General features: G+C 36.6%; 1 long non-coding RNA gene across 1 annotated transcript; it reads right to left on the minus strand.

Annotated features, from left to right (window-relative positions):
* Positions 1-6006: 6006 nt before the first annotated feature.
* On the minus strand, positions 6007-56847 carry LOC134757541 (uncharacterized). The gene is made up of 3 exons (XR_010131679.1): positions 56764-56847; positions 19111-19178; positions 6007-6286 (listed from the first exon to the last, which is right to left on the minus strand). It is a non-coding gene; the product is annotated as an uncharacterized lncRNA (long non-coding RNA).
* Between the last annotated feature and the right edge of the window lie 14373 nt (positions 56848-71220).

Here is a 71220-nt window from a genome sequence, read left to right on the forward strand (position 1 = left end):
GGGAATAAAGTGGAGGGAATCTAGCTATGACTGAAGGCAGGTAGTTGGCCTCCAGGGAAACAGCTGGGAATTGGGCCTGAGAACCTCCTTCCTTTTTTCTTCCCATTCCCTCACTTAATCCACCAACCACATCGTCCTGCTATGTTCTATCATGTTCCACCACCCACACCATTCCCCTCACTCTAAGAGGACACCAGTGGTATTAGTTTTATTGTCATATAACAAATAAGTCTGTGGTACTTTTTTATGGCAGCCCTAGCAAACTAATACAGTGTATATCAACTCACTTGGAAGCACTTTTCAAACGATACCTAGGCCTAGTCATAATGGCCCAAAGTGAATGAAAATCTCCTGGCATTAGGGCGCAGGCCAAATAAAAAATTTTAAAGCAGGTTAGTGTTTCATCTGAGGTCCACTAAGTCTACAGAATTTAGTGAAACACTGATGAGCAACATCGGGCCTGTTGCTCTCACTTCATCTTTTCGGATGTGTTATTTACTTTCACACAGACATTTCCTGACCCTTCACATCATGTCATGTGCTGAGTAAAACACAGAGTTGAAGAGGCAGCCTTTCCTGAGGCAGTCCCTGTCACAAATCATTTGACCCCCTCATGCCTCTCCCTGTCTCCTGAACAAGGCAGGAAAACAGTGCACTGCTTGCTCTATGGGGTTGTTTTGAAATTTAATTACTAGATACTTGTTGAAGCTTTCCATAAAGTTTTTTGAAGAAGCAAATTCTCTGCCCACAAAGAATGTTTAATATGGAAGTATAGACTGGAGGCCCTACAGGCTCCAATGAGGCCTAGCTCCCTTTTTATGCAATTTAAGCACCAACTTCATCAACTTGGGGAATCACTAAAAGGTCAATAGGGTATAGTGAAGGACTCTGTGGGCATCCTGCCTCTTCCTCCTAATTCCTCTCTTCTTTCTTCACCTCAATTGTTTCTGTGCATTCTTGTCAGAAAATCTGACTAGTATAATTTCACATTAATGACATCCTTGACACTTGTGTGTTATTATTCTGCTGGAATAATACTGTGTTGACTTAGACATTAGTGAACTAATTGGCTTTATTATTGTTTTGACTACTGTTATCTTCTGGGAGTAGAGCCCTGAGGGAATGTACAAGGAAGTTGACTTGCGCAGTTGACAGAAAGTGGGGAAAGTTATCCAGAAGTCATAATTATCAAGAAGACTTGCATTACCTAGAAACCACGAAAAGGCCAGGCAGAGAGAGAGGTAGTAGGAAGTTGGAAGGGTGAGGCTCACTGGCAATTTATTCAAGCGCCCTCCTTATCTTTGATGTTATTTGTGTTCACATTGATGTCCTTAAAAGAGGGAATGTGAGCACCAGAGATGAGATTAAATCAGCTTTCCAACATGTGTGCAGAAAGTGGCTTACAAGTGTGGTGAAATGCCTAAATATTAATTCCCTTCAGCCCTTAGGGATGTCTACTGGCCCCGGGGATCTTGTTCCCAGGACCATCCCCTCCTGTAGGTGGGAGGCTTTTCAGGGAGTTCAGATTCCCTCTAGTTTAAGGGATATGCAAAAAAAAAAAAAAAAAAAAAAAAATCATCATTTCAATTCCATGATGGAAAAAAATTTAGGAACTGTATTAAATGACCTTCCACAGCTTCTTTTATTTTTATTGCTTCCCCTGTTACCCTTGCAGATTAATCTCTGCACAACATCCAGGTTGATCCTGCTAAAACTCCATGCCTTGGTTCAGTTCCTTCCAAAATTGCTCATTGTTCTTAGCATAAATTCTTTTTTTTTTTTTCTTGAGATGGAGTCTCACTCTGTTGCCCAGACTGGAGTGCAGTGGCAGGATCTCAGTTCACTGCAATGTCTGCCTCCTGGGTTCAAGCGATTCTCCTGCCTCAGCCTCCTGAGTAGCTGGGACTACAGGCATGCGCCACCACACTTGGCTAATTTTTGTATTGTTATTATAGAGACGGGGTTTCACCATGTTGGCCAGGCTGGTCTTGACCTCCTGACCTCAAGTGATCCTCCCTCCTTGGCCTCCCAAAGGGCTGGGATTACAGGCGTGAGCCACTGCACCTGGCAGCACAAATTCTTTAACATGGCTAACAATGCCCTTCATCACTTGCCCCATGTACATTTTGGGCCGCGTATCTCTACCATTTCCTGCCTCATTCTCTGCTCTGACCAAACTCAACTGTTTTCAGTTTCCCCCAAATGTCACACAGATTCTCAGATCTGGGTTTTTACACATGATGCTCCCTCTTGACCACCACTGCCCACCCTGAACACACACACAATACACACAACACATACACAACACACATAACATACACACACAGATAACACAACATACATCTGGGCAACTCCTACTTGTTCCATAAGGGAAGGGATCATTCTGTTTTACTCATCGTTGGTATTCAATGTATAGTATAATGTTTCCCATATAGCAGTATTTTTTGTGTGAGTGGATGGATGAATGGATGTTTCTTTCATACCAGACAGTTAATAGGTTTGTCACTTTCAGCTTTGTTCTTTTCGTTTCTGCTTTTCAAACAAATTCTGTGTCAGTACTTGAAACAAAATAACCTTCTCCTCATTGAATATCTTCAAAAGGGTCTCACCATCTCTGGCCATATTGTAGGCAGAAACTTGAACAAAATCAAGATCCTCTTAGCATAGAAGAAAGCTGGGAAATAAATATTAAGTAAGAAACTACTAATACAGTCTACAGTTTTCAAAAGAGGGAAAGAAGATACAGGGAGAAAGCAATACAGAAGGTCTACAACTCAACAAATATTGAGGTCCTATCATTCAATGAGCCCAGTGCTAAGTACTGGGGATATGGTGGTGTACTAGACAAACAGTTTCTCTCTCTTCAGAGACCATAAACCCTAGTTGGAAGTCCATACACATAAACAGTAATTTCATATTGACTAGGACATTAATAGAAGGAGCATAGGTACCATGTCATATATCACAAGCTCATTTAACCTAATCCAGGGTCAGTGAAAATTTCCTTGAGGAAGGACTTCTAAGCTAAGACTTGAAAGATTGGCAAAGGTTATATGAGCAAAGGGTGAAGAAAAAGAATGTTCTTGGCTGTATGCCAAAGGCCTAGCTTCCAGAAAAAGAAAGATAGGCTTTCAAAAAGCTGAAAGGACATCAGTGTGAAGGGAGTGTAGGCAGGGAGGGTGGGCTCTGAAGCAAATTTGGAGACATAGGCAAAGTCCTTGTCACCCAGAGCCTTATACCACCGTGCTATAGATTTTGGACTTTATCCCAAGGGCAAGTGAAAACAAATACTTTAAACTAGGAAGTGACATGATCAGATCTGTGTTCCATAAATTCACCTTGCATGCAAGGTGGAGAATGTTTGGGAAGGGCAAGTACCCATGTAGGATCCCATGCAGCAGATCCCTATGGGGCATCAGATGATGGTGCATGAGCTAAGGTGGTGACAGTAAGAAAAGGAACGGTAGGTAGATTGAAGGGAGATGGTCAGTAGAAGCCACAGAGTTTGGTGATTTAACTAGCTAGGGGAGTGAAAGAAAAGAAATAAATATGTGTGAAAAGAATGAATAACTGGGCCGGGCACAGTGGCTCATGCCTGTAATCCCAGCACTTTGGGAGGCCAAGGCGGGTGGATCACCTGAGATCAGGAGTTCAAGACCAGCCTGGCCAACATGGTGAAATGCTGTCTCTACTAAAAATACAAAAATTAGTAGGGTGTGGTGGCAGGCACCTGTAATTCCAGTTACTCGAGAGGCTGAGGCAGGAGAATCGCTTGAACCCAGGAGGCAGAGGTTGCTGTGAGCCAAGATTGCGTCTTTGCACTCCAGCCTGGGCAACAAGAGCAAAACTCCATCTCAAAAAAAAAAAAAAAAAAAAAAAAAAAAAGAAGGAAAGAATGACTGGCTTTCATATTTAATATTCAGTCATCTTCATTATAAAGCAAAAGCATCACACTCCATGTAGACCCATTCTCTGTCTCTGCCAGCACTGACTAGGCCTGTCTGGGGAAGACGAATAAAGTATGTTCTTCCCAGACCTTTCCCTTCAGTGTAGGGTTTAGGAGAAGATCTGGGAGAGGCAATTTTCCTTAAGGAAGTGCTATGGTAAAGCTGCAGGCATCTCCTGGGTTGACTGCTGCTGCCTCTTCTGCCAGCACTAACCATTCAACAATGCCTTAGTGTGGCAGACATCCAAGGGCTGCCTGTCTCCCACGCCAAACACATGTCTGTCTTGGAGGAAACAGCTGGGGTCTCCTCAATGCATGGTTTCTGATGAGAAAATTCAGCTGTGACTTCACATTTTTTGCCGACCCCCGCCCCTTCAGCTCCCACCTTGGTGGTCCTCCACCCATCAAAGATCCATTCCTGCCACTTGGGCTGCTCTCTTTGGGGGGACACCAGCAAGCCCAGCTATCTTAGGTTGGATCCATTCAATCAGAAAAGCATCCACTTGTTATTTCCATGCTAAGTGGTAGGAGCACAAGCCTCTTGGTCTTTACCTCTTCCCTAGGCCCCCAGTCACTCTTCAATTCTCTCTCTCCACATTCAGTGAACTAGGGATGGATAAGCAGTCCTACTAGCTATGCAGTTGCCTAACAGGGTAATGAAGGGGCAAACACCTCGATGTGACTGGTGATTCTCTTGAGACCTTCCTGCATTGGCTTCAGGGAAGCCACAGCCCCCACCTTACTGCCACCATGTGAAGATAGAATAGAGCTTCTCTCCAAGAGCACTATGCTTCCCAAAATTGGTCATCTTCTCTCCACCCAGTCCTCTGGCCCTATGATTGGGCTGGGAAAAGGAAAGGTGACTGGATTCATGGAACAGATTCTGGGGTACCCTTGATTAGCCTTTTAGGGTGGGGAGATAGCTCTAAATGCTGGAAACTCTCTGGAGTTCAAAAGTTAAGTTCTTGGTGATTTTGGTTTCCACTTCAACCTTAGCAACAATCCTGACAGCATAAGAAAACGCCTTTCCATAGCCGATTATACTTTGAACAATGATACCTTTTACATTCTTCATAATGCTATAAAGTTAAAGGGCTTCTTGATGGTAGAGGGGAAAGTGGTAGGGTTGAGGGTTGGAGTATAAAAGCTGTACTACAATGACATGAAATAAGAAGATTATGTTTCTTAAGTCCCAGTTCATCTCAGGATTGTGCTCCAAACCTAGTCTACTGTTGGCCATGGAAGCCTGAACTTGATATGCCAAGAGGTTGGCATCCAGGAAGACTGTAGAAGGAGCAAAGGAGAGGGGGCAGATGTGAGCAGTCCAACGATAACTAAAGGCAAAGCTCACTGAGATGAGCTTGGGGAAGTGACATATATTTGATTTCTTTGGAGAAAGACTAAATGGAGCCTGAATTATAAGCCTTTGTAACCAAGCATATTAGTAAAATAAAGTAGCCATTTAAAACTTTTAATGAGAACCACTTAAAATTCTTTAAATTTGAGAAATTGTCATTTTTCATTGTCTTTATTATTTTCCTCCCAATTAGAGACATCTTGAACGTTTAATAGCTGTTTTCTGATAGAATATTTCTCACAAAAAGCCTCTACCATGAAAACCAGTGAATAATCTGTAAGTGCTCTCAAATGATAAAAAGGGATGAAAACGGAAAAGTAATTGCATGTCTTGCACCTGCCTCCTGAAATTCGTTAGCAGCTTATGGTGCCCTGAAATCCTTTTTGAGGATGTTAAAAACAATCTCACAATTGTTCTGCTTCATCCTGTGTTTTATTATCTAGCACTTAAGTAGCACAGACATAGAGAAGGTTTTAGATACATAGCCTGTTTTCAGACATAGAATACATCTCTGCATGTCATTAATTTTGAATTCTTACCACTTCTCAAAAGCACCTGTTTTTGCTTCAAGGGGCCATACCAACTCGAAACCAGCAAATTAAGTAATGCGTGAAGGAAAGCGAATTCTGAAAATGGATTGTACTTTTAAAGTAACTTCACAAGCAGAAATCTTTAATCAGTACCTCCTTCAGTGCTGTAATAATTTATTTGGAAGAAACACTTCATTTCTTTATATAGAAATGCCAAATACAAATTGAGAGGCTTCGGTTAATCTTTCCCTTTTCCACATCTCACCCTAAGGGTGCTCCTCAAATATTGCATGTATTGACACCATCCCTGACTCAGTGGCTCCTCTTGCTTGGAAATATTGGACAGTGCTTCAGCGATATGCTTCATCTGGTTTATGCCACATGGCCATCCTGTGAGGTCTTCATAGCAGGATCTTCACAGAAGAAGAATCTTGCTGCTTCTACTTACTTCTCCTGTGAACTTATTAGAGCCATTTATGAATGAGAGTTGATAAAAAAGGTAATGACAATAATTGCTACCACTTACTGAGCATGTACTATGAGGTGCTATTCTACATTATCTATTTTTTTTTTTTACAACAACCTGAGAAAAAGTATATTTCTGGCCTATCTTATGGTGGGGAACTGAGGCTCAGAGAAATTGTGATTGCCCAAGGACCAACTATTTCTTTTCGTGAGAACTTTTGTCTCAATAAAAATGGTAAGAAGGTCAGAACTTGGGACCTGCCAAGAGTTCTAGGAACATAAACACCTGAGGAGACAGACTTGATTATTCATTTCAAGAGTTCAAGTAAATCTGGTCAATCCATCAGAGCAGAGTTAGTTTAAATCCTAACGTCTTAGGTGCTGAGAGGAACAAAGGACAAATAGATAATGACATTCTCTTGCCCCCAAGAATATATATTTCATCTGCCAGGCAAGATTATCCTGGGATAAAGAGAGTCAGATATGACAGATGAAGACTACTCATAAAGTGCAAAACTCTACGGTAGACAAAAGGTGTTAAAGAGAGCCATAGAAATGATTACAATTTCAGGAAGGAAGAGGAAGTGAGGTGGGCCGTAAAACTCATTGTGATTTCCATGGAGAAGAAAGCAAAAGGTTTTTCAGATCAAATTTCAACCAGTTGCTGCTTAATTGAACCCTAGTCTTCTGTATTTCTGCCCAATGGCAGTAGGGTTCCAAAAAGCATCCCTCGACTTGCCCTCACTTATGCAGTGTAAACTTAAGGAGCTAACCCAGGCTGCTCTCAGCAGCTCCTCCAAGTCCATTGGTCAGCTGAGATGGTGGCCTCCCTTGTCTGCTGCTAATTCAAGCTCAGTTCTCATTAACTGACTAGATATTTGGTGTTACGGTGCTATCAGTTCTACCTGGGATGAGTTTTGTTTGCCATTTATAGTCAAAACAAAACAAGCAGATATCAGGCTTTAACTATTGCCCACCCTGTACAACCCAGGATTGATCATCTTTATATTCAGAAAAATGTTTTCCTGGAAACCACACATTTCTCACCACCAACCACATTCCTTTGAGACAGCTGCTATTGTATAATACTTTCAAACACTTGGGGAGATAATATTTATTAACTCTTATAGCATATTCCAAATTTAAAATTGTATGAGACCTTTGCTTTTTTTGCCCTAAATATATACACATTTAGAATTACAATATCATTTAATGTTCAGCATAGTTTCTGGTATATAGTGGGTGCCCAATCACTATTAATCACTTTTCTCCTTTTTTGCCTCCTGCAATTTACGGATGAAGAAACTGAAGCTCATAAAGATTAAAAATCTTGCCAAAGTCACACTCAAAAACTACTGGCTCTATGAGATGAACCTGGAACTGTGAGAAGCCTAAGCTCCTACTCTTTTTATGGGACACAAAAATGTAACCAAAAGTTTAGTTTCCCTCTCATACATGGATATATGATTCATATAGTCTCTCCATCATTCCTATTCTCTCTCACATAGTATCTTTATCTTCCTCTTTGTTTTAGATAGGGTTGTTGAGTTATAAGTTATATACAGTAAAATTGAGTCCTATTATGTATATGAGTTTGACAAATCCATACATTTGTGTAGGCAGCGTCTTAATCAAAATATAAAACTTGTCATCATCCTAGAGCCTCTGCCTTCCCCTTTCCTGTGAATCCTCTTCCCCAACCCTCAGCCTATGTGATTTGATTTCTGTTCTTATGATTACCTTTTCCATAATGTCAAATAAATGTTATCATACTATACACAGCCTTAAAATATTGAGATATCACTCACATACCATTAAGTTCACCCTTTTAAAGTATAGAGTTCAGTCGTGTTTAGCCCATTCACAAGGTTTTGCAACAATCACTACTAGCTAATTCCAGAATATTTTCATCAATCCCAAAAGAAGCCCCATGCCCATTAACAGTCACTCCCCATTCCCCTCTACCCCATCCCTTAGAAAACACTATCATTCTATCTACCATTACGGATTTGCCTATTCTAGATGTTTTGTATAAATGGAATCACACAATATGTGGCCTTTGTGTCTTGCTTTTTTCATTTAGCATAATGTTATCAAGTTTCATCCATGTTGTAGCATGTATCAGTACTTCATTCCTTTTTATTGCTATTTAATATTCCATCATATGAATACGCCATATTTTGTTTACCTATTCATCAGTTGATGAACATTTAGCTTGTTTCTACTTTTTGGCTTAAATAATGCCTCTATGAACACTCTTGTACAAGTATTTGAGTGGGCATACGTTTTAAATTCTTTTGATCCTCTCCCTCCCACTATGCTTATTGCCTGGGTGATAAAATAATCTGTACATCAAAGCCCCATGACATGAAATTTGCCCATATAACCAACCTGCACATGTACCTCTGAACCTAAAATAAAAGTTAAAGAACTTCTTTTTTGAGTATACACCGAGGAGTGGAATTGCTGGTTCATATGCTAACTCTATGTTTAACTTCTTGAGTAGCCATCAAACTTATCAAAATGCTTTACCATTTTACATTTCTACCAGGAATTCATGAGAGTTCTGATTTCTCCATATCCTCTCCAACAGTTGTTGCTCCCATCTTTTTTATTATGGCCATCCTAATAAGTATAAAAATATTTTGTGGATTTTATTTACATTTTTCTAATGATTAATGATGTTGAGCATCTTTTTATGTCCTTATTAGCTATTTGTAAATGTCCTTTGGATATCCATTCAAATGTTTTGTTCATTTTGTAAATGGGTTTTTCTTCATAGCCTTTTGTCTGGCTTCTTTCACATACGTGAGTATAATCCTTTGAAAATTCCTTCATGTTGTTGCATTCCTGTTTGTTATTGAGTAATATTCCATTGTATGAATATACCATAATCTTTTTATCCATTTACCATTTGATGAGCATTTGGGTTGCTTCCTGTTTGGGGCAATTATGAATACAGCTACTATAAATACTTTTGTACAATTCTGTATTTGTATACATGTTTTAATTTCTTTTAGGTAAATACCTAGGAGTAAAATACTGTATCATATGGTAAGTACATGATGGCCTTTACAAGAAACAAACTGATTTTTAAAGTAGCTGTACCATTTTAGATTCCCACCAATAATTTATGAATGTATGAGATATTTCTAAAGCTTCTTACCAGCACTCAGTATTTTCAGGCTTTTAAATTTTAGCCATTCTGTTGTTAAATAGTGATATTTCATTACGGTTTTAATTTGCATGTCATTAATGTATTTTTAAATTTCTTTTTTACTGGGGAAGATTTTGTCTTTTTAAATTAAGAGTTTTTTTTTAAGAGCAGTTTTATGTTTACAGAAAAACTGAGTATAAAGTGATTTCCTGTATACCCCCTTACCACCAGCACCATCCCAGTTTCCTTTTTATGAACATCTTGCATTAGTGTGGTATATTTGTTACGATTGATGAACAAATATTGATACATTATTGTTAACTATAGTCCATAGTTTATTTTAGGGTTCACTCTGTGTTGTACATTCTATAGGTGTTTATACATATATAATGATATATACAACATTACAGTATTATACAGAACAGTTGTCCTACCCTAAAAATCCTCTATGCTCCATCTATTCATCCCTTCTTCCTTCTGAACACCTGGGAATCATAGATTTTTTTTTTTTTACTGTCTCCATAGTTTTGCTTTATCCAAAATGCCATATAGTTGGAATTATACAGTTTGTAGCCTTCACATACCGGCTTCTTTCACTTAGCAATACACCTTTTAGGTTCCTCCATGTGTTTTCACAGCTTGATAGCTCATTTTTTTTTTCATTTTGCTGAGTACTGTTTCACTGCACAGATGAACCACAGTTTGTTTATTCATTCACCTATTAAAGGACTTCTTGGTTGCTTCCAAGTTTTATCAATCATGAATAAAGCTGTTTTAAACATTTCTGTGTGGGTTTTGTGGAGATGTAAGTGTTCAATTCATTTGAGTAAATAACAGGGAGCATAAATACTAGATCATAAGGTAAGAGCGTATTAGTTTTGTGAGAAAATGCCAAAATGTCTTCCAAAATGGCTATCCCATTGTGCACTACCATCAGCAATGAATGAGAGTTTCTGTTGCTCTACACCCTCACCAGCCATGGTTGTTGTCAATGTTTTAGATTTAACAACACTAATAGGTTTGTAGTGGTTTCTCATTGTTTTAATTCCCAAGTCTCTAATGATATATGATGCTGAGTATTTTTTCATATACTTATTTGCCATCTTTTTATCTTCTTTGGTGTCTGTTAAGTCTTTGGTCCATTTTTTAATCAGGTTGTTTGTTTTCTTATTATTGAGTTCAAGAGTTCTTTGTATAATTTGAAAACAAGCCTTCTATCAGATCTGTATTTTGCAAAGGTTTTCTCCCATTTTGTAACTTGACTTTTCATTATTTCATAAACACTGTCTTTCGCAGTGCAGTTTCATCAACACTGTCTTTTGCAGTTTCTGTATGTTTTTTGCAGAGCAGAAGGTATGAATTTTGATGAAGTCCAACTTACCAATTTTTTTTCTGGATTGTGCTTTTGGTCTTGTTACTTAAAAGCCATCATCAAACCCAGCACACCTGGCTTTTCTACTGTGTTATTTCTAAGAGTTTTATAGTTTTGCATGTTACAGTTAGGCCTATATTCCCTTTTGAGTTAATATTTGTGAAATATGTAAGTTTTTGGTCTAGATTAATTTTTTATGTGGATGTCCAGTTGTTGTTTTGTATTATTTATCCCTTGAATTGCCTTTGCTCTTTTTCAAGGATCAGTTGACTTTGTATGAGTTCATTTCTGGGTCTCTATTCTGTTTCATTGATATATTGTCTATGGTTTTGCCAATATCACACTATCTTGAAAACTGTAGCTTTATAGTAAGTTTTGAAGTCAGGTAACATCAGTCTTCAGATTTTGTACTATTTCAATAATGAGTTGGATATTCTGGGTCTTTTGCCTTTTCATATAAACTTTATTTTTTTTTTTCTTTTGAGATAGTCTCATTGTTGCCCAGGCTAGAGTACAGTGACCTGATCTTGACTCACTACAACCTCAGCCTTCCGGGCTCAAGTGATCCTCCTATCTCAGTCTCCCAAGTAGCTGGGACTACAGGCTTGGCCACCATGCCCAGCTAAATTTTGTATTTCTTGTAGACAGAGGGTCTCACTATGTTGTTCATACTGGTCTTGAACTCCCGGGCTCAAGAGATCTGCCCACTTTGGCTTCCCAAAGTGCTGTGATTACAGGTGTGAGCCACCATGCCTGGCTGATTTTTTATATAAACCTTACAATCAATTTGATGCCATCCACAAACTAACATGCTGAGATGCTGATTGATATCTTGTCAGATGTAAGTTCAATTTGGAAAAAACTGACATTTTGATAATATTGAGTTTTCCTATCCATAAAAATAGAATATCTCTCCATTTATCTAAATCTTTGATTTTGTTCATCAGAGTTTTGTAGTTTTCTCACATATATTTTGTTAGATTAACAGTTAAGTATTTAATTTTTTTGTTGCTAATGTAAATGGAATTATATACTTTTATTTCAAATTCTCATTGTTCATTGCTGGTATATAAAAAAGCAGTTGAGTTTTGCATATTAACCTTGCATCCTACAACATTGTTATAATCATTTATTAATTCTAGGAGTTTTTTAACTGATTATTTGGGATTTCTACATAGACAATTAGGTCACGCGCAAACTAAGACAACTTTATTTCTTCCTTCCCAATCTGTATTGTTTTTATTCCTTTTGATGTCTTTTTTACTTAGCTATCACTTCCAATATAGTGTTGAATAGGAGTGGGAAGAGTAGCTTCCTTGGGTTGTACCTGATCTTAGCAAGAAAGCATCTAACATTTACGGGGTGAACCCCGTCTCTACTAAAAATACAAAAATTAGCTGGGTGTGGGGATGCGCACCTGTAATCCCAGCTACTCAGATGGCTGAGGCAAGAGAACTGCTTGAACCCAGGAGGCAGAGGTTGCAGTGAGCCAAGATCAGGCCATTGCACTCCAGCCTGGGCAACAAGAGCAAAACTCCACCTAAAAAAAAAGCCAGGCGTGGTGGCTCACACCTATAATCCCAGCACTTTGGGAGGCCGAGACAGACAGATCACCTGAGGTGAGGAGTTCGAGACCAGCCTGACCAACATAAAGAAACCCCATCTCTACTGAAAATACAAAATTAGCCAGGCGTGGTGGTGCATGCCTGTAATCCCAGCTACTGGGGAGGCTGAAGCAGGAAGGTCACTTGAACCCCGGGGGGCAGAGGTTGCAGTGAGCCAAGATCGCTGCATTGCCCTCCAGCCTGGGCAACAAGAGCAAAACTCTGTCTCAAAAAGAAAAAAAATTCCCTCTCTTCCTAGTTTGCTGAGGGTTTTTGTTGGTTATCATAAATGGGTATTGAATTTTGTCAAATGCTTTTTCTGCATTATTAATATAATCATATAATTTTTTTCTTTAGCCTATTGATATAATGAATTACATTGTTTCTTGAATGTTGAACCAGCCTTGCATACTGCATACCTGAAATAAACCCCACTTGCTCACTGTGTGTACTTATTTTTATACATTGTTGAATCTGATTTACTAATATATTCTTGAGGATGTTTTCATCTAATAAGATATGCGCTATATAGTTTCCCCTTTTTTAATGTCTTTATCTGATTTTAGTATCAGGTTAATGTCAGAATGAATTAGGAAAAAGTCATTCTACTTTTATATTTTGGGAGAAATTGTAGAGTATTCATATATTTTCTTCCTTAAATATTTGGTATAATTTACTAGTGAACTCATCTAAGCTGGGTGCCTTCTAAGTTGAAGAGTTATTACTTATTGATTCAATTTCTTTAATAGATATAAGCCTATTCACATTATTTCTTCCTGTGTCAGTTTGTGCAGCTTGGTTTGAAGGAATTGATCCACTTCATCTAGATTATTAAATTTGTGGGAATGGAATTAATCATAATATTATAATCTTTTATCGTCTGTGGAATCAATAGTAATGACCTTCTTTCATTTCTGATATTAGTAATTTATGTCTTTTCTTCTTTTTCTTAGTTAGCCTGGCTAGAGGTTTATTAATTTTATTGATCCTTTCAAAGAATCAACTCTGGTTTCATTGATATTCCCTATGGATTTTGTATTTTGAATTTTATTTATTTTGGCTCTATCATTATTTCTTTTCTCTTGCTTATGTTGAATATAATTTGCTCTCCTTTTTATAGTTTCCTAAAATATATGCTTAAATTATTAATTTTAATCTTTTTTCTTCTCTAATATATTCATTCAATATGGTAAGTTTCCCTCTAAGCACTGTTTCAATGCGTCCCATGAATTTTGATGTTATATTTTAATTTCCATTTAGTTTAAAATATTTTAAAATTTCTCGAGATTTTTCTTTGACACATATGCTATTCAAAAGTGTGTTGTTTCATCTCCACTAATTTAGAGGTTTCTCAGATATTTTTTATTATTGATTTCTACTTTAATTCCATTGTGGTCTGAAACAATATTTTCTATGACTTCCATTATTTAAAATTTTCTAGAATGTGTTTTGTGACCCAAAATGTGGTCTATCTTGGTTAATGTTATGTGTGAGTTCCAGAAAACAAAGTGAATGAGGACAGATGTGTATGCATTGCTGGATGTGGTAATGGCAAGTTTGTGTGGATTCTCTTAAATATTTTTATTGAACTATAATATACATGCTGTAAAATTCAAATATCTAAAGTACATAGCTCAATAAACGTTTGCAGAGTGAACATGCCAATGTAACCACTGTTCAACTGACAATATAATTGCCAATGAATTACTAGTAATGTTTTATTTACTAAATTTAGTTTTATTTACTAAACATTACTAGTAATTCATTGGCAATTACATTGTTTCCTTTATACCATACAAGCTTCTTCAAAACAGTGGTTAGACATAGAATCTGTGGAAAAAAACTCTTATAAGAGGAACAGTTGGTGGGACAAACAGTCTTACTACTTCAGTTGGTCCCAATAGTGTACTGAGATCATCATCTCCTGGCTCTACCACACAGTCCAGATTCTCTTCTTTCTCAGCCAGAACATCTGTCAGTGTGAATGACTGGCCTCAAAGGTCACTTTATAAGACCAGTCACTCAGACTGACAGATGTGCTGGCTAAGGAACCCCTGGTTACCATGTGTGTCAGTCTATTGCTGATGCAACTTCCTACTCATAAGTAAAATGAGCATGGGTGGTAAATGAGATGACTCAGTGAATCTCCTTGGTCCCAAACTGGAGTCCCTGAACCATTATGCAACAGTAAAATTCACCTCCTCTTGATGATCAGGATCAATTACCCATGTCAGTATGGTAATTCCTTTTTTTGCCTGTGATTCACCAGAATGAGCAACCCCAAATTACCCAAATGGTGGGGAGGTGACCAGTCAGTATTTGTACTTTTATGTTTAGTGATATTAATACTACACCTCATGGTAGAAGTATTGCCCCTCTAGGAAAAAAAAAAAAGCCTTAGACTTATGCTCTAATATGGAAGCCACTAGTCATGTATGATATTTAATTTTGAATTAAATTAAAATTTGTGTTCCTCAGTCACATTAGCCACATTGCAAGTGTTGTATAGACACATGTGGTTAGTGGTTACCATATTGGAAAGTATAGAGGAATATTTCCATTACTGCAGAAAATCCTATTGGACAGCACTGCTCCAGGCTTTTATATTCTACCTACTGAAGACACAGTTCCATTTAATGGCCTTTAGTATTTATATAACATTCCAGTTTCATGGAGTGTTATCCCTAATTTGGCACTTTAGCTAATATTAATTGACCAATTATTAGTATGTAGCCTTTGTGTGAACATCAAAGATAAACACACAGGACAGTGTCTTTATTCAAGGAACTTATAATCTAATAGAGGATAAGTAAAAACAACCTCACCAAACAAATATGCAAATGTCGTTACAATTTTTAGATGAATGAATGCCTTTATTATCATGAATGGATTATTATCATGTGATCATGTGTCCTTTGTCCTGTCTCCTTCACTATAAAATGGCTCTCTTGAGCTGAGGCAATGTCAGTAAATTAGACATTCTGTGTTAGTCTCCTTGAGGCATGAATTACTCCCAGCTGCCAATAGATTGGACATTCCTCAACAACAGTAACTAGACTATGCTTGGTACAAGAAGGTCCATGCTCTTGGGCCCATGTGTAACTTCTATTTCTTTAGCATACCTATTCCTTCCATCAGCCAATTGTACTTGCTCTTTCCATACATTTGTTTTGTGCTTCTTCTAAAGAAGGTGTTTTCTAGTAATTATTATTTTGATATACAAAGATTCTCATCTTTTTAGGACCCACTTTTGTAGATCTGATTACATGCCTCTCCCCTAGACTTCCTTATCTCCAATTTTACAGTCTTGTTTCATCCTGATGGATTTTAAAATACAAACATTCACTGGGTTAGAAGTCATATACTGTGTACCAGAGGCTATGTTAACCTGTTCTGTTAAAGGTACTACTTCTGGCACAGCAATTGTGATTGATACAACCTCTGAATTGAGTTTGTGATAGTCCATTGTCATCTGCTCTGTGTAGGAGCAATACTAGTGAATTAAATGGGGGCGTAATGAGAATCACCAGCCCAGTATCATTTAAGTCTTTGAAAATTGCAATAATCTCTGCCATTCCACCAAGGATGCAGTTTTTTTTTTTTTTTTCCAATTTGCAATCTTAGCTGGGAAGGGGGACATTTTCAGGGTCTTCCAGGAAAAAACCTTGGTCTTTCCGATTCTTCACAGATCAAGCAATAAATGTGAGGCTTCTGACAGTTGCTAAGCATGTCCACCCTGATAATGAATTTGGGAACTGGGGAAATAACTGCCAAGTGAATGTATAGACTCAGTGAGTCTACCATAAGACAGACCTGGGCGAATATTCTGCTTGTAATTTCCCAGTTGCCTCTGCCTCATTGCAATTAGTGGATCCAGTAGGTCACCTCCACTTAACACTGTTTATGTTTTTGAAATGGAAGGGAGAGTTTTATACTGTGAACTCATAATGCTATTTTATCTGGAGGAGAAGAGGTCATAATCCTTTGGTCTTTATAATAAATCCATTCATTCATCTAAAATTGTAACCACATATGCATATTTGATTGGGGTGAAAATTTTATTTTACTTATCTTCCTATTAGATTATAAGTACATTGAATGAAGAAATCGTTCTATGTGCTTATCTTTGATGTTCACGCAAAGCCGACATACTAATAACTGGCCAATAAATATCAACTAAAGGAACAATGCCCTTTATAGCTGCTCCACATTTATGCTTGTATGACTGATTCATAGTAGTTTGAATAATAGTAAGTGGAAGTGATTTGAAAATATACTTATGCAATCTGATACACCATAACTGTAAAATATTAGCCCCCAAATTTTGACATAATGTGATTTTATCACACACCATTCAAAACACAGTTGGTCTCAACACAAAGTATGGGTTCATCCTGTCACAATATTCTGGCTTTAATATCTCTTAAAAGAGTTCACTTTCCTACAGAGGGCAGGAGATATGGCTACCATCTGCACCCATGTTGTATAGTTTATAACTTTCACCACCTGGAGGAAGCCAACCCAAGCTCACTCTCAGGTTTAAGAAATCCTGATGAAGACTCTGATTTATCAGTTTCAGATGGGAGCACTAGGGCAGGTAATGTGACCTTTCAAGCCTCATGCTCTGAGGGCAGGAGATGGACTCATATTTAAAAATGGAGGCTACCTCTGAACTGCAAGTTGCAGTATGAAAAAGAGGTATTTCTAGAAGAAGGAACAATCCTGAGATGTTTAAAAAATGTGTCTGTTATCTCCTAGAATAAATGGAAAAAGTAATTGTCTTTGTTTTTCTTAACAAAAATTAAATAGCCCAAACATGGAAAGTCAGCACATTTTATATTCTGTATTATTCCACCCACACTTCCTTGAAAATTATGTGTTTTTATAAACTGCTTTTAATAAAGGAATTAAAATACTTTTAAATATTTTTAGGCAGCACAGTCATTGGCTCACTGACAATCTAAGGCAGTTGTCTCCTCAGACACTCTGTCTTTCCAGTAGTTATAGCTTTTTGACAGCAGGATCAGGGTGAGATAAATAGACTTTAACATTTTTGTTAAAAATGAAAGGCCCCACAAACCTGGCCCATCATTTCCTACTGGCAGGAATATAAATAGCTGATGCACTTTACTATGCATAAAGCCAAACAAAGGCCAAAACGATCTTGTCTAAAGGTGATTAGAATGTGCGTGTTTATGGAAACAAGATGTGGCCACCCTCTGGCTTAGGGTCCATCTGATTTGGTCTATTTATAAATAGAATTCCAAAGTGAACAAACCCACTTCCTGTTAGTCTCTCTCAATCTCCCTTTTTTTTTCCTCTAAAGTATGGATCTGATCTCTTGCACTGTTTGTAAGAAGAAAATTCTGTTTGTCATTTATCAAAATCTAAACAGCTGCAACCTAACAATGTTAGTTTAGTTTCAATATTAAGTAAATAAATGTGAGCAGTGATCATATTATACAAACATGTGGACCTGGAATTTAAATTCAATAAATTTTACTTCTAACTAGTTTCACAAGGTTTCAGATTTTCTTAAGTTCCCTTCATATCTTCCAACTTTGCTATATGAGTATGGATGGCATATTGTGTAGAGATGGCATCTTAACTCTCTCCCAATCCATAGTACTAAGCCTGTCTGAGTTTGAAGATTTTTTTCTCTTTAAAGTTCTAAATAATTTACTTTGAAAGCAAGAGTGAGTGATTTGAAAAGGTGTTGGCTTGAAATTCATGGCACAATTAAAGGCATCATTATACTTTCCAGATCAGGTGTAAAATGAACAGAAAAAACACGTGCATTTCTCTGTAATTCCACCCATGTGACTCATCCTGAAACCACAGTAATTGTATATTTAAGACTTGCTTCACTCATTAGCCAGCCATTTCAATGCACTTATATTTTGGATCAAATTCTGGGTCATTTAAGTGATTCATAGAATCAAGAGTATAAAACCCATTTATACCCAATGATGGTGAAAGCCATTAGTCAACAATAATTATTATGAACCTGCTGTGTGCCATTTCCAATTTACATTCTTCAAAAAGCAAAAGTGGTCTCCCTTTGGACACTTGAAGGGTATTTACAATAAATTACATGGTGGAACAGCTTGAATTAAATAATGGTCCTTTAAGAACCAAGCTCCATTGAAAGACTAATTTGGAAATTAAAGTTATATTTTTTGTTGAAACATATGTGAATATAGCACCAATTTGGAGAGTCCCGTATGCTAACAAAAAGTATGTTCTGAACAAATACATTTTTTCTCCAAGTTAATAGTATTTTACTCATAGGGTTTTCTAAGGTTGACTAGGACAGTTGTATAATAACTATTGGGCCAATATTAATATTATATTAATTCCTTGGGATAGTCCCATGGAAACTTGTCTAAACCTTCTTTAGTTTTCTTAAGGCCAAATTCTGTTGTTATGCCTCTATTCTCATCAAGCCAAAAAGAAGTAAAGCTTTTATTTTAGATTCTAAGTTGTCAGACCATGAGAAACTATATCAAGACATGATCTAGAAAACTGTTCACTACCCAGAGATGGTGAAGTTCAAGCTAAATGCATTAATTGCATGACACTTTGAAGTCACTGACTTTGGGAGGGATGAGTGCATTTCATGTGAAGCATCGATATGGGAGTACATCTGATTATAGCTATGATGGGCTAACAAGCTTACCTTTCTGTCTTGAGAAAACTGGACCAGTTTTTAAACACTGGACAATAGTTAGCACAGGACAATTGTACCTAGGATAAGGAAAATTAAGAAAGTGAGCCCAATGAGTGTCCCATCTCACAGCATTGAGAACCTTTTCAGCCTGCAGAACAGGAAGAAGGAATGCAATCAGAGCCTGGTGGTTCCTTCCCTGAGGTGAGGAGACAGACTCTGGAATTCAGGTGGGTGGTTAGAGTTTTCAGAAAAAAGTATGAGAAGAGGAAAGGGTTGTCCATAGAAAGCATAAGATTGCTGCAGAGATCTACAGAGGGTAAACCTCACGTCTTTACCTGAGTACAGACATGCATGTGAAGAAACTAAAAATGCGAGGGACACCAATAGAGAGATGTAGGTGGAATAATCCCTACGGCTTACATAAAGCTAGAAATAGTTTGTTCTTCCAACACCCAGTGACTAAAAACCTCCTAATACACAAAACATTGAGTAATGTCCTTAGAAAAGTGTTGCATTAGTAATGGTAAATAATTAGCCTTAGAATAAAGGCTGCTCTAGATTCACCCTAACAAAGCTCAAAAGCAAGCATCAAACTGATTGCAAGTGACTAAACTTTATCTCAGAACAAAATCTCAACATATTTAACAAAAATACAAAAAATTTTAAAATAGAAAGGGAGTACATATGGTATCTAATGATGTGAAATTACTGTGACTTTCATCTGAACAAAAATTACCAAGCATAAAAAGACACAGGAAAATATGAACCATATCCAAGAGAAAGTAAATCAATATAAACAGATGCAGACATGAACTACATGATACAATTAGTAGATAAGGACATCAAAACAATTATTATAAACATGCTCCATTTGTTCAGGAAGGTGGAAGAGAATACAAGCATGATAGAGAGAAAAATGTTAGCTATAGAAAAGATTCAAATCAGACTTGTAGAGATGGGAAATACACTATCTGAGTTTAAAACTTCACTGAATGGGAGTAACAACAGATTAGATTTTGCAGAAGAAAGGTTACTAATGTGAAGACCTAACAATAGAACTACTCAAAATGTATTACAGAGAAAAAAGAACCAGAAACAGTCAACAGGGCCGGGCACAGTGGCTCATGCCTGTAATCCCAGCACTTTGGGAGGCCAAGGTGGGTGGAACACTGAGGTCAGAAATTCAAGACCAGCCTAGCCAACGTGGTAAAACCCTAACGTGGTAAAAATTAGCCGGGTGTGGTGGTGTGTGCCTGTAATCCCTGCTACTTGGGAGCCTAAAGCAGGAGAATCATTTGAGCCCGGGAGGCGGAGGTTGCAGTGAGCTGAGATTGTGCCAGTGCACTCCAGCCTGGGTGACAGAGTGAGACTCTATCTCAAAAGAAAAAAACAAAACAAAACAGTTAACAGAACATCAGTTCTGTTGGAGACATCAAGTGAACTCCCCATAAAGAGAGAAGGATGGAGGGACAGAAGAAAATTTTGAAAATATAATGACTGATAATTTTTCAAATTTGATGTAAAGTATAGAACCACAGATCCAGATGAACAACAAATTGTGAACCAAAAGAACATTAAGAAAACCACATATAAGCATCACAATCAATTGTTGAAGAACAGATTAAAAACAAAATCTTAAAAGCAGCTAAAGAAAAATAAGACACACTACAGAAGAACAAAAATAAGAACAACGACAGACTTGCAGTCAGAAATAGTGCAGACCAGAATATAGTGGAGCAACATCTTCAAGGTACTAAAAAAATGGAAAACATAACAAAAAAATACCATACAAACCTAGAATTCTATGTCCAGTAAAAATACCTTTTAAAAATGAGGGCAAAATATAAATGGTTGCAGATGTGCAAAAGGACAGAGAACTCATTACCAGAAGACCAGAAATGTTTAAGACTATCCTTCAAGAAGGAAAAATAAGCTAATAAAGGCGATAACAGATAATAATTTTAAAATCTAGTTTATTCAAAAGAAGCAAAGAAAAAGGAAAAAGACAACAGAGATTAAATAAACACAAAGCAAATATCAGAATGATACATTTTAACCCCAATCATAGCAATAATCACATTTAATGTAAATGGTCTAAACATTCTGATCAAAAAGTGAACCAATCAAATTGGATTAAAAAAGTAAGATCCAAAAACGTACCATCTATAAGAATCTCACTTTAAATAAAAAGTCACATGTAGGCTTAAAGTAAAGAAGAAAAACAAATATGATGCAAACACTAGTCCAAAGAAAGCTGCGGGAGTGACATTAGTAAAATGGAAGAATAGGAGCTCTAGTTCTTGTCCTCCCACAGAAACATTGATTCAGCAACCATTCATAGATGAAAATAGTTTTTTGTGTGTGAGTTCCATAATCTAAATGAGAGGTTATAGCACCCTGGTTGAGCACAAAAACAAGAAATGATGGATTTAAAAGGGTAAGAACAGTTTCACTTTACCTGTGTCATCCTTCCCTAAGCCAGCATAATGTAGCAACAAGACAGTTTCCCTCTGCCTGTGAGTTCTCCAATGGGGGAAAGAAATAATAAAGTGTGCATCTGAATTCTTCAGTCTCTTGCGGCAACACCTAAGTGGCTTGCTTTTGTCATGCCTCACCCAGACCACTGAAGGAATCAGCATGGCTACATTGCCTTGGGGTAAGTAAGAACAAAGGAAAGAGAGAGGGGCTCCCAACAAGTGTGCAGATCTCAGCAGCTAATCCACAGGCCCCAGTGGCAGGTCAATCCTCCCACAGACTCTACCAGGCAGACTGCCCACAGACACCACCAACCAGCTCACCCAGAATCTCTGGCCGGGCTGACTAGGAAAGGGTTTTTCCTGAAGCCAGTTTGTGAAGATTGGAAGAGGTGATGGCGTCTTCAAATACACAACCAAGAAAAAGCTACAAGACTCAGGGAAATGTGACACAACTAAAAGAACAAAATAAAGCTCCAGTAACTGACCCTAAAGAAACACAGATCTATGAACCACTTGAAATTTAGAATAGTCATCTTAAAGAAGCTCAGGGAGCTACAAGGGGACATAGACATCGAAATGAAATCAGAAAAACCATACATGAACAAATTGTGAAGCTCAACAAAGACATAAAAACCATAAAATGAACCAAACAGAAATTCTGGAGCTGAAAAATCAGTGAATTTACTGAAAAATTTAATAGAGAGTTACAACAGCAGACTAGATGAAGCAGAAGGAAGAATTGATGAACTTTAAGACAGGTCACTTGAAATTATCAAGTCAGAGAAGGAAAAAGTAAAAAGAATGTAAATGTGAAGAAAGCCTATGGGATTTATGAAATACCACTAAGCAAACCAATATGTACATTATGGAGTATTAGAAGGAGAAGAGAAAGAGAAAGGGGAGTAAGACTTATTTAAAGAAATCATGGTTGAAAACATCCCAAATCTGTGGAGGGAAATGAACATCACTTTCATGAAGCCCAAAGGATCCCTAACATGTTGAATCTAAAGAAGTCTACTGAAACTCATTATAGTTAAATTTTCAAAAGTGAAATATAAAGAGAGAAGCTTGAAAGCAGCAAAAGCAACTCATGATATGCAAGGGAAACTTCAAAAGGCTATCAGCAAATTTCTCAGCAGAAACTGCACAAACCAGGAGAGAGTAGAATGATGTATTTAAAGTACTGAAAGAAAAAAAAATGCCAACTAAGAATCCTATAATACTGGCAAAACTGTCCTTTAAAAATGAAAGCTAGAGAAAAATTTTTCCAGACAAACAAAAACTGAGGGAGTTTGTAACCGCTAAACCTGTCCTACAATAAATGCTAAAAGAAGTTCCAGTTGAAATGAAAGAACATTAAACAGCAACACAAATGCATATGAAGGTATACATTTCACTCATAAATGTAAATGTATAGACAAATACAGAATAATGCAATACTGTAATGGTGGTGTGTAAATCATTTTTAACTCTAGTAGAAAAGTTAAAAGAAAAATGTTTAAAGAATGACTATAACCATAAAAATTTGTCAGTGAATACACAATATAAAAAGAAGTAAATTCTGACATCAATAACATAAATTGTGTGTGGTGGGGAAGTGGTTTAAAAGGGTAGAGTTGTTGAATGTGATTAAGGTTAAGTTGTCAACTTAAAATAGACTGTTATAACTATAAAAAGTTTTATGCAAATCTCACAATAAGCACAAAGAGAAAAACTATAGTCAATACAAAAATAGATATATGGAAAAGAAATAAGGCATATCACTCCAAAACATAATCATATCACAAAGGATGACAGCATGAGAGGAAGAGAGGAACAAAAGAACTATGAAAGAGACAGAAAATAATTAACAAAATGGCAATAGTAAGTCCTTACAGATCTATAATTACTTACAATTTCAATGAATTAAACTCACCAATCAAAACATTTAGTGGCTGAATAGAAAAAAAAAGACCTAATTATATATTGTCTACAAGAGACTAACTTTAGATTTAAGGACACATATAGGCTGAAAGTGAAGGGATGCAAATGGTAACAAAAAGAGAGCATAGGTGGCTATACGTATATCAGACAAAATTGATATTAAGTTGAGAAGTGTCACCGGAGATAAAGAATATCATTACATAATGATAAAAAGGTCAATATAGCAGAAAAAAATAGCAATTATAAACACATATGCATTCAACATCAGATCACTTAAATATATAAAGCAAACATTGACAAACGTAAAGGGAGACAGAGGCAGCAATACAATAATAGGGTATTTTAATACTCCACTTTCAATAATGGATAGATCATTCAGACAGAAAATCAATAAGAAAACAGGAGAACTGAGCAACACTATAGACCAAATGGACCTAACAAACATACACAGAACATTCCACCCAACAGCAGCAAAATACATATTCTACTCAAGTGCACACAGAACATTCTCCAAGATAGATCACATGCTAGGTCACAAATAAGTCCTTTTCCAACCATGATAGAAACTAGAAATCAATAACAAAAGGAAAATGGGAAAATTCACAAGTACATGGAAGTTATATTTTTTCTAACCTTTATTATTTACTTACTTCCGTTAACTTTGGATTTAAGTTTGTTCTTCTTTTTCTAGTTCCCTTTTAATTTTTTATTTTATCAAAAGAGAGTTTAATTGTTCAAAGGTATATTGAATTAAGAAGAAATAGAAAGCCTAAAAAAGTCAATAACAAATAAAGACATTAAACCAGTAATATAAAACTTCCCAGCAAAGAAAAGCCTAAGACCAGATGGTTTCACAGGTGAATTATATAAAACATTTGAAGAAGACTTAATACTAATACTACTTAAACTCTTCCAAAATAAGAGGAGATATAATATTTCCAAACTCTTTTTATGAGGCCAGCCTTACCGTGATATCAAAGCCAGACAAAGATACAAGAAGAAGAGAAAACTACAGGCCAATATCCCTGATGAACGCCAATGCAAAAATCCTTCAGAAAATATTAGCCCACCAAAATAAACAGCACATTAAAAGGATTATACATCATAGCCAAGTGAGATCTATATCTGGGACGCAAGGAGGGTAGGAACATATGTAAATCCATCAACATGATATGTCACATTAACAGAATGCCAGATAAAAAAATCACATACCAATCTCAATAGACGCAGGAAAAGCATTTGACAAAATTCAACACCCTTTTATAATAAAAACTCTCAACATACTAGTTATAGAAGAAACTTACGTCAACACAAGAAAGGCCATATATGAAAAGTTCACAGGTAACATCATACTCAAAAGTGAAGAACTGAAGCATTTTCTCTAAGATCTGCAACAGGGTAAGGATACCCATTTTTACCACTTCTATTCAATACAGTACTAGAAGTCCTTAGCCAGAGCAAATAGTCAAAAAAAAAAAAAAAAAAAAAAAGGAGAAAGAGAAAGAGAGAGAGAGAGAAATAGATTACTAAATACTTTTAATAACTCTCAAGACAAAAAGGATAAGATAATTAACATTTCACAGTAAAACCTTACATTTTGGAAGACTGCATTCCAAACTTAGGACTTTGACTTTTTTCTGTAAGAGTTCAAAGCTCATAAATATATTTCATTCTATGTGTAAAGTAAAATTGCAGGACACAAAATCAGCACACAGAAACCTGTTGCATTTCTATTCACTAACAGCAAACTAGCCACAAAGCAAATTAAAAAAAAATCTCATTGATCACAGCAACAAAAAGAATAAAATTTTTAAGAATCAACTTAACCACGGAGGTGAAAGATTTGTACACTAAAAACTAGAAAAATCTGATGAAGAAACTAGACACGAGCAAATGGAAACAGATATGCATTTATAAATTGGAAGAATTAATAATGTTAAAATGTCCACACTAGCCAAGCAATCTACACATTCAATGCAATCCCTACTCAATTGCAGTTGATATGGTTTAGCATTGTCCCCACCCAAATCTTATCTTGAACTGTAGTTCCCATAATCTCACATGTCCTGGGAGGGACCCAGTGAGAGTTGATTGAATCACACGGGCGGTGTGTGAAACAAAAATTCAGAAGAAGAAAGAAAAATCCTCAATTATAGTTAAAGAATTCAGCACCCCTCTCTAATAATTTAAAGAACAAACAGTAAATTAGTGTGTATATAAAAGACTTGAACAACATTATCACTCAACTTGACCTAATACATGTAGTAGAACAATTTATATTCCTTTGGGTACATCCCCAATAATGGGATTGTTGGGTCAAATAATTCTGTTCTAAGTTCTTTGAGGAATCACCACACTGCTTCTACAATGGCTGAACTAATTCATATACCCACCAGCAGTGTATAAGCATACCTTTTTCTCTGCAACCTTGCCAGCGTCTGTGATTTTTTGATTTTTTAAATAATAGATATTCTGACTGGTGTGAGATGGCATCTCATCGTGGTTTTGATTTGCATTTCTCTAATAATTAGTGATGTTGAACATTTTTTCATATTCTTGTTGGCCTCGTATATGTCTTCTTTTGAAAAGTGTCTGTTCATGTCATTGCCTACTTTTTAATGGGGTTGTTTTTTCTTGTAAATTTGTTTAAGTTTCTGATAGATGCTGGATATTAGACTTTGTTGGATGCATAGTTTGGAAAAAATTTCTCCCATTCTGTAGGTTATCTGCTTACTCTGTTGATAGTTTCTTTTGCTGTGCAGAAGCTCTTAAGTGTAATTAGGTTCCATTTGTCAATTTTGGATTTTGTTGCAATGGCTTTTAGCGTCATCATCAAGAAATCTTTGCCTGTTCCTATGTCCAGAATATTATCTCCTAGGTTATCCGCCAGGGTTTTTATAGTTTTAGGTTTACATTTAAATATTTAATCTGAGTTAATTTTTGTATAGGGTGGAAGAGGTCCATTTTCAATTTTCTGCATATGGCTAGCCAGTTATCCCAGCACCATTTATCAAATAGGGAGTCCTTTCTCCATTGCTTGTTTTTGTCAGCTTTATTGAAGATCAGATGGTTGTAGGTGTGCAGAATTGTTTCTGGGCTCTCTATTCTGTTCCATTGGTCTATGTGTCTGTTTTAGTACCAGTACCATGATGTTTTGGTTACTGTAGTTATGTAGTATGGTTCGAAGTTGAGTAACATAGTGCCTCTGGCTTTGTTTTCTTATTTTTGCTCAGGATTACTTTGGTTATTTGGGCTCTTTTTTGGTTCCATATGAATTTTAAAATAGTTTTTTCTAATTCTGTGAGGAACTTCATTAGTAGTTTGATAGGAATAGCATTTAATCTATAAATTGCTTTGGGTAGTATGACTATTTTATTTTATTCTATTTTTGAGAGAGGGTCTCACCCTGTCACCCAGGCTAAAGTGCAGTGACTTGATCTTGGCTCACTGCAGCCTCCACCTCCCATATTCAAGTGATCCTCTTTCTTCAGCCTCCTGAGTAGTTGGGACTACAGGCATGTGCCACCACATCTGGCTAATTTTTTGTAGATATGGGGTTTCATCATGTTGCCCAGGCTGGTCTAGAACTCCTGAGCTCAAGTGATCAGCCTGCCTCAGCCTCCAAAAGTGCTAGGATTACAGGTGTGAGCCACCGCACTGGCCTAGTATGACCATTTTACTGATATTGATGCTTCCTATCCATAAGCATGGAATATTTTTCCATTTGCTTGTGTCATCTCTGATTTTTTTGAGCACTGTTTTGTAATTATCTTTGTAGAGATCTTTCTCCTCCCTGGTTAGTTGTATTTCTAAGTACTTTATTCTTTTTGTGGTAATTGTGAATGTAATTGTTTTCCTGTTTTGGCTCACAGCTTGGATGTTGTTGGCGTTAGGAATGCTACCAATTTTTATATGATGATTTTATATCCTAAAACTTTGCTGAAGTTGTTTATCAGAGCAAGGAGCTTCCGGGCTGAGACTATGGGGTTTTTTTAGATGTAAAATTATGTCATCTGCAAACAGGGATAGTTTGACTTCCTTTCTTCCTATTTGTATGCCCTTTCTTTCTCTCTCTTGCCTTATTGTTCTAGCCAGGACTTCTTGTACTATGTTGAATAGGAGCGGTGAGAGAGAGCATCCTTGTCTTCTTCTGGCTTTCAAGGGGAACACTTCTAGCTTTTCCCCATTTACTATGATATTCACCATGAGCTGGTCATAGGTGGCTCTATTATTTTGAATTATATTCTTTCAAAGCCTCGTTTATTGATGGTTTTTTAATATGAGGTGATTCTAAATTTTATCAAAAGCCTTTTCTGCATCTATTGAAATAAACATGGGGTTTTTGTTTTTATTTCTGTTTATGTGATGAATCACATTTATCAATTTGTGTATATTGAGCTAATGTTGCATCCCATGGATAAAGCCTATTTGATCATGGTGGATTAGCTTTTTATTGTGCTGCTGAATTTGGTGTGCTACTAATTTGTTGAGAATTTTTGTATCTATGTTCATCAAACATACTGGCCTGATATTTTTGCTGTTGTTGTGTATGTGCCAGATTTTGGTATAAAGATGATGCTTGCCTCAAAACCCTTCAAAAAATCAATGAATCCAGGAGCTGGTTTTTTGAAAACATCAACAAAATTGATAGACCGCTGGCAAGACTAATAAAGAAGAAAAAAGAGAAGAATCAAATAGATGCAATAAAAAATGACAAAGGGGATATCACCACCGATCCCACAGAAATATAAACTACCATCAGAGAATACTATAAACACCTCTACGCAAATAAACTAGAAAATCTAGAAGAAATGGATAAATTCCTCGACACATACACTGTCCCAAGACTAAACGAGGAAGAAGTTGAATCTCTGAATAGACCAATAACAGGCTCTGAAATTGAGGCAATCATTAATAGCTTACCAACCAAAAAAAGTCCAGGACCAGATGGATTCACAGCCAAATTCTGCCAGAGGTACAAGGAGGAGCTGGTACCATTCCTTCTGAAACTATTCCAATCAATAGAAAAAGAGGGAATCCTCCCTAACTCATTTTATGAGGCCAGCATCATCCTGATACCAAAGGCTGGCAGAGACACAACAAAAAAAGAGAATTTTAGACCAATATTCTTGATGAACATCAAAGCAAAAATCCTCAATAAAATACTGGCAAACCAAATCCAGCAACAAGTCAAAAAGCTTATCCACCATGATCAAGTGGGCTTCATCCCTGGGATGCAAGGCTGGTTCAATATACGCAAATCAATAAACGTAATCCAGCATATAAACAGAACCAAAGACAAAAACCACTTGATTATCTCAATAGATGCAGAAAAGGCCTTTGACAAAATTCAACAGCCTTTCATGCTAAAAACTCTTAATAAATTAGGTATTGATGGGATGCATCTCACAATAGTAAGAGCTATCTATGACAAACTCACAGCCAATATCATACTGAATGGGTAAAAACTGGAAGCATTCCCTTTGAAAACTGGCACAAGACAGGGATTCCCTCTGTCTCCACTCCTATTCAACATAGTGTTGGAAGTTCTGGCCAGGGCAATCAGGCAGGAGAAGGAAATAAAGGGTATTCAATTAGGAAAAGAGGAAGCCAAATTGTCCCTGTTTGCAGATGACATGATTGTATATCTAGAAAACCCCATTGTCTCAGCCCAAAATCTCCTTAAGCTGATAAGCAACTTCAGCAAAGTCTCAGGATACAAAATCAATGTGCAAAAATCACAAGCATTCTTATACACCAATAACAGACAAACAGAGAGCCAAATCATGAGTGAACTTCCATTCACAATTGCTTCAAAGGAATAAAACACCTAGGAATCCAACTTACAAGGGATGTGAAGGACCTCTTCAAGGAGAACTACAAACCACTGCTCAAGGAAATAAAAGAGGATACAAAGAAATGGAAGAACATTCCATGCTCATGGATAGGAAGAATCAATATCGTGAAAATGGCCATACTGCCCAAGGTAATTTATAGATTCAATGCCATCCCCATCAAGCTACCAATGACTTTCTTCAGAGAATTGGAAAAAACTACTTTAAAGTTCATATGGAACCAAAAAAGAGCCCGCATTGCCAAGTCATCCTAAGCCAAAAGAACAAAGCTGGAGGCATCACGCTACCTGACTTCAAACTATGCTACAAGGCTACAGTAACCAAAACAGCATGGTACTGGTACCAAAACAGAGATATAGACCAATGGAACAGAACAGAGCCCTCAGAAATAATGCCACATATCTGCAACTATCTGATCTTTGACAAACCTGACAAAAACAAGAAATGGGGAAAGGATTCCCTATTTAATAAATGGTGCTGGGAAAACTGGCTAGCCATATGTAAAAAGCTGAAACTGGATCCCTTCCTTACACCTTATACAAAAATTAATTCAAGATGGATTAAAGACTTAAACGTTAGACCTAAAACCATAAAAACCCTAGAAGAAAACCTAGGCAATACCATTCAGGACATAGGCATGGGCAAGGACTTCATGTCTAAAACACCAAAAGCAATGGCAACAAAAGCCAAAATTGACAAATGGGATCTAATTAAACTAAAGAGCTTCTGCACAGCAAAAGAAACTACCATCAGAGTGAACAGGCAACCTACAAAATGGGAGAAAATTTTTGCAACCTGCTCATCTGACAAAGGGCTAATATCCAGAATCTACAATGAACCCAAACAAATTTACAAGAAAAAAACAAACAACCCCATCAAAAAGTGGGTGAAGGATATGAACAGACACTTCTCAAAAGAAGACATTTATGCAGCCAAAAAACACATGAAAAAATGCTCATCATCACTGGCCATCAGAGAAATGCAAATCAAAACCACAATGAGACACCATCTCACACCAGTTAGAATGGCGATCATTAAAAAGTTAAGAAACAACAGGTGTCGGACAGCATGTGGAGAAATAGGAACACTTTTACACTATTGGTGGGACTGTAAACTAGTTCAACCATTGTGGAAGTCGGTGTGGCGATTCCTCAGGGATCCAGAACTAGAAATACCATTTGACCCAGCCATCCCATTACTGGGTATATACCCAAAGGATTATAAATCATGCTGCTACAAAGACACATGCACACGTATGTTTATTGCAGCACTATTCACAACAGCAAAGACTTGGAACCAACTCAAATGTCCAACAATGATAGACCGGATTAAGAAAATGTGGCACATATACGCCATGGAATACTATGCAGCCATAAAAAATGATGAGTTCATGTCTTTTGTAGGGACATGGATGAAGCTGGAAACCTTCATTCTCAGCAAACTATCACAAGGACAAAAAAAAACAAACACTGCATGTTCTCACTCATAGGTGGGAATTGAACAGTGAGAACACATGGACACAGGAAGGGGAACATCACACACTGGGTACTATTGTGGGGTGGGGGGAGGGGGGAGGGATAGCATTAGGAAATATACCTAATGCTAAATGACAAGTTAATGGGTGCAGCACACCAACATGGCACATGTATACATATGTAACAGACCCGCACGTTGTGCACATGTACCCTAAAACTTAAAGTACAATAATAATAAAATTAAAAAAATAAAAATAAAAATAAAGATGATGCTTGCCTCATAGAATGAATTAAGGAGTTCTTCCTCCTCAGATTTTTTGGAATAGTTTCTATAGGAATTGTACCAGCTCTTCTTCATACATCTGGTAGAATTCAGCTGTGAATCCATCAGGTCCTGGGGTTTTTTGGTTGGTAAGCTTTTTGTTACTGATTCAATCTGTTTAGGATTTCAATTTCTTCCTGGTTCAATCTTGGGTGGTTGTATGTTTTCAGGAATTTATTCATTTCTTCTAGATTTTCAAGTTTGTGTGCATAGAGGTGATAATAGTAGTCGCTGAGGGATTTTTGTATTTCTGTGGGGTCAGTGGAAATGTCCCCTTTGTCATTTCTAATTGTGTTCTTTTAGATCTTCTTTTTTCTTTATCAGTCTAGCTAGTGTTCTATCTTATTAATTTTTTAAAAGAACCAATTCCTGGATTTGTTGCTGTTTTGTATGGTTTTTCACATAGTAATTTCCTTCAGTTCAACTCTGATTTTGGTTTTCTCTTGTCTTCTGCTAGCTTTGGAGTTGGTTTTCTCTTGTTTCTTCAGTTCCTCTAGTGGTGATGTTAGGTTGTTAATTGGACATCTTTCTAACATTTTGACTTGGAAGTGTAGTGCTATAAACTTCCCTGTTAACACTACCTTAGCTGTGTCCCAGAGATTCAGGTATGTTTTATCTCTGTTCTCATTACTTTAAAAGAATTTATTAATTTCTGTCATAATTTCATTATTTACCCCAAAGTCATAAAGAGCAGATTGTTTAATTTCCATGTAATTTTATGGTTTTAAATGATTTTCTTAATACTGATTTCTGTTTTTATTACACTGTAGTCAAGAATGTGGTTTGTATTTTTTTTAATTTGCTGAGGATTGTTTTATATCTGATTATGTGGTTGACTTTAAAGTACATGACATGTGGCTATGAGAAGAAGGTATATTCCATTGTTTTGAGGTGGAGAGTTGTGTACATATCTATTAGGTCCATTTTATCAAGGGTTGACTTCAAGTCCTTAATATCTTTGTTAATTTTCTGCCTTGATGATCTGTTTCATGTAGTGGGGTGTTGAAGTTATCCCACTATTATTGTGTGGGAAACTAAGTCTCTTTGAAGGTCTCTAAGAACTTTCTTTAGGAATCTGGGTGTCTCTGTGTTAGGTGAGTATATATTTAGGATAGTTAGGTCTTCTTATTAAATTGAACCCTTACAAGCTTCTTCTTATTACAACCCTTACAACCCTTCTTATTAAATTGAACCCTTACAAGCTCTGTAAAGCTCTCCTTTGTCTTTTCTTTTTTATCTTATTGGTTTAAAGTCTCTTTTGCCTGAAATTAGTATTGCAACTGATGCTTTTTTTTTTCATTAATTTAGTAGATTTTTCTCCATTCCTTTATTGTGAGTCTATGGGTGTCACTGCATGTGAGATGGGTCACTTGAAGACAGCATACCACTGGGTCTTGTTTCTTTATCTAGCTTGCCACTTTGTGCCTTTCATTTGGGGCATTTAGCCCATTTACATTCAGAATTAGTATTGATATGTGCAGATTTTATCCTGTCACCATGTTGTTAGTTGGCTATTATACAGACTTGTTTGTGTGGTTGCTTTACAATGTTACTGGTCTGTGTACTTAAGTGTGTTTTTGTAGTGGCTGATAACAGTCTTTCCTTTCCATATTTAGCACCCCTTTCAGGATCACTTGTAAGGCTGATCTGCTGGTAACAAATTCCCTCAGCATTTGCTTGCCTGAAAAGGATCTTATTTATCCTTCACTTATGAAGCTTAGTTTGGCTGGATATGAAATTCTTGGTTGGAAATTATTTCTTTAAGAGTGCAGAATATAGGCTTCCAATCTTTTCTGGCTTCCAGGAATTCTGCTGAAAATTCTACTGTCAGCCAAGCTTTTTAAAACAATCAGCTTTCACCTAAACTAATAGAGTGAGCACTCACTTATTGCTGTGGGGAGGACACCAAGCCATTCATGAGGAATCTTCCTCCATGACCCTATACCTAGCATTAAGCCTCATGTCCAACATTGGGAGTCCAATTTCAACATGAAATTTTGAGGGTACAAACATCCAAATTATATCAGATGGGGTTATGACTTGATAAACCCATTGTAAGTTGAAAATATCATAAGTGAAAAAGACATTTCATATACCTAACCTACCAAACAACATAGCTTAGCCTAGCCCATGTTAAACATGATCAAAATACTTATATTAGCCTATAGGTGGATGTGTCATTTAACCCAAATCTATTTAATAATAAAATATTGAACATCCCATGTAATTGATTGAATGTTGTAAAAACTGAACAACAGAATTGTTATATGGGTACTTGAAGTGTGGTTTCTATTGAATATGTATTGCTTTCTCACCATCACAAATCAAAACATTATTAAGTAGGCTGGGCTCAGTGGCTCATGCCTGTTAATCCCAGCACTTTGAGAGGCCAAGGTGGGTGGATCATCTGAGGTCAGGAGTTTGAGACCAGCCTGGCCAACATGGTGAAACCCCATCTCTACTAAAAATACAAAAATTAGCCAGGTGTGGTGGTGAGTGCCTGTAATCCCAGCTACTCAGGAGGCTGAGGCATGAGAATCACTTGAATCCGGGAGGTGGAGGTTGCAGTAAGCCAAGGTCATGCCATTGCACTCCAGTCTGGCCAAAAAGAGTGAAACTCCATCTCAAAAAAAAATAATAATAATTAAGTAGACCCACTATAGGTCAGGGACTGTCTATATTTTCCAGTGTACATGAAACATTTATGATATAGATCATATTCTGGGTAATAAAACAAGTCTGAAAATGTTTAAAAGGATTGAAATCTATAATTAAACTTGATATTAGTAGCAAAGTATCTGGAAAATATCTAAACAATTGAAAATTAAATAAGGATATATATGTGAATGAATGGACAAAGGATATGTATTAATACTGGATAATCAAAATGGTGGTCTGGAATTTGCTCTTTTTGTTGCCTACTACAGAGTCATCATACACCCAATCTCCCTGATAACAGTTCCCCAATTTACTCAGATATTATGCAACATTGCTTGATCTCACAGATGTTGGCTTCTCCACAAATCCCAGAGGGTAAAGAACAATCAGTCTCTGTGAGTAATTTAAGTAATCCTCTTTCCCATGCCAGATACTCATTTTCCATCCTCACTTGCATTTAAAGGGGGTTCTGTGAGAAATTTAAGTTAGAAGTAAAGGAAAATCATCTAGATTGGTGACGTAGGGTTCTAGGAAAGATTTTTCTTACAGCACAAGAAGAAAAAGTCTCACAAAGTCAAATCCTTTTTTTGTTCTGAGCCTTCTTTTCTGTCTTAAGGCAGCATGTGCATGTGATATCTGCTGCAATAAAATTTGTCAATTGGCAACCATGAGGCAACAGCTTGGGGACCAAAAACAAAACAAAAAAAAAAAATTACTCTAAGAATGGCAGAGCAGAATGATAGCTAGAGCCCAGTCCTTAATGCATTTCTAAGCTGCCACACCCATCTTAAAACTCCTTAACCCTGGATTAAGTATTAAGTAAATAGGAGATATACTTGTGTTTTAAGCCGTAGGTCATCAAGTTCTCATTTCCTGTGGTCAAATAAAACTATGATCTTTGAATTTTTTTTTCTTTTCACTAGAAAGGGAAAAATCATTTAACATAAATTATCTCACCCATCCTCCTCTCTGTTTCTGTCCCCTACTACACAGCTATACTTTCAGTTTTAGAGGAAATATGCCTCCCTTTCTTACCAAAGCAAAGACCTCCATTAGGGCTCTGTGTCTCTTCTTTGCCGCTCCCTTCAGAAACTTGTGTCTTCTAGCACTTCCAATTACTGAACTCTCTTTCTATGACTTTTATTACTGTTTCCTTTTTGGCTTAATTCAGTTGACTTCCCACTGGATAGAATGTATCTCTTTGTCTCTTACCTCAAATTAGTGGTCTATGCTTGTTGTTCTGTATCCCCCTCTACTAACTTGTTCCTCCTCCTCTGTAATATTCAATTCCTTCTCTTTTTTCTAGTTATTCAAATAAATCTCCAAATACTTGTTTGCCATAGTTGATTTTTACTTCTATATTTATCACTTTTATTTCTATAATATATAATTTTTCATCTAAAAACTCCTTAACATTGACTTTATATTATTCTGAATCTTCTCCTGTGTTACTAATTGCTTTTCATTGTTGCCAAGAATATACTATTCTCTTATTCTCTGCCCGTGGCTATTCCCCATAATGCAGTTCTTGGCCTTCTGCTGCTTCCTTCTTTCCTCTAAACATTTTATACCTTATAGTTGTAATAATCATACAAACGTAGGTGTTTGCCAGATCTATATCTCTAGTCCTGATCTCTTTTAAATTCTCATTGTCATTTCTCCAAATGCATTCTAGAAAATCATTAGTCTAGTCAACACATTTAAAAGTCAACTCATCCTCATCCCCAAACCTGACTTCATTCATTATTTTCCTACATCTATTAAGGGTACTACTATTGTACCAGCCATCAAACTTGACATTTTAAATTCACCTTCAACTATTCCCTCTCTATTCTTTATATAAAAACATGTGTGAATTATAATCAAATCATAATTTGAAAATTTTTATCCTATTTTAGCTCTTTATCAGCTTCCACCTATAATAATTCAATAGCTTTGGTTCTCTTACCTTCTAATTTCTTTCCCTCCAAAGAATTTAAAACTATAGTGCCACCACCAGAAGCATATTTCTAAAGCATTATTTTCACCAGATCATACTTAAAACAGTCTCCCATTACCTGCTGGATTTTTGAATACAAAAGCAACTTCAAGGACTTAAAACCCGGCATAGCAGGAAACCTTTGGAACCCCATAAGAGCAGAAGCCTAAGATTACTAAATATTTTCTATACAACACCTGCAGACACCCAATAGAGAGCTTAAATTAATTGTAGCTTTGATTAGACTATTGGCCAAAGGTAATAAAGATGGAACTTCATTTTCTCAACTGTGTACTTATGCAAGAAACAGGGTTCCTTAATTCTTGGCAAGTATGCCATCAACCATCTTGATATTAAAAATAAGCCTTCAAGTTTATTTAATAAACTTTCCTTCCTACTATAAGCGCTAGATCAAGCTTTGTACTTTTGACCCACAATAGTGTTTCAAAGCCTATATTCAGACACATCTTTACAATTTTCAATTTTGAAATTGGATCCCCTATTTCACCTAATGTAACAAGTATGAAATCCAACTTTTTCTTAGTTTGTCTTCAGTTGTCATGATGTGATCTCTATAGATCAGACAAGTTATTAAGAATTAATAAAGAGCATTTATAATTTTGTATGTATTGAGCTTTATTAACAAAATATTAACCCAAGCCCTTTAGTTCAATTATGTTCATTGTGCTCTAAAATACTAAGAAATATGCCAATGTGTCAAACATGCAAATATATGCAAACCATAATTTTTCTACTTTGCACCAAATAGGTCTCAGCCTCTGATTAGTTCAAACGAAAGAAACTAACTCATTGTGTTCCATTGTCCAGGATGGAGAGGATTGCTCCCAAATTTTCTGAATTTATAATGAAGACAATGTTCATAGCCTCTATCCCTGGGGTTCACCTTGATTTTACTGACTTTGTTTATATTTTCCAAACTATTTATTTTGCATTTTGTAAATAGTAACACAATTTCAAAACAGTAACACAGTTTTATTTCTAGGACTAGTTTCCAAGGTTGGAAGTTAGTTTATAGGGGTTGGTAACAGACTTTATTTCAAGGACAGGGAAGTTGGAATAATGGGAAATAACAGATTGTGAGTTTACAGGCCTGAGCCTTCTTCAGGACTCTGTAAGTAACCAACACTGTGACACAGGCCAATGATTTTTCAATGTGCACAGAATCACTTGTGACATTTGTTAAAACAAAGATTATGTGACTCCGTTTCTAGAGTAGCTTTAGGATGAGGGCCAGAAATCTGCACATTAAGCAAGTTCTCCAAGAGCTAAGACAAGTATTCTTGTGACTGCACTTTGAGAATCACTGACAAGCAAATTGATTCTCCTGGGCTTCAATTTCTGTATCTGTAAAATGAGGGAACTTGATTAGATGACAGTTGGGGATATTTACAACTCTTCACACTTCAAGACTCAAAGGGTTTCCTATTTTTGGGAATGAAGTCTTGATCAATACAACATGGTGGCACTCAAGTGACTCAACCTCTCTTCTTTCATCAGTGTGTAGCCTGAAGGAGTATTTTCTGTTTCTGCACCTACTATTATCTTTTTGTACCCACATATTACCTCAAAGATAGCCTTTTATGACTAACTTCAAACCTTGCCCATCACAGAAGTTGACAAGAGAAAGAAGCAATAGAGACTGTCTAATACAACTCCCCACTCAATGCAGAAAGACTACCACCCCCAATCATATCCAGAATAGATGGTCTGTGGTTCTCTACTTCCACTATGGGGAATTCATTACCTCGAAACATGGAAATGCCTTTCTTCTCTTAGACTAAAAACTCTTGTTGGAGGTTCTATTCATATGTTCTGGTTCTGATCTAAGATTCTGTGTAGGATAAATATAATATCTCACTCATGTGATAACCATTTGAATATAATCTTTGTTCCACACCCAGTTTCAACTCTTTCCATACAGTATTTATATCTAGTAGCCCTTCAATGTATCTCTCCTAAAATGTGTGCTCAGCTGTGGTCTGGGCAGTACCATTTATAGTAGGACCATGAAAAACTGAGTAAGGTATAGTGGGGAGGAACATATTTTCAACTCATATCACAGAAAATGGGGAAATACCCTAATACATTGTTTCAAGTTAAGGTTATGTGCTACCTCAGATCCATATGCTTACCTGTTTTCCTCCTGGAACAGCACTAGAGAAAGTCTGTAATATTTCTTTTTTTTTTTTTTTTTGAGAAAGAGTCTCGCTCTGTCACCCAGGCTGGAGTGCAGTAGTGCAATCTTGGCTCACTGCAACCTCCGCCTCCAGGTTCAAGCAATTCTCCTCCCCTCTCCTGAGTAGCTGGGATTACAGGCGTGAGCCACCATGACCGGCTAACATTTTTTGTGTGTTTTTAGTAGAGATGGGGTTTCACCATGTTGGTCAGGCTTGTCTTGAACTCCTGACCTCGTGATCTGCCTGCCTCGGCCTCCCAAAGTGCTGGGATTGAAAGCCTGTAATAATTCTAAGGTCATGTAGGCAGATCACTACTGCCTTTATCATCTCTGCAGACCAAAGGGCTCTATGTAGCAGTTGTTGTAGTTTTTTCTTGTTACTGATGAGGATTCACCAACACAACCTTATCTTACACCCACAATCCATGGCTCTTATTTCTTTCCAAGATGCTTCCCTATTGCCACTGAGAAAACTGAATAGGTGCTGTTTGACATGTTTAGTGTCCTGTGAGGTAGTTTTTTTTAATCAAGAGGGAATAAGATTTGATTAATAAATTCATGTTTCCTCTACTACCACAATCACCACTTTCACCAGATAGCTGAAAATAAAGAAATATTATCTTCAGAGAAATAACAGAGATTACAGCTGATGTTTTAACATACGCAACAAGAGACATAAGGCAATGAATGGCAGTTATAAGGTGGTGAAAGGTGAAAATACTGTTAATTTTTTTTTTTTTTTTTAAGACAGAGTCTTGTACTGTCGCCCATGCTGGAGTGCAGTGGCTTGACCTCAGCTCACTGCAAGCTCCGCCTCCGGAGTTCACACCATTCTTCTGCCTCAGCCTCCCGAGTAGCCGGGACTACAGGCGCCTGCCACCACGCCCAGCTAAATTTTTGTATTTTTAGTAGAGATGGGGTTTCACCGTGTTAGCCAGGATGGTCTCTATCTCCTGATTTCATGATCCGCCCGCCTCTGCCTCCCAAAGTGCTGGGATTACAGGCGTAAGCCACCATGCACAGCCAAGATAGATATTTTATACCTGGCAAAAGTTTTCTTCAGAAAATATTTTTCTAACAGTCTCTTCAATAAATGTTGAAAAAACTGGATATCCACATACAGAAGAATGAAATTGGACACTTGTCTCACACTATATAAAAAATAAACTCAAAATGGATTAAAGACTTAAATATCAAGACTGAAACTGTAACACAACTAGAAGAAAACATGGGAAAACTCCACAACATTGGTCTGGGCAATGAGTTTTTGGATATGACCCGGAAGGCACAAGCAACAAACACAAAAACAGACAAATGGGATTGTATCAAACTAAAAGGTTTCTGAACAGCAAAGGCAATAATTAACAAAGTGAAGAGACAACCCATACAATGGGAAAAAATATTTGAAAATCAAACATCTGGTAAGAGACTAACATCCAAAAGTATAAGGAACTCAAACAATCCAATAGCAAGAAAACAAATTACCTGATTTTAAAATGGGCAAAATGGGCAAAGGGACTGAACGGACATTTCTCAAAGAAAGACAAACAAATGGCCAACAAGTACATGAAAAATGCTTACGCCAGGCGCAGTGGATCACACCTGTAATCCAAGCACTTTGGGAGACTGAGGCAGGCAGATCACTTGAGGTCATGAGTTCAAGATCAGCTGGGTCAACATGGTGAAACCCTTACTCTATTAAAAATACAAAAATTAGCTGGGTATGATGGTTAATACTGAGTGTCAACTTGATTGGATTGAAGGATGCGATATTGATCCTGGTTGTGTCTGTGAGGGTGTTGCCAAAGGAGGTTAACATTTGAGTCAGTGGGCTGGGAAGGCAGATCCACCCTTAATCTGGGGGGCACCATCTAATCAGCCACCAGCGAATATAAAGCAGGCAGAAAAACGTGAAGCAACGAGATGGGCCTAGCCTCCCAGCCTACATCTTTATCCAGTGCTGGATGCTTCCTGCCCTTGAACATCAGACTCGAAGTTCTTCAGTTTTGGGACTTGGACAGGCTCTCCTTGCTCCTCAGCTTGCAGACAACCTATTGTGGGACCTTGTGATGGTGTAAGTTAGTACTTAATAAACCCTTTAAAGGAGAGTTTATTAAGTACTAACTTACACCATCACAAGGTCCCACAATAAGTTATCTATCTATCTATCTATCTATCTATCTATCTATCTATCTATCCATCTATCTATCTCTATCCTATTAGTTCTGTCCCTCTAAGAGAACCATGACTAATACCCTGAGTGTGGTGGTGCATGCTCGTAATCCTAGCTACTTGGGAGGCTGAGGCAGGAGGACTGCTTGAACCCAGGAGGCAGAGGTTGAAGTGAGTTGAGATTGTGCCACTGCACTCCAGCCTGGAGGACAGAGTGAGACTCCATCTCAAAAAAAAGAAAAGAAAAATGCTTAGCATCACTAATCATTAGTCACTAATCATTAGGGAAATGCAAACTAAAATCACAATGAGATACCACCTCATATCTGTTAGAAGGGGTTTTTACCAAAAAGATAAAATGACAAATGTTGGTAAGGATGTGGAAAAAAGGGAATTCTTATACATTGTTGGTGGGAATTTAAATTAGAATGGCTATTATGGAAAAAGGTATGGAGATTCCCCAAAAAACTAAAACCAGAACTACCATACAATCCAGTAATCCCACTTTTGTGTATATATCCAAAGGAGATTATCTATCTATCTATCTATCTATCTATCTATCTATCTATCTATCTATCTATCTAATCAATCTGTTAAAGGGATATCTGTACTCCATTTTCAATGCAGTATTATTGGGAATAGCCAAGATATGGAATAAAGCTAAGTGTCCACCTGCAGATGAATATATTAAGAAAATGTGGTTTATATACACAATATAATACTACACAGCCTTAAAAAATGGGGGAAATTTTGTCACTTGCAATGACATGGATGAACCCAGAGGACGTTATGCTAAATGAAATAAGCCAGGCACAGAAGGACAAATTCCACATAATCTTGCTTATATAGAGAATTTTAAAAAGCTGAACTCTTAGAAGTAGAGAGAGGAATGGTTATTACCAGAGGCTGAGAGATGGGGAAGGAGAAAATGGAGAGTTGTTGATCAAAGGGTACAAAATGTCAGATAGACAGGAGAAATAGGTTCTGAAACCTGTTGCACTTTAGAGCAACTATATATAATGATGTATATTTCCAAATAACTTAGAAAGTAAATGTCAAACGTCTCACCATAAAAAATGAGAGGTAAGCCTGCTGATGGCTATGTTATTTAGCTTGATTTAATCATTCCATATTATATACCTATGTCAAAATGTCATAATGTACCCCATAAATGTATACAATGATGATTTGTCAGTTAAAAATAACACTAGTAATAGAAATTCTTTTCTAAATAAGGACATTTTTAGACAAAAAAAGAGATGAGAATATTTATTGCCAGCATAACCATACTACAAGAAATGTTTAATGAATTTCTTTAGACTGAAGGCCAATGATCTCAGATGGAAGCAAGAAATTGCAGAAAGAAACAGAATTGAAAAGAGTAAATATGGAGGTAAATATAAAATAAAAATTTTTACTTTGTAAAAAAGACTAAAGCAAATTATGGGATTTATAGCATATATAAAAGTAAAATATATATGAACAATAGCAAAAAAAAGACCAGGAGGAATTGAAAGCATCTGAAATTATTTGTAAAGTGGCAAAATTCTAATTCAAGGTAGTCTGCATTAAGTTAAGGATGCATACTTTAACATATAGCATAAGCCCTGAAAGGAAATACAAAACTGTATTAATAAAAAGCCAATAAAACACATAAAATAGAATGAGAAACATGCTTGAATAATCTAAAAGAAGGCACGAAAGAAACAACAAAGGAACCAAACAAAATGGGCATCAGAGAAAGCAAAATGATAGACTTAAACCCAACCATGTGAGTAACTACTTTAAGTGTAAAAATGAACAAAAACTCTAAATCACACAATTAAAAGAGGGAGGTTGTGAGAGTTGATTTTTTAAAAAAAAATCTGTGACTCAATATATGCTATCTACAAAGGGCAAACTTTCAATATAAGGATACAGACAGAAAAAAAGTAAAAAGATGAGAAAATAGAAATGACATAGGCACTAATACTAAGGAAGGATACACTATAATGATAAAAGGATCAATATATCAGGAAGACATGACAAGCCTATATGTATATGCACCTAATATCATAGTTTAAAATGTATGATGCAAAACTGACAGAACTAAAAGGAGAAATAGACTGACCCGCAGTCGTAATTGGAGGTTTTCACATTCTCTGAGATAAAGCAAGAAGATATCAATTCTATCAGTAAAATATTTGAAAAACTCTTATTAACAAACTTGATCAAATTAATATTTATCAACAGACTACTAACAACTGGAGAACAAACTTTTCAAATATACGTAAATTATTAACAATGTAAACCATATGCTTTATTCTTTAGGTAATTCTTTTTATGTTTCAAAGGATTGATTCATTCAGAATATGTTCCCTGGCCATAGTGAAAATTAACTATAACTCAATATCAAAAAGATAATTAAAATCGCCAACATTTGGGGTTTTTTGGGTTATCAACACATTTCTAAATAGACCGTGAGTCACAGAAGAAATCACAATGGGCATTAGGAAATATTCTGAAGCAAAAATAATGAAAATATATCAAAATCTGTGAAATGATGCTAAAAGAGTGTTTACAGGGTAAGGTACTGGCTTTAAATGCTTATATTAAAAAAAATAAAAGCTTTAAAGAATGATCTCGAGTGTCTAGTAAAAAAAAAAAAAAAAGGATTCTCAAAGAAAGAAGGTAGGGAACTGTGGTGACAGCAGAGACGAGGCTCTCAGATCCCCCGTCAGTGTGAGTGAAGACAGATAGCCTTGGCTGTCACAGATAGCCCCTGGCTGTCCAGCTCCCTTGGGTTTGTCTCAATTGCAGAGAGCCTCCTCACCCAAGGCTATGCCCTTCTCAGTGACTGAGTGAGGTGGAAGTATAAAATCCCCGGTATTCCAGACCAGTGCAGGACACCTCTGACAGCTAAATACTGTTACAGCTCCCTGTAGTGCTGTTTAAGCTTTTTCAGGCCTCAGTCACAGTTGAACTTCTCCCTCTGACCAGTGGAGATGAAGCTTCCTCCCTTCCCCAGGAATTCATCTCTAATAAATACCCTGTACACCAAACTCCATCACAGGGTCTGCTTTCAGAGGCAGACTTTCAACAGAATAACAAAAATAAGAGCAGAAATCAATGGAAAAAGATAGATCTACATGACAGAAAATCAACAAAACTAAAAATGTGTGTTCTTTGAAAGGTCAAAAACATTAATAAACATCTAGCCAGACTCATTTAGAAGAAAAGGAGAAGAAAAAAGCACTCAATAAAAATTGTTTGTTTCACATTGATACCATCAAAATATAGAATATTTTCATCCTCACAAGAATCACTCATGTTGCCCTTGCACAGCCACAATCACCTGCCTCTCCTCACCCCCTGTCCCTAGTGCCTGGAAACCACTAATCAGTTCCCCATTCTGTAATTTTGTCTTTTCAAGAATATTATATAAATCAAATCAGAGTATGATTTTTGTGATTTTTTTTTCTTCACTCAACATAATTCCCTGGAGATTCATCCAAATTGTTGTGTATATTAGTAGTTCATTTCTTTTTTATTGCTGAGTAGTTTCTCACAGTATGGATCTACCAGTTCACTTAACATATACCTATTGAAGGACATCTGCATTGTTTCCATTTTTTGGCTCTTAGTAATAAAGCTGTTATGAACAATTATAGACAGAGTTTTCAAAACGTAAGTCTTACATTTTCCGCGGTAAATGCTCAAGAGTGCAATTGCTAGGTAATATGGCGGTTGCATGGTGCTGTGGGCTGAATTTTGTTTCCTCAAAATTCATATGTTGAAACCTTAACCTCTACTGCCTCATAATATGACTGTATTTGGTGATAGGGACTTTAAAGCGGTAATCAATGTAAAATGAGATCATATCATTCGGTCTAATCTGATAACACTGGTGTCCTTATAAGAAGAGGATATTAGGACACAGACAACACAGACTGGGAGTGACCATGTGAAGACACAGCGAGAAGGCAGCCAACTGCAAGCCAAGGAAACAGGCCTCAGAAGAAACCAAACCTGTTGACACCTTGTTCTTGGACTTCTAGCCTCCAGAACTGTTAGAAAATAAATTTCTGTTACTGAAGCCACCCAGTCTGTGGTATTTTGTATGATAGCCCAAGCAAACAAATATACATGATTAGTTTTACAAGAAACTGACAAAGTGTTTTACAGAGCTGCTGTATCATTTCATATCTTCACTAGCAATGTATAAAGGGATCCAGCATAAAGAGGATCCAGTTCTCTGCATTTGGATCCAATGTGTAAAGAGGGATCCAGTTCTCTGCATCCCTCCAGCATTTGGTATTGCCAGTTTTTTATTATTATTATTTTAGCCATTCTGATAGGTATGTAAGTGATAGGTTATTGTTTTAATTTGCATTTCCCAAATGACTAATTATATTGAACATGTTTTCACATCCTTATTTTCCATCTGTATACCCTCTTTGGTGAAATATCTCTTCATGTCTTTTGACCACTTTCTAAATAGACTTTTTGTTTGTTCTTACTGTGAAATGTTGAGAGTTCTTTATACATTCCAGATATTAGTTCTTTTTAGGACATGTTCTACAAATATTTTCTTCCTGTTTATAACTTGTCTTTTGATTCTTTTAACAGAGTCTTTTGCAGAGCAAATATTTTTAATTTTGATGAGCTCCAATTAATCAATTTTTCCTTTTATAGATCATGCTTTTAGTGTTAAGTACAAGAATTTCTTATCTAGGTCCCAAAGATTTTCTTCCCTTTTTTTCTATAAAAGTTTTATGGCTTTACATTTCACTTTTAACTATACAATCTATTTTGAGTTAATTTTTGTATAAAGTATACAGTTTAGGTCAAGGATCACTTTTTGAAAAAGCTACTCTTCCTCCATGGAATTGGATTATCAGATTTTGAATGGGAAGTGTGACTCAAAAGGCTAAGAATAATTGTTTTACATAGAAGAGCCTCCAGGAAGCTTTCTAGACTTTATTAAGGTAATATAAGCACACTTGAGTCTCTTAGACAACTTCATGATCTGCCTTAAAGCAATGTACATGAGTCCTCTTCTGTCCTCTTTAGCTGAAGATGCAGTAGAATGCAATAAGCATGTTCCTAGATTCAAAATTTTCCTTAGTTATGCTTATTGGTTCATGACACTCTTTCTCTGCTCTGATTATTGATTATGTTTCTCGGGGAATAAAGCTTGGTTGACTTGTCTGAATTCCTGTTTTAAACCTCTTGTCTACCTGAACTCAAGGAACCAGTCCAATGATTTAAACCCAAACTGCCTCTTTTGAATCCAGTCTCTTGTCTGCTGGACCAATAGATACTCCTAAATTGGATCCCCAGCATCTCTTAGCCACTTCTGCACTTGGTTCACCCACACCCTTTTATAAAGTCGTGGGTTCTTCCATGGCTGATCTTCTTTGCCCTGAAATCAGTATAATTATGTCACTTAGCAGAGGGAAAGGGAGTGAGCTCCACATTTGATCACAGAACACAGACAGAGGTCTTCATTAGCTCGTATACTACATGTTTCTCTTTTGTCTGGACACATGGAAGAATTGTGCTGCCTTGCCTCTTTGGAGTGTAGCTAACTGTGTGAATTGCTTTGATCAATAAAACATAAGCTGAAGTGAGGTGTGCCATTTCCTGGTAGAAGCCATTAAGAACGCACATGCTTCACTTTTTCTCCTCTATATAGATCAGTGATGTTCTGGATAGTAGAGGTTCCATCAGCCTGCAAGCCTAAATGAAAACAGTATGAAACAGAACGTGTTCCATGATTGAGAGTAAAACCCTGTTGTTTTAAACCACTAAGATTTCAGTTTTTGATATTTGTTTGTCACTACTGCATAACTTTGTATTTCTTTATTGATATAATCCCAGTGGTATTATACATATTTAATTATAATAATTCATTAACTGGAAATCCAGATTTGAATTAATCTAAATACCTTTGTAAGTCTATGCATACAAATGAATTTGCTAATTAAAAAAAGATTATTGTCACACCATGTTCATGAATTAAAGTTTTAAAAACACAGTTTCAACATGTAGATCAGCAACAGCATTCCATGGAATAGGATACACGCACATCTAAATTCATTTCTGGCTCCAAGTCAGGACTTAATATTTTTTGAATAGCTGTGATCCACAAAAGGGAGATGAAGCGATTATACAGCAAAATGCTGATCAGAATAGCTAAGAAGATGTTTCAACTGTTTGACAACAGCTTAACAACAAATAATTTAACAAAAGTGTGTGCCCGCTGAGCAAGGTGCTGGCTGTATAATGTGAGGAAAACATGGCCCTAAGCACAGTAGCCTTTGGATGAGGCAGATACTAAAGTGATTATGACAGCAGGGGCATGTCCAGGGTTCAGCCAAAGCTCAAAGAAGAGGGAAATGTCATAATATCCAAGTTTATTTTCAATGGGAGAAACCCATTTTCACTCACTTTCCCATCAGAAAGTTATGCTCTTGATTAAGCAGAGCAAAATTTAATTCCTCTCTTCTCAATAGTATACCTTGAACAGAGAAGTCAGCCAGAGAACACAGTGTACTCAGGTTAAAGAGCCAGAAAAGTGCAAGGTCCCACAGCAAAGACACACAGTCCTTCCTCACTAGCAAGTAATTAGAGATGGGCTTTTCGAAGAGTTCTTTGAAAGTGACAAAATCTCTATAGCTGCTGTTGATGCCTGGACTTGTTTAAAGTGAACTTTGAGCAAGTGTATAGGCACAGGCAGATTTTCCATGGCTTTAGGCACCTCACCGGTGAAAACCATGGGGTTCATACAGGATAATCAGCATATCTAACACAGGCAAAGTACAGCACCCAGTCTGGGAATGTGACAGAGCCTATTTTTATTTAGACAGAGCAGACTGGGGTTTTTCAATGATTCTTTAGTGAGGAGGGAGGGAGTATATAATAGCGTATGTGTACATATAATTATACTGCATAGTTATGCTTAAATTTGCAGTCAGGTCTAGAATTTCGGTTTATCATTAACGAGTCCTACTTCTGTCTTCATACAAGTTGAAGAACCATTCTAGGAAATGTTAGAGGTGGCTTGGGTTGAACTGACCTGAATATTACGCACAGTAATCAAAATGAGTTAAGCAGCCTCCCATACAAAACAGTACCCTGACAAGGCTGTTTCTGCATGCTACCCTTGCATATTTCTATGGTAGATGATGAAGAAAAAATGGTGCAATTAGGAGACAAATTTCAAAAATGAAAGGGAAAGTATCTTTCAGTAAAATCTATAAAAATCAAGCCATAATATTCTTCTTCCTCACCATTATGCACCAAGTCATAATTTTCTCTTTGTTTTCCAAAACACAACAACTTAAAGACATGCACTTTAAGAAGGTCTAGATGCTGCAACCCAGAAATCCCCACCTCTAGGAATCTAGTCCTGGGAAATCAGCAAAGATATGCATGGAGATTTAGGAGCAAAACTACTAATCATAGAATTTACAATATTAGGGAGATGGTAAAATTTTTTAAACTTATAAATATTAATAAGTAAAAACATTAAATTAAATTGCCTTTTTTAAAATTAGGAAAGAAATGGCATATAGGATCTAAGTAGTAATCCCCTCATTGATGAATGCAAAGCTATGATCAGCTCAGCTCAAATTCCCAGTAAACCTCTGACCTCTGGCTAGTTCTTAATAGAATGCACTGTGCTGAAACCATTTAATCCTGGATCTCAAAGTGTAAGCCTAGATTACCTTACAGTTCACCTTTTACCCTGCTCCCCCTTCTAAAAGTGAACACCTCTCAAAAGCTGAGAATTTCAGAAGCTGAGTCATTATCATGATTCTTTTCCCTTATGCCTGCCTCTAAAGAGGAGACATAAAGATATATTTTGCAAAATCAGACTTTGAACCAGAGCTTGGTTATCACACTGGCAACTAATCTTTGTTGGTGATTTCCCTGTCAGCAACCAAATCATCAGGTAAGTATGTTATTAAGTGAGAATTATGTGATTAACAACATACTGGGGCTACAAGGATACAGAGGTTGTGTATGTAAAATATGGGCCTTGTTTTTACAGTGCTTGCTCTCCAGCTGACTAATCAACATCAGCATAAATGAACCAGGAGGAAATGGTTCAGAGCGAAATGGAAGGAACGGCTAAGTCAGTGTGTAGCAGTGAGGTGCCATTGACAGTGGGGGAAACTCAGTAATGACCACAGTGACCGGGAAGGATTTCATAGAAGCAGCAAACTCGAACCAGTTTTTGAAGGATAAATGGGATTTGTATAAGGAAATCGTAAGGCATTCCAGGAGAATATAACAATATGAATGAAAGAATGGCACTAGGAATGAGCTTGTTTCAGGTTCAGGGGACCTGACAGAGGGGAATGATGAAAAATGAAGGCGGGAGAGTGCTTGGGAAGAATATAGAAATGGTCCTTCTGGACAAAAAAATAAATGTTTCTTTTTGGAGTGTGTGTGACATTTTTCCTGAAACTGTCCAGGGAAAGCTAACCAATCATGTCAGTAAATCTATATTTAAAAATTTTATTTGTGAATAATCTGTATATTTGACTCTGTATATCAAAAAGTAACAAAAATAGGGCCTTCTCCATCAAAAGAGGGGTATTGCCAAAGCTCAAGTGCTCAAATCTTAACTGCCAGATGCATTCTGAATCCTTCTCAGTCCTCCCCAATAATAACGGTGACCATTCATACAGTTGTTCCTTGGTATCTGCAGGGAATTGGTTCCAACATCCCTGTGGGTACCAAAACCCTCAGATGCTCAGTCCCTTGTATAAGATGGCATAATGTTGGCATAAAAATGGCATATAACCTACAATCATCCTGCCTTACACTTGAAATCATCTCTGGATTACTTATAATACTGAGTACAATGTAAGTAAATGGTTGTTATACTGTATTATTTATTATTTGTATTATTTTTTCTTGTTTTTTTTTTCCAAATATTTTTCATCCATGGTTGGTTGAAAAACTGCAGATACGGAGGGGCATGTGTATGTTTTTAGTACTACATTTCAGTTGCCAGCCATATTTTGAATTCCCCTGAGGTATGCATGAAGAGAGAAACAGAGAGAGGGAATGGATAAATAAACCAGATGGGTGAACATGGCCAGGTAGATTTTGGACACTCCAAGATTCAGTCTCTGCCTTCAAGGAGTTGACTATCCAAGCAGGAGCCAGTTATGCAAGTCATTGTAATATACAACTGCTTCAAGCAGAAATCCACAATGCATAGTCAAGTAGAGGAGAAGGAGCACCCACATCTGCTGGGGGAAGATGAAGAAGGCTTCTCAGAAGCATTTGAGGTGAAAAAGAAAGAATCAGTAGGAATTCTTTGCAAGCTCAAGGAGGCATTCCAGACAGAATGACAACATGTGGAAAGACGCAGATGCATAATCACGTATAACATGGTTGAGAAACTGTGGAGAAACTTAAGAGTAGAGGGGAGAGAGATGGGAGATGAAGACTTGTAGGTAAGCAGAGGTCACTTCATGAGGGGTCAGAAGGAAAAAGTCATAATAATAGAATGTGCTATAGAAATACAAAAAACATTCAATTTGATCATAAATGTAAGGCATGCTCATCTTTTCTTTTTGAAGAATCTATTTTATTTATTTTTCACATTTATCGAATTTTAGTTTGGTTTAATAATATGTACAAAATAGTAGCTAGAAAAAAATAATATGTAAAATATGGGTAAAATAGAAATAATTGCAATACAAATAACACCCACTTACTTACTTGGTTTAAGGGAAGGAATGTTACAGTTATCTGTAAAGCCCCTCTCATGTCCATTTCCTTGACTTCCTGCTCAGAAATAACCATTAAACAGCTAAGCCCAAGATTGGAACACAGACCCTCTTGATGCTTAAGCCATGTTCTTTTCACTCCCTGCCTCCTTGTGGACACATAACTGACTCTTTCCTTCCCATCCTAATCTCATTCCCTGAACATAAAGATAAATCCTTTTAAAAAATTTTTAACAGGAAGGGATGTCCCAATTTTATATTCTAACATCTAACATCTATATTTTATACCAGCAAAGCTGAGACACAGGCAAGTTGAATGAGTTGCCTAACACCTTCTTGCTACTCAGTGGCAAATTCAAAACTAGCAGTGAGAACTTCAAATTTTGATTCTAGTTTGAGTCAGCAAACCCTAATTTTACCCTATGTATTAGTCTGTTCTCAAAGTGCTATCAAGAACTACCTGAGACTGGGTAATTTATAAAGAAAAGAGTTTTAATTGATAGGTAATTTATAAAGAAAAGAGTTTTAATTGATTCACAGTTCCACAGGCTATACAGGAGGCATGGCTGGGGAGGCCTCAGGAAACTTATAATCATGGTGGAAGGGCAAAGGGGAAGCAACTACCTTCTTCACATGGCGGAGCAGGAGGAAGAGAGAGTGAAAGGGGAAGTGCTACACACTTTTAAGCAATCAGGTCTCATGAGAACTCACTATCATGAGAACAACAAGGGGAAAATCCTCCCCCATGATCCAATCACCCCCCGCTATGTTCCTCCCACAACACTGGGGATTACAATTCAACATGAGATTTGGGCAGGACACAGAGCCAAACTATATCACCCTAGCATTGTCATTATTCCACTTTGAATGAAGTGGTCATCCCGTTTATGACACCCTCACTTCCTTGGAATTTGGAAGTTGGAATAATGAGGAGATTGCAAGAAGGCAATCCTAGAGTAAAAAGCACCATCACTGTTATCCCTGTATTTGTGTAACCATACAAGAGTTATAATAAATTACATCTTCTCTATTGCGACTGTAGTACTTACTTTGAAGGCTTGGAGGTATAGAGTTCCTTAATGTTTAATGGACCAATTATCAATAGTTTAAGCCAAGAGGTGTGTCCAATTAAAGTCTGAGTCACTAGGAGCTTCGATTTAAAATTTAAGAATCCTGTTGGCTCTAGATCAAGAATGCCATTTTAAGGAACACTAAAATGACAAAAATTAAAACTTACATTTTGCACTCTCAAAATAACGCAAAAATTAATACAAAAATTTAAACATTAAGCAAGTGCCATGGGGCTCTGCTCATGCATGCTGGGCATAAACATCAGACGTGTTTGAATCTTGTTGGCAGAGGTCTATTTACCGGCTCATTAGGGAAGGTGGCTCTTTAAAGGTTTTTCATCCTAGGTATGAAAATCATTATTCAGCCAGTAACATCCAAGCTTCAAATGATTAGCTATTCTTTCCTCATCTGTGTCTCATCTGTTTGTCCTTTAGAGTAAAACAACTCTAAGGCTAGAACAGACATCTAAAGGCCATTTAATTATTGAGTGTTAGAATGGGAAGGGACTTCAAAGACTGCTTAATCTAACTCTCTGTTTACAAATGAGGAAACTGAGACCCAGAAAATGGCCATCGAAGGTCATGGGAAAGTGGGACTTGGAACATGGTTCATTGTTCGTCCTACTATATCAGTCATTTTATCAGCCAACAGTAAAGACTGCACTTCATAATCAAAATGTCTGTCCTTGCATGGAGATGTTGTCTGTCTGTGAACGTCTCCATGAGTCCATCAGTGAATGCAGCCCTTGACTTTTCTCTTTGATTCTATGCCTTTGCTCAGAAAGGGCCAGACATCTATACTTCATCACAGGACTCTTCTCCATCTGGAAGAGTTCCCCAGAAGCCCACAGAGATACATCAAGGCTTCCAAAATAAGCCCATTAGGTCATCAATCTCCTGGGATCCTTGAGTGAGGGAGAGGTAGGAATGGCAATTTTGTCATGAAATACACTTGGGAAAAACTAGTAGATTTGCCTCTGAAAGCCTCTCAATAGGCTATCTAACTTTATTTAACCCAGAGTATCCCCAAATTATGTGACCACATTTTCCTCTCCCTTCCTTGTTCTTTGCATACACCCAGTATTATCCCACAGCTTTAATCCATGGAACACACCTGTGAATCCTGCACTATGGAATTTCTTCTGCCTACCAGTTGCTTCAATTCAGCTTTCCAAAAAGGGCCAATTCTTCTTAGGTGCACAGGTATGCAGAACTTCATAGCTACTGGGTGGATTCATTGCTTTACTGGAGGTGATCGAGAATATCAGTTACTGTGAAATGTGACAAGTCGATGCTTAAGGAGCATATGATAAGCATCTGACAGAAGACTTGCTGCTAAGTTTCCTTGTGACAAGATACAAACATTGGATCCTCATTCCCACTCCTAAAAACAAATAACTTCAAACTCCATGCCAACATTTTTGTTTTTTTAAGCAAAAATACACATTGCTCACACTGAATCATATTTATGCCAAAAATAATTCAACTGATACGTAAAATTATCGGTATTTTTGGTGAATTAAAATCCTTTTTCACTACCTATCTCCTTTCTAAAGGCAGTTCATTCATTAATTCATTCAGATTTACTCAACAAATATTTATTTAGCACCTACTATATGTTAGGTACTATCCTAGGGGCTGTGAATATAGCTGGGAATGAAACACAAAAATACCTAGAGTCTAGGCTTACATTCTGGCAGTGGAGATAATCAATCAATAAGCAAGCAGATATAATGATTTTGTGTAGATATATAATAAGATTTATACAATCCCAGGTGAAATAAAATAAGGCAGGAAAAGGTAAAAGGGAATAAAAAGGGGGATAATGTTTAAAATGAGGTGGTCAGGAAAGGTGTCACTCATGCATTTGTAAAAAAAAAAAAAACAAAAACAGAGATTTCCCCTATCTTCTATCTCATCCTAAGTGTGGTTCCCTAGACGACTCTGGGAGAAAAAGGCTTAGGTTTAGGGTTAGGATTAGGGTTATGAGAAAGATGACTGCCTTTCTCTGTGACCCATCTCTCAGCACTTCCTCAGCCTTGCTCTAGTAGCTTCCCTTTTCCGTTCTATTGTGGGAGATGCAATTATGGTGACATTGTGGCAGGTCCCGGTCAGACAGCCTATGGAGAGTTGCATATATCCCTTCAGCAGGGGCTCAGTTGAATGTGTCACATGAGAGCCCATTGGCATTGCATACTGCCTTTCTCTGCCAGGGTTTCCCAGAGTGTGGGATACCTGCCCTGGCAGTGCTGAAGTTGATTTTGGTGTTATGCTAATGCTTACAAGAGATTCAGGAATTGCACCTTAAATAACATTGCCACTGGTCTTTTAGTTCTCCTTCACTCTTTCTGATGCTTTCCAGGGGAAAGTCTCAGTTTACTAATAGTCTCTAACACTCCTCTGAAATCTAATTCTCTTCAACATGGAAAGAGCAGAACTGGGGTCAGGACCTTAGGCGGTAACAATGTCTAGCCTGAATCTAACAACATTGATTTATTTTTGTATTTAATTTTGCTTAAAATAAATTTAAGCTAACAGTGATGCAATTTAAATAAAATATTCAGCAAATATCTGTAAATGTGATTTTAGCTGTTATTAAATTGTGAAGGTAGAGCCTGCGTGACTGAAGTTTGGAAAACACTGTGCTTGACTCATTGAAGCTGATGTCAAACTTTCCATTTCCTTCTTGCTGCTAGATTCTGATATCACTAGACAGTGGGTTGCTCAGAAGGCCACAGTTACTGGTGATTTTTATCTTTGTCTTATAGATGGAAATTTCTTTTTTATTTTATTTTATTATTATTATACTTTAAGTTTTAGGGTACATGTGCACAATGTGCAGGTTAGTTATGTATGTATACATGTGCCATGCTGGTGTGCTGCACCCATTAACTCGTCATTTAGCATTAGGTATATTTCCTAATGCTATCCCTCCCCCCTACCCCTACCCCACAACAGTCCCCAGAGTGTGATGTTCCCCTTCCTGTGTCCATGTGTTCTCATTGTTCAATTGCCACCCATGAGTGAGAATATGCGGTGTTTGGTTTTTAGTTCTTGCGATAGTTTACTGAGAATGATGATTTCCAGTTTCATCCATGTCCCCACAAAGGACATGAACTCATCATTTTTTATGGCTGCATAGTATTCCATGGTGTATATGTGCCACATTTTCTTAATCCAGTCTATCATTGATGGACATTTGGGTTGGTTCCAAGTCTTTGCTATTGTGAATAGTGCCACAACAAACATATGTGTGCATGTGTCTTTACAGCAGCATGATTTATAGTCCTTTGGGTATATACCCACTAATGGGATGGCTGGGTCAAATGGTATTTCTAGTTCTAGATCCCTGAGGAATCGCCACCCTGACTTCCACAATGGTTGAACTAGTTTACAGTCCCACCTACAGTGTAAAAGTGTTCCTATTTCTCCACGTCCTGTCCAGCACCTGTTGTTTCCTGACTTTTTAATGATTGCCATTCTGACTGGTGTGAGATGGTATCTCATTGTGGTTTTGATTTGCATTTCTCTGATGGCCAGTGATGGTGAGCATTTTTTCATGTGTCTTTTGGCTGCATAAATGTCTTCTTTTGAGAAGTGTCTGTTCATGTCCTTCACCCACTTTTTGATGGAGTTGTTTGTTTTTTTTCTTGTAAATTTGTTTGAGTTCATTGTAGATTCTGGATATTAGCCCTTTGTCAGATGAGCAGGTTGCAAAAATTTTCTCCCATTCTGTAGGTTGCCTGTTCACTCTGATGGTAGTTTCTTTTGCTGTGCAGAAGCTCTTTAGTTGAATTAGATCCCATTTGTCAATTTTGGCTTTTGTTGCCATTGCTTTTGGTGTTTTAGACATGAAGTCCTTGCCCATGCCTATGTCCTGAATGGTAATGTCTAGGTTTTCTTCTAGTGTTTTTATGGTTTTAGGTCTAACGTTTAAGTCTTTAATCCATCTTGAATTAATTTTTGTATAAGGTGTAAGGAAGGGATCCAGTTTCAGCTTTCTACATATGGCTAACCAGTTTTCCCAGCACCGTTTATTAAATAGGGAATCCTTTCCCCATTGCTTATTTTTCTCAGGTTTGTCAAAGATCAGATAGTTGTAGATATGCGGCATTATTTCTGAGGGCTCTGTTCTGTTCCATTGGTCTATATCCCTGTTTTGGTACCAGTACCATGCTGTTTTGGTTACTGTAGCCTTGTAGCATAGTTTGAAGTCAGGTAGCATGATGCCTCCAGCTTTGTTCTTTTGGCTTAGGATTGACTTGGCAATGCAGGCACTTTTTTGGTTCCATATAAACTTTAAAGTAGTTTTTTCCAATTCTGTGAAGAAAGTCATTGGTAGCTTGATGGGGATGGCATTGAATCTATAAATTACTTTGGGCAGTATGGCCATTTTCACCATATTGATTCTTCCTATCCATGAGCATGGAATGTTCTTCCATTTCTTTGTATCCTCTTTTATTTCCTTGAGCAGTGGTTTGTAGTTCTCCTTGAAGAGGTCCTTCACATCCCTTGTAAGTTGGATTCCTAGGTATTTTATTCTCTTTGAAGCAATTGTGAATGGGAGTTCACTCATGATTTGGCTCTCTGTTTGTCTGTTATTGGTGTATAAGAATGCTTGTGATTTTTGCACATTGATTTTGTATCCTGAGACTTTGCTGAAGTTGCTTATCAGCTTAAGGAGATTTTGGGCTGAGGCAATGGGGTTTTCTAGATATACAATCATGTCATCTGCAAACAGGGACAATTTGACTTCCTCTTTTCCTAATTGAATACCCTTTATTTCCTTCTCCTGCCTAATTGCCCTGGCCAGAACTTCCAACACTATGTTGAATAGGAGTGGTGAGAGAGGGCATCCCTGTCTTGTGCCAGTTTTCAGAGGGAATGCTTCCAGATTTTGCCCATTCAGTATGATATTGGCTGTGGGTTTGTCATAGATAGCTCTTATTATTTTGAGATACGTCCCATCAATACCTAATTTATTGAGAGTTTTTAGCATGAAGGGTTGTTGAATTTTGTCAAAGGCCTTTTCTGCATAGATGGAAATTTCTGCCTGTGTCTAAATACTTTCCAGATGACATTATCCTATCAATAAACAATATGTGATCTGAGTCCCCATTGAATCTGCAAGTTCCCCTTAATCCCTTAAATATCTTCTGCATGTGAATTGGAGAAAAATAAGCAGCCATCATGAACACACTGCATTCCCCTGATTACCTGATGACTGTTCCAAGGATTTCTTTGATGCTTATAATTGGAGTGTAAAGAGCCTCCATGGTGACTGAAGGATGTTACTCTATTTTTTATTTGCCTAAAGGCTGGAATTCTAATAAAAATTCTGGCATCTGTCATTACTATCCTGGAAGGGGTTGAAAAGAATATTTTAGGTAGGTCAACTTTGTCAGCTGAACCAGTCTCTCAATGCATCCCTCAATCCCTTGTGTCTCATGTCCACAGATGGAATACAAGATGTACTGATGTTGAAATAGTGTTAAAAATAAACTATCTTCCCATAAGTTTAAGCACAGTTAAAAGTAATTCTCAAGTAACACCTAGATTTTGCTATTCAACCTTTTGCCCTCCACAATCACCCCATCAACCTGCCTGCTGAAAAGGGCGCTGGACAGCCTGAAAGAGATATTTTTAGCACAAATAATCTTGTTATAAATCAGTCAACAGGACAAGAGAACAAACATTTTGTTCCTCCACTTGCTCTCTCCCTCTCTTACACACACATACACACAACACACACACACTCGACCTTTGCTTTTCTTAGAATTTGATTCTGCATGTGAATTTACCTTTTCTTTCAAAGTTCTTGCATTTTCATATTATCTTAAGACTTTGGATTATTTCTTTCCAAGAAACCAGTGACTCCAGATGACTCTTACACAGTTCTTCAATTCTTAACCACTTTGTTCCTGGGAAAATACAATATTAAATTCAGCTTTATAAAAGCTGCCCATCCTCTAAAAGTAGCTGCTTATACCCATTGGTTATTATTAAAGTCATTTCAATATAACTCCCTCTAGAGATTGGCTATAGATAATTGATAATGATATTTTAATAGTCCTAGAGAAAAATTAGGCAAAATTGGTTGAGTCTATGAATCTTTCTAATATATTCCCAGTGAAGCCATGGTGGGTTAAATTTCTATCCAAACAGTAAATCCACTGAAGCAGTGGGTTATAAACTGACATTTAAGAAGCAAAGAGTGAGTTATTCAGCTGATCTCTATGTCCTCTGCCTTCTGCTCACAGCACGGCCAGGCAGGGTACAGAGTGATGAATACCAAGGCCAATGGCTACAAGAGCTCACAGCAAAAAGAGCTTACCTTTTTACTTCTGAGTACACATGGGTTAGGGCTGGCTCATTTTTAATTTTTAAGTGAGTGTGTGTGTGTGTGTGTGTGTGTGTGCTGGCCCTGCAGCTCATCCCCAGGACATAATCCAAACAGAAAAACTATAGAGTTTTCAGACTAGCTCCACATGGGGTGTCTACAAAGGCCTACAGTGCACCCTGGATGGCTTTCAAGTTTTTTCAAAGCGATCTGGAGTCTTTTAAAGTTGTCATTGTTTAAGGAACCTGCAGAGAGGGGAGAGAGCACTTTGGGTCTCAGGAGAAAAGGAAGAAATAAGATTTGAGGTAGCCAACAGATGTGGAAAATCCAGGTACTGTTCTAAGTACCTTGGCTATTACATGCCTTTCTCCTGCTGACTCGGCTACGCTCCCCTAAAGTTGATCTCCCTTCTCAAATACTATCTACCTCTATCAAGGAGGAGAAAAAGCAGCAGTCTTTTTCACTAGGGTCTTCTCATTGCCTATAGTTTGCCTTCCTGGGGTCTTCTCATTCCCTATAATTCTATTTTGTCATTTAAATCTACACAACAGCTGTTTCTCCTTTATATTTCTCCTAAAATCATGGGCATAAATGGCCAAACATAGTTCTGAATTTACAAACAGATAATTTTTATTCTTCCAAGTCTCTAATTCTGGCAACATCACTATTTTAATAATGGTACTTTCTCTGCCTCTTATTTCTGGTACATTTATGGTTTCACTTTCAATCCTTTCCTCCAAGGAGCTCTCCGTCTGCCTCCTGCCCCTTCATTTCCCACTTGCACAAAGCTCTGCATTTAAGCCTCACTGTTCCTCTCCTTCCATTTAATGGTGCAGCATCCATCCTCCATACTTATAATTTCTCGCTTCCTGCATCTCATCTGCCACTGTCATGATGCTGGCTTTTTTTTTTTTTTTTTTTTTTTTCTTTTGCTTTACCCACATAAATTATAATTTCCTGGTTTTCTCTTTTCAGCCTTAACAAATTTTCTTATCTATCTGATCCCTTATTAGTTGAACAAATTTCATCATCTACCTTAGAAAAATGAAATTTTTATGAAGATTTGATTTTAAGTGAATTTCCCTTGAAAAGCACAAAATAAAAGCACAATTCAAAGAAAGGTTGACCTAACTTGACCTAACTTGACCCAACAGTGTTCCTCAGTGAACTCAAATAAGGGCAATTTACTGTGCAAGCATAGATTCGAGAACATGCCCTGTTGGTATCATGGAAACCCCATAAGTACTGTTCGGGAGTAAAAGGTACATGCAGTTCAAATTCATTTCTACTTAGATAGCACAGTCTTAATCAGTGAAGGCTAAAAATAGACTGCCTTCGTTCCTGGAAAGGATTGACTTCAATTTCTCTTTCCAAGGAATTGGAAATGAGAAGTCAAAGGGTCTTAGCCTCCCGGGAACACTCAAAAAAAATTAAAAACATATTTCCTCTGCCAGTATTTCTGAAACATAAGATTGGTGTATACATTTAGGTTTAGGAAAAGTTTTTCCATGTAATATATAACCAAGGGAAATACTTAGTACCTGCCATAGAATGAAATATATTTATGAGCTTTGAACTCTTACAGAAAAAAGTCAAAGTCCTAAGTTTGGAATGCAGTCTTTCAAAATGTCAAGTTTTACTGTAAAAGGTTAATTATCTTATCCTTTTTGTCTTGAGAGTTATTAAAAGTATTTAGTAATATATTTCTCTCTGTCTCTCTCTCTCTCTCTGCAATGTATTTATTGTGATTATTAGAATGATCAATTTGGTTACAGGATTATAAATTGATGATCCTAAACAAGATCATCTGCATGAATAGATCAATACCAAACATTTGATAATGTTCTGTTTCCTAGTCCTCAACCAGTTTCAGTTATCACATGTCATTTCTCTCTGTTTGGACAAAAAAAGTTCAGAAAATTAAATTTCTGAATATGCCAGAGTTATGTGGAGATGTGAGTTCAGAGTACTGTTGGAAGTCATTTCAGGTAATCTGGTACAGTGATGCTTGAAGATGAAGAAAGCTCAGTAAAAATTGGTTATGCTCAATCCCCTCCACCTTAGGCCTGAATAAATCATCTAGAGTGACCACCCACATGGTCCTGTTTTCACTTAATGATTACCCCATGCCATTGTGGCCAGGTAGAATTTGGCTACAAGTTTTCAGAACACTCAGAGACCTAACTGGATGCTATAAAATCCATATATATGCTATATTTATTTTTCCCTTTCATATGCAATGTCCTTTTGGGGAAGAAGTCATCTTCATTATTATCAAGGCTTAGCAACAATAAATACTTATGCTCACGAGGTTCAACAAATTTGCCTAAGAATGGTGAGAGGTATTTTATATTTTGTTATGCTGACACATCATTGAGTCAGTTTTCTCCAGGGGGCTAAATTACTTTTTGGAAGTAAACTCAGAGCAATGGAAGAATTGATTTAACTTTTCTAGGCAACTTAGGGCTAGATTATTATTAAACTAAAAGTCTCTTTTAGGGAACAAACTTGGACTTTTCTATCAATTAACAGCATTTGTTCATAAATTCAAAATACAAATGACTTTTGAATCTATCTCTGCATATAATAGGGAAAGTAATAGGTGAATTATGTTGATCTCTAAGGGAAAGAAAAGGGATAAGGAGATAAGTTAATATACTATTTCTAAAAGTAACAAATAAAATAAAACATTGCTGGCAGGAAAAGAATTACATCTCACCTGTCCTCTGTGCTTCGCTAACTTATTGAAGACAACATGATTTGTGGAGATAAAAGTAAGATGATGCCTTTCGCTGGGTTTTTCAAGGACAAAAGAAGTAGTTCTAGGGTGCTCAGTATGCAAGCACCTGCCTTATAATTCTGCTGTGCAAATGTCAACATCTTGACACAGTTTTTTGGCAGAGGTCAAAAAGGCAACACAGAAGCCTTAATTAACATGTAAAAATCATGGTGATTTAACTATATAGGAAAGAAAATGGCTACTTCTGGAAATCCTTCCATTGCAAATTTCTGGAAAATGAGAAATTGTTTCTATCTGGAGTGATGTTTAAAGAGATAAAACATGAATTGAGAAGATGAAATACAGGATCCCCAAATTCAGGGAATAATGTTTTATTTATTTATTTATTTATTGGTAAATTACTGTCAAAGAATGAGTCAATCATAGGGAAGCAAAAGTGTGAAAGACTGTCCAATTTAGCATTTGAAAAAATACATTTAACTGAGTGATGCTACAAAATACATCTTTATCTTTTCTATTTCCAAAAAGTATTTAGGGTAGAATACATACACGATGTGTTCTAAGCCAAGTGAAACAAAATGTAACAGAAAAAATATCTGAAAGAAATATGTTAAAATTCAGAAAATGTTGGCCTTTCAGTGGTAGGATGATCAGTAACTTTTTTCTATTTTTCCATACTTTTTAGTATCTACATGTTTTCTATATGAGGCATTTATAACTTTTATAGTCACAAAGTAAAAGGAGGTAGGGAACATACACTCACTTATATACCAAATATCTATGGAGCACCATACTTGTTGATAGAATAGAAAGAACACATTTCTAAATTAAGTTCCAGAACCAGCTATCTCAGAACTTTCCTGGAAGCTTGTAACTGGATTTCCACCCTAGACCAAGTTAATCCTTATCTTCTGGAGCTGGGCTCAGGAAGCTGCATGTCTGATAATGACCTGAGGAATTTTTGCTCAGTAGTTTGAGAAACTCTGCTATTGGAGGAACACAACTGGAGAATCTCTAGGCCTGACTGATCTGAAAGGCTTCTATGAGCTGAGACTTAGAGGAAGAGAAATAGCTTGACAGATAGAAAGAGGCACAGGAAAAAAATTAGCCAGGCATGGTAGCATGCACCTGTAATCCCAGCTACTTGGGAGGCTGAGGCAGGAGAATCACTTGAACCCGGGAGGCGGAGGTTGCAGTGAGCTGAGATCATGCCACTGCACTCCAGCCTGGCAACAGAGCGAGACTCTGTCTCAAAAAAAAAAAAAAAACTGCATTCAGTAGACTTTGTTTGTTTACTTTGAATAGTGCTTATACTCACCATAATCTTACCATTTAAACAATTATATAGGATAGTAAACAAAAGTATCATTTTTTTTCAAGGTAATTGGTATTGACAATTTGATGTTCAGCATTCCTGCTATTTCTCTGAGTCTGTAGACAGATAGGTCAACATACATCCTTTTCATGTTGGTATTTTGCACACATTAGTCCCCATTCTTAAAGATGTTCTCTCACCATTCACTCAAGTGTCAACTCATGCTCCAGGTCTCATATTAAAAGCCATTTCCTCAGAAAAAAAGATTCCAATCTCCTCCAAACTAGGCCAGATTCCCTGGCATATTAAGAATCAAGAATGTCTTGTTATTTCAACTAGCAGGTGTTTATAATAAGTATTTGTTAAATAATTATTTAATTCTATGTTGCAAGAGACATCATTCAACATACATCTGATAAACCAATTTTGTTAATTATATTATCCAGCCCCTCTATCTCTTTGCATTTTGTTTGGCTTTCAGGTACCCCATCAAAGACAGTTAAAATCTTCACTATAGTTGGGTTTCATTGTGTTCAGCAACTTCTCCTTAATTTCTAACAATGTTCCTTGCCTTGCAAAGATCACGTTCTAATCAGGTAGTCAGTCAATACAACAAGCAAGCAAATACATAAAAATATATTTGTTAGTGGAAAGTATGATATTTTCATCATAAATTTAATCCTCAATCAATATAGAAATATAACCTTCCCGGTCTTTGGTAATAATTTCTACCTTAAATCTTTTTTATGCTAGCATAACAATTTCTACTTTTTGTTAGCATGTCCCTAATACAACTCTGCCCTTCCTTGTACTTTTAATGTTTTTGTTTTATTTTATTTTGGGAGTCTGTGTCTTTTAATAGGAATTTCATCCACTTTTATTACTGCAATTGATATTTAGATTTATTTGTGTTTTAAATGTACAGTTGGTTTTATATTATTAACTTATTTTGGGGGAAATGGGAACATGTAAGGAATACATACATTAATATAGCCCAGAAATGATATTATGAATGAAGAAATAGGATGTAAAGGAGCCAAGGGAAAAGCATTTTGTCAAAAGGTGAATGTATGATCAACAAGCTCAAAAAGCTACAAAGAAATCAAGTAAAATAATGATTGACTTTGACAACTTATAAGTCAACAATGGCTTTACATTTTCAGCAGATTGAGGAAAGAATGAAAGTTAAAATCAAAGGCAAATAATACACATTATCCTCTTTAAGAGGTCTTGCTGAACCTGTGGAACCTGATAGTTCCACTCTGTTCATTTCCTTTCTCCCTCCTCTGTCCTACACACACACACACACGTTGCAATTACCAACAATTGTATTAAGAGGAATCTGGGCATACAACAAATATTCCTTCTCAGTAAAACATCTATGACTGTACTAATCAGCTGAGCTAATCCTCCAGAACAGCTTTTACTGCACACACCACTGTCACTTGACCAGTAAATATTGATCCCTGCAGTTATCGGCCTGTGTAGCTGTGTCACCTACTCCCAGGAGGTGATTTGCCAGACTCAGATGTGTTTATTCCAGACTTTACACAAAGTATCCTGGGACTTTTTATTTTCTTTTACAGTCATAAATTTTTCTGTGTTCTTGTTTGCATCTTTGTTATTTGATCACTATAGGAATGTAGCCTTTGAGACAAAACCTTTCTTAAAAAGACACTCAGTGTAATTCTTTGACTGGAGGCAAACAGTAAATTAAACTTAAATTCAAGTGACTACAAAATGAAGAAAAAGGTCAGCAAGTACTTATTTGATAAGTGGTTTCTCCTTTTAATTGTTCTGATTACTTTTGAAAGAGCAGCAACATTTACTACTTAGAAATTGCATTATCTAAAGTTGCCTGCTAATCTGCAGTCTTGTGGGCCAAGCTAAGTTTGAAGCATCAGAGATGAGAATCCTGATGTTTAAATTCAGATCCAAATTGTGTTTCTTTCTAGTTGAGTAAACTTGGGAACATCCCTCAATTTCCTGGACTTCGATTTCTTAATTTCTCAACTAAAATACAGAAATAGCTTCTGCAGTATTATTATTGGATTAACTGAGAGAGTGCGGTAAGCTTGTTTACTGTAAATGAATGAGTATTATATGTTAGTAGGAAAGACAGCAAGGTGTAGTGAAAAGAGCACAGATGTAGAACCAATCAGATCTGTATTCAGGTCTCTACTTTATCACTTGCAATCTGTTTAAACCTGAGCAAAATAACCTCTCTGAGCTTCAGCTTTCTCAAATCTGTGAAATAGGGAAAACACTAGCTAACCTAGGATTTGCTAAGAATTCAAAATCAATCATATATGTAAAATACTAATAATATCTAATATACAGAAGATGCTCAATATATATTACATATTTGAAACCTCATTATTACTGCTACAACTGAGAACATCCAAATTATTTTGAGTAAAAAAAACTATTTGTATACGGAAATATTTTTGTCTACAAGCTAGCTGGAGAACAAGTGAAGTAAAAACAAGGATGAGATATTTTAGGGACAGAAAGCATCCACATCCAGTCTGATGTCCTGGCTCATTTTCTAGAACATTTTATTTAATTCAGCTTTCCTGAATTTTTTTACCAGATTTCTCATAGTTCTTCGGAAGGGGCAAAGATATTATGTAACAAAGATGGGAGCTGCCACAAATATTATTAACTCCAAGGATCCCAAAGACCCTTTTCTCCTCCTGTTTCTGTTTGGTTATAAGCAAATCATGAAAGCACGTGGTGTTAAAATTTACACGAAGATCTTTTTTTCTAATTTTCCTTTCATATATTTAAATTATAAACCTAAATACATTAAAACCCCCAAGTGAAGCCATTTTATAGTCATTGTAACATGAAGTCATATTATATTCCCAGTCATATTATATTCCCATATTATATTCCCCATATTATATTCCCAGAAGTCACTCTTCTTAATATATTGACACATGCCCTAGTATATTCCATTCACCACCTAGATTGGTTTTAGGATAGAAAGGTGGAGACAGTAGATGTTTGCAGTGCTTGGAACAAATTTCACAAGTCAACACAATGGCCAAGAAAAACATGCTTTCATTCAGTGTGATTAAAACCCATCCTTAATTTCAATCCATAACGTCTTAGACTACCTCAAGTCAAGAACCTCCTCTATCTTCTTTAAAGCATCTTAACTCTAAAATGCACTGATGAGGTAAAATCTCCTCTCTTCAGAATTCTAAAATTATAATCATATGTTTGATGCTAAATACTGCCTGGATCTCTTATTCCAAATTAAATTAATTCTCAAAGGCAACTCTAAATTAGTGATAGCCATATGCTCTCATTTCAGCAACAGGCACACAAAGCTATTTCTAGGATATTATTTTATTATATAATCATCAGTAATATCATTTTTACAGTTTTCTCCTATACTATACTGACCACAGGAAAATCTAGGTTAGTAAGCATGACACCATATATAACTCCTGGACAAATTATATCAGTAGCACCTGCAGATCATATATAAAAACTCCAGGACAGAAGCCAGAAAGGGACTTTGGAGCAGAGCCAAACTCCGGTCTCGGAGGCCACATTTAGCGCAAGTGAAGCAGCACCGAGCTGAGTTTGTGTGTGATGAATTGGCCCCAGAAGGCACTGCCATACCATCAGTCACCATCACTGTTATGTGGCGGTGACTCCTGGCATGACAATGGGGGTTGGGAGAAAAGGATAAATTCCCAAGTCACTGGGAAGTTATTAGTAGCTCTGCTTATTAAACTAGTTTCCTTTCTTCTCTCTTAATGCTATATCATACACCTCAAATATCATAGCTGCTTCTATAAAAATGAGAAAAGCTTGTCTCAAATAGAGGGAAAAAACATATAGAACAAAGGCAAAATCCAAATAGACAGCTAAGATGAAGAAACCAAACCATGCAGGCAGGAGAAAAAGCAGTGCTCAGAAAGAGATGTCTTTACTGGAAGAAAAGTATGACAGCCCTAGAGTACCTAGAGGTGATTACCTGCTAGATTCTAATAAGAAATGCCATTCTCAGATACACCAAAAATTGACCCAGATTGGTATTTTGTCTCACTCGGTGTCCATAAGCAGCTTCTTTCCAGAAAGGTGTGGTTGCTATTTTTGCCAGCAACTTTAATTAGAAAACAAAAAGAGCTGGGAGTGTACCTAGGCCTCCGTATCCTCTTTATCCTCCTTTTATAATATGTACCAAGTTATCCTAGAAAATCTAATGGATTCCCAGAGAGAACTGTAGCTGGTGAGATGGTTCTTTTACTGCCCATATACTGCCCTTCCAGTTGGTGGAAGGCTTTGTCCTGGAAAGGAGGGATTCTCAATGTTTAGATGATAGTGGGTTTGAAAATGGAATACGGAACATCTCATTCACAGAAATAAAAAGAAAGTAGAAGTGCAAAATATCTTCCATTTATCATTATCAGAGAACATCAGGGATCATAGTCCCTTGATTCCTATTATAAACATCTTTTGAGTTTTGTTATCTCCCCTCTGTGTTATTTTCATTTTATTATACTCTGACTCTTTCCCATTACACACCTAAAAATACAAAGGGAGGATAAAAAGGGCACAGAAGATTTTTAGGGCAGTGAAAATACTTCGTATGATCATGATAATGGTGGATACATGTCATAAATTTGTCCCAACCCACAGAATAGACAATATTAAGAGTGAGCCCTAATGTAAACTGTGGACTTGGGTTGATAATGCTTTATCAATGCAGGTTCATCAATCATAACAATTCTACCACTCTGGTAGGGGATGTTGATAATAAGGGAGCCCGTGCATGTGTGGAGGCAGGGAATGAGATGTCACTGTACCTTACTGTAAATTTTGCTGTAAACCTAAAACTTCTCTAAAAAAAAATAATAAAGTCTTCAAAAAAAAGACATAGGGTAGCTCCTGGGCCAAATTTTGGTTGAAAATCTATAAGCAGAAGGTTAAAGAAGATGTCACAGTTTCAAAAGCTGCTTTTACCTGGAAATCTACTGTTTAAACTCTGTTTCCAGCTGGGATCTGAGAGAGAGAGTTCAAAGGTCCAGGCTCTGTCCAGAGCTGGGAGACTTGTAAGAGAACTTCTCTCTATTGAGATGGGGTCCCAGGAGCCTACTCTCTCTGATTTAAGGGCCTAGACATGACTCATCTCCTCTCAACCGTGGCGAACTACAGAGAGAGCTGTCTTGATAACACATGATGCTGAAGAGGTAAAAAGAAAGGAAGAAAAAATGCTGTCCCTGAGGGGCTGTGACTTCAGAACAATGCTAGCATGAATCTGGACCTAGAGTATGACATGAGACCTATTCCGGAGACCCAGAACTGGGTTTGAGGCAGCCCAATGGTAGAACCTTAGGTAGAACAAGTTCTACAGCAAAATTGACAGTGTCTGACAAAAGCAAACACAAATTCTAATTAAACTCACTAAAAAAGAAATAGAAGTTTTGATTACTTTATAACTTTTTAAATGAATTATTAGTTATAAATATTTACTCAAAGAAAACCCTAGGTTTACATATCTTCATTGGAGAATGTTATAAATGTTTTTCGAGGAAGAAATCGTTCTAGTCGTGGCCAAACTCTTCCAAAGAATGGCATAACATTGGTAATAAAATCAGATAAGAACAACATGATGGAAGAAATTTATGAATCAATTTCTTTCACAAACATAGATGCACAAACTAAAAAATTAAATAAGCAAGCTGAATTCAGCAAAATACAGAGAATAATACCTCAGTACTAAGTCTTTTTGTCTGTTTGTTTAAATCTAGGAATGCAGGGTTTGTTTAGCATTCAAAAATCAAACAAGATAAATTACCACATTAATAGGATGAGGGAAAATTTATATTATTATCTCAATAAATGCAGATAAAGCATTTGATAAAATTCAAAGTCCATTTATAATACAAACTCTTAGCAAACTAGGACTAGATAGCATCTTAGGGAGGTTTTTCACTATAATACCTCTGTTTAACAAACAAACTCCAAACTCCAAATCTTGGTGGCTTATAACACTGATTACAAGCCATGGGGTAGGGTAAGGCTCTGATGGGCTCAGCTGTGATTGGTTGGGCTTATCTCAGGCTGAATGTTGTGATTAGTTCTGTTCTACGTATTTTCTGATTCTGCTCAAAAAAGCAGCTATCAAAGCATATTTTTTTCTCATAGTGATGAAAGAGGAAGACAAGTAAACCATGCAACCACACTTAAAATACTTGCTTACATCATATTCACTAATATCTCCTAGGCCAAAGAAAGGTCACATGGTCAACATCAAGGAATGGAGAAATAAATTCCACCAACAATAAGACGCAATAAGCATTTACACGACATAATGTGTGAATGTATGATTCTAACACAGGGAAGGAATAAAGAATTGGAAACAATGATCCAGTCTGCTCAGTCCAATGAAAGTAGTTATAGAAACTCCACAGCCAACATCATATAACATGATAAAAAGTTGGAAGTTTTTCTTTTGGTATTAGATATAAGACAAGATTTCCTGCTATCATCACTTCTATGCAACATTGAGTATGTAAGTGAATTATGAATTTTTAAAAGGATATAAGAATTGGAAAGGAAGAAAAATTGTCACTATTTGCAGATGATAGTATTAAGTATGTAGAAAATCCAAAAGCATCTACATGTAAACCTTAAAATTAATAGGAGAACTTAGTCACTGATACAAAATTCAATATACAAAAATCAACTGCTTTTCTGTATACCAGTAACAGTTAGAAAACAAAATTTTAAGAGTGAATTTATTTACCAAAGCCTCCAAAATATCAAGAACCAAGGAGTAAAACTTATCAAAGATGTACAGGAGCTCTAGATAAAAGTTATAACACTTTAGTGGGAAATATTAAAATTTAATGAACAAGACATTTATTATCTTCATGATTTGTAAGATTTTGAAAAGATGTCAATTCTCCCCAGACTGATTTATAAATTCAGTGCAATTCTGGTGCAAGTCAGTGATTTTTAGTATATTCTCAGACTTATAAAACTATCGGCTCTATCCAAGTGTAAAATATTTCCAATTCACACTAAAAAAAAATACCCTGCACCCATTAGCCATCAACCCAGTTCTCTCCTCCTCTCAGTCCCTGACAGCCACTAATCTACTTTTTGTCTCTGTCAATTTGACTATTCTGAAAATCTCATTTAAAAGGAATTATACAGTATTTGGTCTTTTGTGACTACATTCTTTCATTTAGCATAATGTTTTCAAGGTTCATATATTTGTAGTACATATCAATAATTCTTTTTTATGACTAAATAATATTCCATTATATGGATATACCACAATTTTTAAATTAATCCGTCAGTTGACGATTTCAGTTGCTTTCACTTTTCAGGTATTATGAATAATGTTTCTATGTATGTTCATCTACAAGTCTTTTTGTGGGTATGTGTGTTTTTATTTCTCCTGTGTCTTTATTTCTTAGGAATATAACTGATGTGTCATGTGATATCTCTATGTTTAACATTTGGAAGAACTGCCAAACTGTTTTTCCATAGTGGCTACACCATTTTACATTCCTACCTGCAATATATGAGGGTTTCACTTTCTCCATGATTTTGTCAACACTTGTTATTTTGTCTTTTTAAATGTTAGCCATGTTAGTGATTGTAAAGTGATATCCCACTGTGGTTTTGATTTGCATTTTTTTTAACAAGTAAGGATGTTGAGCATCTTTTTACACGCTTATTGACCATTTGTATATTTTCTTTGAAGAAATGTCTATTCAAATCCTTTGCCCAGGTTTTTAATTTAGGTTGTGTTTTTATTGATGAATTGTAAGAGTTCCTTATGTATTCTGGATATATGTTTTGTATCAGACACATAATTTAAAAATATTTTCCCCTATTTTGTCAGTTGTCTTTCCATTTTCATAATGATGTCCTTTGAAGAACAAAAGTGTTAATTTTTAATAAGTCCAATTTGCCTATCTTTTTCTTTTGTTGCTTGTGTTTTTGGTGGTGTATTTTTTTTTTTTTTTTTTTTTTTTTGAGACAGAGTCTCACTGTGCTACCCAGGCCAGGCTGGAGTGCAGTGGTGCCATCATGGCTCACTGCAAGCACTGCCTCCTGAGTTCACGCCATTCTCCTGCCTCAGCCTCCCAAGTAGCTGGGACTACAGGCGCCAGCCACCACACCCAGCTAATTTTTTGTATTTTTAGTAGAGACCAGGTTTCACCATAGCCAGGATGGTCTCGATCTCCTGATGTCATGACCCGCCCGTCTTGGCCTCCCAAAGTGCTGGGATTACAGCTGTGAGCCACCGTGTCCGGCCTTGGTGTTGTATCTTAAAAACTATTGTCTAACTGAAGGTCACAGATTTACTGCTGCGTTTATTTTTGAGAGTTTTATAGTTTTAGCTCTGAAAATTGTGATCCATTTTGAGTTCATTGTGTATGGTATGAGATAGAACTTCAAATTCATTATTTTGAATGTCAATATTCAGTTTCACAGCACCATTTGTTGAGAAGACTGTTTTATCCCTCATTGAATGATATTGGCACGCTTGTTGAAAATCAATTGACCATCAAAGTAAGAATTTATGTCTGTATTCTCAATTGTATTCCACTCATCTATATGTGTATCCTCATAGCACTACCACACTATAGCATTCAATTACTGTATCTTTGTAGTAAGTTTTGAAATGAAAAAGTGTAAGGCTCTATGTTCTGTTTCCAGATTATTTTAGCTATTCTGGGTCCCTTGAAGTTCCATATGAATTTTAGGATTGGTTTGTCATTTACTGCTAAAAAGGTAACTTGAATTTTGATAGGAATTGCATTGAATGTGTAGATCATTTTGAGCCATATTTTCATTTTAACAATAGTAAATCTTCAAATCCATGAATATAAAACGTCTTTCTATTTACTTATGTCTTTTTAAATATCTTTCAATAAAGTTTTGTAGGTGCACGAGACTTTTACTTCTTTTATAAAATTTTAATAAAACTCCTAAGAATTTTATTATTTATTTATTTTTTTATTATACTTTAAGTTCTAGGGTACATGTGCACAACGGGCAGGTTTGTTGCATATGTATACATGTGCCATGTTTGCAGATAACATGATTGTATATCTAGAAAACACCATCGTCTCAACCCAAAATCTCCTTAAGCTGATAAGCAACTTCAGCAAAGTCTCAGGATACAAAATCAATGTGCAAAAATCACACTCATTCCTATACACCGATAACAGACAAACAGAGAGCCAAATCATGAGTGAACTCCCATTCACAATTGCTTCAAAGAGAATAAAATACCTAGGAATACAACTTACAAGGGATGTGAAGGACTTCTTCAAGGAGAACTAAAAACCACTGCTCAAGGAAATAAGAGAGAACACAAACAAATGGAAGAACAGTCCATGCTCAAGAATTTTATTCTTTTTATTCTTTTTGGTGCTATTGTAAACGGGATTTTTTCTTAATTTTATTCTCATATTGCTCATTGTGCATATAAAAAACAATTGTTTTATATATTAATCTTGTATCCTAAAGCTTTGCTGAACTTATTGATTAGTTCTATTAATTTTCTTAGTGTATTTCTTAGGATTTTCTATATACAAGATCATCTCACTTGTGAATAGAGATAATTTTATATGTTTCTTTCCTGTCTCGATGCCTTTTATCATTTTTTCTTGCCTAATTGCACTGGCTAGAACCTCCAGCACAATGGTGAATAGAAGTGGCAAGAATGAACATCTTTGTTTTGTGGTCTTAGGAAAAAAGCATTCAGTCTTTCCTCATTAAATGTGATGTTAGATAGGGGTTTTTGTAGATATAATTTATCAAGTTGAGAAATTTTCCTTTTATTCCTATTTTGTTGTAGATCTATAGAAAGATTC

Source organism: Gorilla gorilla, chromosome 19 (genome assembly GCF_029281585.2).
Source record: "Gorilla gorilla gorilla isolate KB3781 chromosome 19, NHGRI_mGorGor1-v2.1_pri, whole genome shotgun sequence".
Taxonomy (NCBI): domain Eukaryota; kingdom Metazoa; phylum Chordata; class Mammalia; order Primates; family Hominidae; genus Gorilla; species Gorilla gorilla.